The sequence below is a fragment of the Danio rerio genome, chromosome 8 (assembly GCF_052040795.2).
Source record: "Danio rerio strain M-AB ecotype USA chromosome 8, GRCz13ab, whole genome shotgun sequence".
NCBI classification, from domain to species: domain Eukaryota; kingdom Metazoa; phylum Chordata; class Actinopteri; order Cypriniformes; family Danionidae; genus Danio; species Danio rerio.
This window is the reverse complement of record NC_141028.1, coordinates 42,321,693-42,382,407: the sequence shown is the minus strand read 5'-3', so window position 1 is coordinate 42,382,407 and position 60,715 is coordinate 42,321,693. Positions and strand designations below refer to the sequence as shown.

The 60,715-nt window shown below is 35.4% G+C and overlaps 1 protein-coding gene and 1 long non-coding RNA gene across 2 annotated transcripts; one reads left to right on the top strand and one right to left on the bottom strand.

Moving 5' to 3' along the window:
- Positions 1-3,786: 3,786 nt before the first annotated feature.
- Positions 3,787-42,881, bottom strand: adrb3a (adrenoceptor beta 3a). Its single transcript, NM_001128335.1, is given in 2 exon segments — positions 3,787-4,600; positions 41,668-42,881. Coding segments are annotated over 2 exon segments (1,242 nt in total). The 3' UTR covers positions 3,787-4,572.
- Positions 23,171-24,956, top strand: LOC147835749 (uncharacterized). The gene is made up of 2 exons (XR_015498304.1): positions 23,171-23,248; positions 23,408-24,956. It is a non-coding gene; the product is annotated as an uncharacterized LOC147835749 (long non-coding RNA).
- Positions 42,882-60,715: the final 17,834 nt, after the last annotated feature.

Here is a 60,715-nt window from a genome sequence, read left to right as displayed (position 1 = left end):
TTGATGTGGAGGCTGAAGTACGACGAGGAGCGCTATCCTGCTGTAGAATTTGCCCTCTCCTGTGGTTTGTAGTGTAATGGGCAGCACAAATGTCTTGATACCTCAGGCTGTTGATGCTGCCATTCACTCTGCAGATCTCTCACATGCCAACATACTGAATGTAACCCCAATGATTTTTCCTTTACCAAACTTGACTGATTTCTGTGAGAATCTCGGGTTCATGCAGGTTCCAATAGGTCTTCTGCAGTATTTGTGATGATTGGGATGCAGTTCAACACATGATTAATCAGAAAATCTACCTTCTTCCACTTTTCCAAATGATCAACTAGAAGCCAATTTATTATGTGTTGCTTCTAAAACTGGGATTGTCAACAAGACTTTTGTCAGCTATATGTCAGTATATGTTCAACTTATTATATCAAACAGTTTTCAAACATGTGTTATCATTTTAAGGAGATATATTTCAGGTTTTTTTTTATTGCTCAGATATAGCTTTTTATATTTTCTTTTTTCTTTAAAAATGCTTCTATCTAAAACATAATTTCTAATAACTGATTTATTTTATCTTTGCCATGATGGTAGTACATAATATTTTCCTAAATATTTTTTTCCAGAAACTATTATTTAGGTTAAAGTCTAATTTAAAGGCTTAACCAGGTTAACTAGGTTACCTAGGCAAGTTAGGGTAATTAGGCAAGTCATTGTATTACAGTGGTTTGTTCTGTAGACAATAAAAATGCTTAAAGGGGCTAATAATACTGACCTTAAAATGTTTTTTTTTTTTTTTTTTTAAATCTACTTTTATCTTAGCAAAAACCAACAAATAAGACTTTGTTTATAGGACATATCTAATGCACATCTGTAACAGTGTGGTTGTGGGCATCCATACCCTTAGAGGAATCTTAAATCCTCTTCATTCCAACATTTATTTGTTTTAGAGAGTCTGAGCAGCTCCATTTGTCTTACAACCACAATCTGGTATTACTCTTTAGGAAAACTCATCTTCCCCCTGACATAATGCTGTTTATTATCGCTTTGAGCTGCATGGGAGGTTTAGAGATCATAATCTTCTGAGATTTTTTTTTCTTCCTTTTTTTTTTTTTTTAGTCCAGGTCATTGACCGAGGGTAGGTACAGTGTTGGTGTCATAAAACCCACCAAATACCAGGTGCCAGTCTAAATATCAGTTTTGATGTTTTTTCTTTCGTTAATGCTGTAAGTTTTTTTGTTTTGTTTTTATTTTACCCTCTGTCCACATGTTCTCATTTTGTGAGAACATCCATGCTGTGGATGTTATTTCTGTGATTCTTCATCTTGTTCTCCTTTAATTGTTTCCATCCAGTAGAGTTGGAGAGATAAGTTTGGCTGTTGCATTCACAGAATGTTCTGGTAAACACAAATACTCATGCACGTATCTGTTTGGCTAGCTTTTTTTTTTATATTATGTCAGTTTATGTTGAGCATAGTCCCATGGATTTAATTATACCAAATTCAAAGCAAAAAAGCATTTTTTTTTTCAGATAATAACACTAGTGTAGTAAATAGAGAAATCATTTGAAAAAGTAAGATGTTTGGCCAGTGGTGATATTGATATGTTGGCTCCAATGTGCATGGTTTGGGACTTGTCGAGCTGTGCATAGATAGATTTGCTCTTCAGTGTTTGGACTTTCAGCAGTGAAAATTAAACCACACTGAACTGAAGTAACTCTGAAAACTGGACTAACACAGTTTCAGTTTACTATAATCTTCTATGTTAAGCTGCTTTGACACAATATACTTTGTAAAAGCACTATAGAAATTAAGATGAATTGAATTGTAAATCATTCATTTATTCCTTCATTCATTCAATTTAGACAAAATATGTCAGCTCAAACATGATTTTATATAGACCTACACACAATTAGGAGGGTTTTATATACTGAGCTTGAAATATAGACTATATTCATTGATATGTTAGCTTAATTTTATTATGAAGCAGTATTTTTTTTTGTTTATACTTGTAATCTCAATTAAATAACACTTTTTTTTTACCTACCACTGTAATTAAGCTATTTTTGAAGAAATCCAATGATAAAGAAAGTGATTTGTTTTGAATTCTACAAAAAGTGTCACATTAAGTATAGGACCCGATGTTCAAATGAGTAAATGTGTTCCCATTTATCCCACAATATCAAAATATACATTCTAGATTATGAGGTTCGGGTTTGGTTATCTGCCATAAAAGCATTATTGTGCATCATTAGCAGGTCTGTACATTATTGTGGTTGGAAAAGGTAAAGCAGCATTTTTATATTAGCTAGTAAAGCAGATAAATCTGATGAGATCATACTTGTCCTCACATAACATTCACCTAAATTATCATTATTATGCCTTTATAATTGATGTTGTGTTGTGTTTGTTGTGTTTTATAAATATTTAGAATTTTTTTGAATGAAATTTTTGTTTTATCCTTTCAACAACAAAGGGTACCTGCACTGTGGAAGCAGTCTACAGTAATTCCTGTACCAAAAAAAAAAAAAAAAATACACAGAAGTTTAGATCTGTGGCACTTACATCTTTAGTTATAAAAAGTTTTGAAAAGATAGTTAAGAGGGAAATTACATAAAAGACTCACAGTGTTTTAGAGACCTTTGAGTTTGCATATACAACAGGTAGAGGATGCAGTATAAGTCTACTGCACTTAGTTCTTAAGCATCTTGAAAAGCCTAAAACATTGGCCAAGTTACTTTTTATTGACTTTTTTATTGTTTGCATTTTAATACCATTCAGCCACATGCTTTGGTTGAGAAACTTATTAACGAATTTAAGTTGGATCAAATGCTTGTAGGTTTTTGTAGGTCCTCCAACTACAGGCACTACATCATAATCACACCCCCACGAGAGCAAGCTGCTGATTGGTTAACACGACGCAAATGTCTGCTTAAGTTCAGATTTTTTCGAGCGTTTAGAAAACAGATGACTATGACACAGTTATACCATAGACAAGTTTTGAGTAAAGCTCAGAGTATTCTGTCAGATAAATTCCATCCTATGAACAATGAGTTATTATCTTTTCTCTTCTGGTATTCGATGTAGAACTCCTATTAGTAAAACAAATTGGTTTAAACTTTCATTTGTCCCATCAGCTGTAAAGTTTTTAAAGTTAGGGTAGACTTTGTATTGTACAATGTGCTTTTGTGTATTATGTGTAACAAGCTTGTATGCTGCAACCAAATTGCCTTCTGAAAAATTAATAAAGACGTTTAAATTCATTTTTGCATCAGCAATTCATTGTTATGGAAAAAAGTAATGACTTGCTTATTAATTTTTACTATACATTAACTTAGGCACATTCCTGTTTATGAGAGTGTTAGACATTGACTTTAAACTCATTGTTTTAGTCTCACAGCAGGTTACACTGAGGGTGCATTTTCAAAACAACAATGTACTAAAAAAAAAAGATTTACATTTGCACTTTTAACAGCTGAATGCCCGTTTTACAAGAAACTTGCCTAAAATATTGCATGTCAGTTGGTGATGATTATTCGTAAACACCATGTGCCTTTGGCAATACAATTCTTTATTTATTTATTTATTTATTTTTTGTTAAGCATATTATTGCAAATATCTAATACACAAGCCTGACATCCTCATTTTTATTTTTCATTTTTGTTTGCACAAAAATGAAATGGATTAATTTTTCAAACAGTTGAAAGGCTTTTTTAAAACTTTTTCAAAATGTGATATTACCTGTATGTCCATGCTGATGTGTAAAAAAAAGACAAAAAAAAAACTTTACTTAAATATAGTGTCATATAAATGTCCCTTTATTTACACAGCAACCAAATTAGAGGGTTCCAATTCAAGTTATTAAAACTTTCATTATGCTATAAAATATTCTTTAAAGTTTCTTATCATTTTTTTTAAAGTGGGAAATCTAGTAGCTTATACTGAGGTGGCTGGACTGGAAAATTCAGTGGACTACTGAAGTGTTAACCTGTACAACTCAAACATAACGATGTGGCAAGCATTTGATAAATTCACAGCTAAAATATTGGGAGTAAAATAAATAATAATAATTTAGCACATGAAATTGTACAAAATCTATACTTTTTTATGAAAACACACACACACACACAGAGACACAGAATGTGCATGGAAAGTCTTTACAGAGCAACTGTGTCCACTTGACATTTGAAGAAGTCCATACTCAGAACATAGCACTAAAAACACATGTTGGAGGACCTACAGGTCTAATTTGTTTTCTGCCAAACAAACTGGACCAAACTGGGCTGAACGCGATCGTTCCAGTTCGCTATGCAGTTCTCCATCTTATACTCCTTCATGAGCAGTACTCGTTCTGTCGTTCTCTTGTGTTGTTTGATTTCATTCTCTCAGCGTTTGTCTCTCTATGGTCATATCTTTTCACTCTTCTGTGTTACATTTTTGGAGCTGGCTCCCCTGATGGCTTTATAGATGTTTTGCTGGGCCCTTGTGGTCTCTGCCGAGGAAGTCCAGCCAACTGTGACGTAGGTCAGTTCTTTTCCCTGTTTCTTCCCTTAGTGTCTTTTTCTTTCAGCCATGCTTGGCACTCTCAGCCATCCTGCTCCTGAAGATTAGAGCTGAAAAACAAAATAAATAAATAAACAAAAGTATGCAATTGTTACAGTTTTTTCTGTCTTACAATTATATCTTGTTTTCAAAATCCATGTTTGACAATCTGTTGCATGCGGCACATTCCTTCTATTCAAATGTAGGACACACTAAATTCAGGGTGACTTCAATAATAAATTAGAGTTGTTTTTATCATTGCGGTTTTTAAAATGAAAAAGAAAGTTTAATCCTGACAATTCTATTTTTATACTATAAAATTACCAATACGTTACAACAAAACAGTATAGAGTTTCCTAAACACAAGTAACAATGTAAAAATTGCTGGGTTCCACACAATTTCTTCATGTTGTCACAATGACACAAAATGATTAAGTGAAGTAATTATTATTATTATTATTATTTTATAAATTTAAGTGGATTTGAACATAAAACAATTAAGTTGTTTTTAAAACTTCTGTTGTTTTTGAACTTTAAGTGAAGTTTATTGATAAACTAATTTTTGCGATTCCTAGGCCACTATAAATACCCTAAGTTCTATATTACAGCCATCTTTGTTTTGAAGAATCCCCCCTTCCACCCCTACTCCTCCTCCATTCCTAGATGGGTGGCATGGTGGCCCAGTGGTTAGCACTGTTACCTTACAGCAAGAACGTCAATGGCTCTAGTCCTTACCAAGCTGAAGATTCTGTGCAGAGTTTACACATTCTCCCGGTGCAAAAATAACGGCACCATCTCTTACCAACTCCAACACCAACTCTCTCTCAGTTATCTCTTAAGAGTAATCGCTATCTGTTCATTAGCTACTACAGCAGGGGAGTTCTCAAGATCTACCTGAGCTGAAACTCCCCTCTCGCCTTGCAAACAAGAAGGAGCCCCGGGTTCGATGATCTTATGAGCTCAGGGCTCTCTACCGGGACAACATGCCAAACAAGCTTTATAATCAATCATCAGCTAAGTGTGAACTCTTGAATTAAGTAATTAAATAAGTAATTTGAACAAGCAGCAAAAGTCAGTTGTTTTTGAGTGCAGCATAATTAAATTATTTCTACATGTGGTACTAGTGGAAGACTAAGGAGTCCTAAAATTGATCTTTGTCATCATAGGATTTTTTTCTACATTTACATTATAATTTGAATGTTTGATCAGCAGTGGTGGAAAGAGTACTAAAAAACCTTACTTAAGTAAAAGTAACATTACTTGCCAAAAATGTAGTGCAACTAAAGTAAAAGTATCTGTTGTAAATATTACTCAAAGTATGAGTAAAAAATGTATACATACTCAAGAGTAGTGTGTAGTGAGTATTACGCTGCAAGAAACGGATGCATTTACATGTAATTTGTGGATGTGTGTAAACGTAACCTTCTGTAGTGCATTTAGGCTGCATTTATTTTATTATTTTATTATTTTTTATTTAATTTTATTTATTTATTTCTTGATAGTCAATTCCGATTTTGTGACTATCCAATTTAATTTTTTTTGCTTACATAATCTTTTAAAAGTGACTCTATCCAATCGTCCGCATTTACACAGCAAAGGCGCAATGAGCAGGTAAAAAAAGAGCAGGCACTGACTGACAGCTGATAATGAAAGAGTGCTCTTTTCTCTATTCCTGTATGTAATCTGTTCGCAGCTTTTGAAAAGCTGTTTTACTATAGTTTATGACAAAAATGTTCTCATTTGTCCATCTTCTTTTGATATATAGGCTTTTTTTTAAACCTTTAGGCTTCTTAATGTAATGTCCATGGAGCGATTTATGCACATGATGTATGAACTTGTTTTATATCAGTGTATATTGGTTACATGGCGGACATTGTGCTCTCTCGCTCTTGTTAACAGGCTTAAATACCTGTGCTATATGACAATTTAAAAGATAAAGCTGTTAAAGTCCTTGTGTATGAGATTTAAGGTTTGAGACTCTGCTTAAGTCGGTTCTGTAAAGTGTCAGACTTGATGTCATTAGCTATGGTTTTAATGACGCGCAACTCGCATTGACAGGTGAAAATCCGATCTACCTGCTTACAATGCTGACACGAGGCCACAGATCAGATTCATGTCAGATATATTTTCACATATGAACAAAGCCTGAATCTGATAGTAAATCGGAATCCATGTGATTTGTTCCTGCTTACACGTGCATGGGCCATTTCCGATCTTTGCCACATGGGAGAAAAAAATCTGAATTGAGTCACTTGAACAGCGCAGTGTAAATGGTTTAGGTTTAGGTTTAACTTTATTTGTCCCCGAGAGGAAATTTGTCTTGGGCATAAAAGGTGCTACAACATTGTCTAAACAGACAGAAAAAATAAATAAAACAAAACAATTAAGAACAAACAGTTAAGAACATACATTGTTTACAGAATAAGACCGTATATAAATATAAATATATAAAACACAGAACCCAGTCAAGTGCTAGCGTACTGCAGGAGCAGTGTTATTGGTAGAGTTCAACAGTTTTATGGAGGTAGGAACAAACGAAAGACTCAGTCTATTAGTTTTACACATTGGCATTCTCAGTCTTTTTCCTGATGGTAACAGCTGATATTCACTGAAAATGCGGCCTTTATTATTGCCCTGAAGGCAAGCAGCATCATACGACATTAATATTAGGTTGTGATGTCAGGTGACCAAAATTTAATGTCTAGCCAGCGTCTAAGGACAAAAAAGTGTTGATGCCCGAAAACAGCGTCAAATGACAATGATATTTTGTTGATTTTAGGTTGTGTTGGAAAGTGACCAAAATCCAACATTAAGCCGACATCTTAAACCAACCTTATATTGATGTCAAATATTGACATTTATTCATCTGGTATGGCCACCTAAATTCAACATCTGATATCTGACATCATTGTGGCAACGTCCAAACAACATCAAGCTGTAACATCATTAGATGTTGATATTTGGTTGATTTTAGGTTGGACATTGAGGTTGACCTGATGTTGGGTTCTGATGTCAACCCAAGTTTTATTTTCAAACAAAATGCAACATACCCATGACCTTGGTGTACAACGTCAATCTGATGTCATTACCCCATTTTGGTCATCATAACATTCGTCATCTATTCATCAGTGACATGCATCTAAACAGTCTCTGGATCAATGCTTGTATCAATTTTGGACATCTTCTTGGACACTTTTAATGCTTCCAAACAGTTTGCTGCAATTATATATCGCTCATGTCATGAGGTAGTTCATTATGATACGATTTACCTGTGTGATTTGATTGGACAGGAATCACAGGACTGATTTTTCTAATCCTAATAGACAAGAAAAAGTAAAGTATTGACTGCAGGTTGAAGGAAAGTAGTGGGGTCTAAATACTGATACTGCACGAAAAAATGTACTCAAAGGAAAGTAAAAGTAAAATTTTTTAAAACTGCTTAGTAAATTGCAATTCCTGAGGGAAAAAAAAAAAAACTACTTAATTGCATTAGTTTGAGTATTTGTAATTTTTTACTATACACCACAGCTGATCACTGATGTGATCGGACTTTGTTTAAAGTATTTTTAAATGGGTGATTGGATAAGCAAATAATTTTTTTCTTCTTCAAACTGAATGATGTTCTGAGTCTTGTTTTCAATGATATATTGTTTGTTTAATAATTTGGTTATTTATATGTTTAAAAGATTACTTTAAGGCTGCATGGTAGTGCACCGCAAGAAGATCACTGGTTCGAGCCTCTGCTGGGTCAGTTGGAATTTCTGTGTGAGTTTGCATGTTCTCCTCATGTTTGTGTGGGTTTCCTCCGGATGCTCCGGTTTACCCCACAAGTCCAAAGACATGTGGTATAGGTGAATTTGGTAAGATAAATTGTCCGTTGTGTATGTGTGTGAATGAGTGTGTATGGATGTTTCCCAGTCATGGGTTGTAGCTGGAAGGGCATTCGCTAGGTAAAACATATGCTGGATAAGTTGGCGGTTCATTCCGCTGTGGCGACCCCAAATTAATAAAGGTACTAAACCGGAAAGAAAATTAATGAATAAAAGAACATGGTAGAAGAGATTTTTCGAAGTGCATTGATTATGTGGTTGTTTCAGCATGCATAAATGAAAGATGTACTTTCACGTATACAAAATGGAGAGACATTTCGAAGTGCATTGAATACACAGTTGTTTTTGGTGTGCATAAATGGAAAATCTACTTTGACGTAAGTTTGTTTGGTATATGATGAGTTGAACTAAAACAATTATTGAATTAAAGTATTGAATTTAAAGCTTTTTTGTTTTTGTTCTTTCTTTATTTAAATATTGATTTCAACCCAAGCTCATTCTGAAAACGTAGTCCCGCGGACATTTCTGGAGACCGCAATTTTTGTAACCAAAGCTATGTATGGCAGCATTTCATTTTTTTAAGCGAACGCTACGGGGCGGTGTGAAGCCGTTCCTCTTCGTGCTCGCCGGCTGACAGCTTACCTCCGTGTGGAGGGCTTTCCCGCCACAACCAGTTTGTCCAGTTAGCTCGTCGTGTATGTTGGCCACCGGGTTCGAGTCCGGGGAAGAGCGGTTCCAGAAATCAGGTAAGACAAAAACAGAATACAAAAAATAAAGTGAATGAGTTCGTAACAGGGTGAGAATGTGGTGAAATCTGAAAAAGTGGTCAAAATCAGACAAGGGCTTTTCTTTTTCTGGACGGCTTTTGTAAAGCGTTGCTTAGGTTTAGGGAAGTAAGCGTATGGGGGGCGGGCGGGCAGGTCAATCGGTAAAACCGGTTGGGTTTAGAGAAGGAGGAGGAGGAGGGTGGGTCGGCCGGTCAATCATTCAGTCAGTCAGTCAGACAGACTCAACAGCGACCTTCGGTGGCTTTACGCAAGAAACGTTCGAGTTGTGAAAAAGCGCACACAGCATTCTCTCGTGGATTCGCGAAAACAAAAACTGCACAAATACGCACCTCCCAGGACGTATTTTGTGGTCTCCAGAAACGTCTGTGGGACTATGTTTTCAGAATGAGCCTGGGATGATTGATTTGGTTGATTGAAATTTGATTTGGGTTTATTTGATTATATCATACAGTTGTTTTATTTTATTTTTTTTATTGAATTATTTAAGTAACTGTAGTGTTTTACTCTGGTGCCCAAACCCATTTTATCAGCCAAACACCACTACAGAGCATTCTGAACATTCTTTCAAAATCATTAAAAAAAGCAAAAAGTCTCCCAAGTATTTGAACTTTTGTTTAAATGCCAGAATGTGAACTTGTTGTCCTCTTGAAGTGTCTTTGCTCATGTCTCATCTTGCCTGGGGCAGCAATTGAACTAAGAGTCCAAACTAGTGCCCCCTCATAAATGTGTGTGTTTGACGCTTCAGGTTGGTGGGTAATCTGTAGCAGATGGTTGAAATGCTGCCAATTAGAAATGAAAAACGGTTGGGTCCGTAGCACTAATAACAAAAGAGCATATGCATCTTACATTGCCTGAGTAGGTTTTAAACCAGTCGATGACATGTCTTGGTCCCATTCAACTGTCACTTCTCCCTTGCTCAAATAAAGACAGGCTGGCTGAGAGATGCTTTTGACATTTTTATTCTCTGTCATCTCATGGCACCCTCTCGTTAACCTCAACCCAAGATCTTCTTCTTCTCCTCCACTATTTTCTTTTGCTCGAAATGCCTGAGATTCTGATCCTATCTTCGCTACTGTACATGTCTCCACAGGAACACATAAACAATACTGAGCATTTATGTGCTATCTGAGGGAAGAGGAAAAAACAAAATGAGAAATGTTCAGAGAACCCGGCCCACTGTTCGATCCTCAGGGGGCAACATGACGGAATATAAGACCACCAGACGCATTTCCGAGGTAAAGTGTCTTGTTAAATAATTGTCAGTTAGTCAAGTCAAAGCCAGCTTTATTGTCAATTCAACCACATGGACGGGACATACAGAGAATTGAAATGGGGTATACTGTATGCACATGGTCTTTTAATTTTAGACATCTAGCCTCAGCGCTTCCAGTGAACTGTCTTTCCATAATAAAATTGCCACGTTTAAGGTCTTATTTCTTTAGTGATCTTCAGTGCCTAATATATATACTATATAAAATGGGTCTCAGACCGGACAAGAAGCACTGCAATAAATTCCATTTTCTCCTTTAAAATATGACAGTTTATTTACATGCTCTATCATCTCATTTTACGCTTGAATAACTAAATGAATGCTTAACTCTATTTAACTGAATGCATTGTAATTACATTACAACATCAATGCTGTAAAAGGAACCTCATGAAATTGAAAATAGTCACATTAAGCTTTCACCAGAAGTTTATGATTGGCTGAAAAAACACTAGCTGTGCATTTACCCCATTGCTTTATTCTCAGACCTTAGCTGCATAACAGATAATATTAATACAAAAAGTAGGAGTTAAATGGCATACCAAATGTATAATAGGGTGACGTGATTGCAGCTAGATTATTTAATAACTAAATATGAATTAATAACTTAAATTTATGTGATCAACTATGGTTTACTTATGTTTGGTGAATCTACAAACCAAAATGTGGCTATAAGCATGTGTGTACTGTTGACATGTATTTAAGAATGTCTCTACCAGATTCAATTATGCTGTTATGTGTAATGTTTAACAGATCACATTGTTATTGTCAGTATACAAATATTTTAATTATTTTCTCTTTTAGTCAAAACCATTTTACATACAGGCAGGTCCATAAATATTGGGACATTGACACAATTATTACATTTTTGGCTTTATACACCAGCACACTGGATTTTAAATGAAACAAACAAGATGTGCTTTAACTGCAGACTGTCAGCTTTAATTTGATTGTGTTTACATCCAAATCAGGTGAACGGAGTTTGCATATGTGCCTCCCACTTGTTAAGGGACCAAAAGTAATGGGACAGAATAATACTCCTAAATCAAACGTTCACTTTTTAATAGTTGGTTGCAAATTCTTTGCAATCAATTACAGCCTGAAGTCTTGAATGCATAGACATCACAAGATGCTAGGTTGATGACCCTGCTCACGCTCTGCCAGGCCTCTACTGCAACTGTCCGTCAGTTCCTGCTTATTCTTGGGTGTATTTATTAATGCACTACTCTTTTATCTCCAGGAAAATATCGGAGTTCCTATTCAAAAAAGTAATAGCAGTTACTTTGTTTTTCCATTTATTGACGGAAAACTGTCTAAACCACATGTTGAGAAAAATCAAAGAAGAACAAATGCGTCATGCATGACATGGATACACGAAACCTACAGTACAGTAGTTCAAGCTTAATGTGAACAAGTATTTGCTCATCTGATTTGCACAAAAACAAATTTAGCATCTCTTAACATGAGGAAAATCTCTGAAATGCAAACTCGGAGCAGTCATTGCTAAAGATGGTTCTATTTTATTTTCATGAATCCTATTCTTTATGCAGTCCAGGAAGGCGACACTGCTGAATGGTTTGTGTGAGTGTGAGTTTTGCCCTCAACCATACAAATGTGAATTTCCATTTCCTTCACCTTATGGTTTGCTTACTTCACATTTCACATTTTCAAACAGACGTAAATTTGTCAAAAATACAACCAATATAAATAACTTGACAAACAAGCATGCTCAGATGTACTTTATTGTTTAAGACAGATAAACATACAACCCCAATTCCAAAAAGTTGGGATTTGTGTGTGTGTGTGTGTGTGTGTGTGTGTGTGTGTGTGTGTGTGTGTGTGTGTGTGTGTGTGAGTAAAATGCCATAAAAATCAAGAATATGAGATTTATGAATTCTCTTTTATTTTTTAGTTAATTGATAAAAATATATTAAAATAATTTGTTAAAAATGTCACAGACCAAATGTTATATTTTGTAAACATAAACTATTTTTGAATTTGATGGCTGCAACACTCTCCAAAATAGTTTGACAAAACCAAATTACAGTATAAGGGAAATAGTTATAGGACATCCAAATTAAAGAGTTTTTAAACAGTCCACAATATGCAGTTGAACTGGTGATAGCTAAGGGTTTTAAATTTGGTATACAAAGAGAACCTTAGTCTTTGCTAGAAACATTGAATCATTGCTTATGATTTTTTTTTTTTTTGAGAACTCTTATTTGAAAAAAATAAATAATCTTTTTAAATGCAAAATCCCAAACAGTCTTTCATCAACTGATACATACAACATTGTGAAATGATTGAAAGAGAAATCTGCTTAGGGCAAGGCAGAAAAACTCAGCTTAATGTACTTAACATTTTGTACTCCACTGCCTTCAGATGATATTGAATATTACAATGCTGCATTTTTAGTTAAATGTTTTTAGTGGTACTTCAAAAAAGTTATTGAACACAGGCTGCTGCATCATCAAGAAATGCAAAGTGAGTCTGTTACTTTGGGAGGAAGCTATGTGTCAGTTCTGTGCAGTGATGCCACTGTGTTCTCAGGGCTGGACCTAATCTGAAAAAACGGTTCTGATAAGATACGTTTTTTTTAAAATAAGAACTTAATGTCCAATAGGACCATCAAAAGTTTTATGACGGCCATATACAAAAGCAAACATATGTTATGCTTCAGGAAGCAGCAGAACAGTTCTATTAAAATAAAGGAATATGTTGGGAGTGTACCATACCTGCTAACATTTCTGTTTATCCTGGAAATCTCTCGTATTTCACACCAATCTCTCGCCACTCTCCCATTTTGTTATTTCTCCCGGGAAAATCCCGTAATTTTTATAGCCAGTCTAGTTGTGAAAAATCACTTTTTGTCCATGTTTGTCAGGTTGCCAGATCTTGTGAAGCTCATCACCTCAAACAATTGAAGAAATATTCAAATCTAAAAGCATTGCAACATACATTACAACCCAATGCTGTTGATTTCTGCACAAGTAGTAGATGGGGGATTTGAATGGGGGCAGCCCACACACACACACTGGTTTTCCAGAATGATTAAGACAAATGTTGGCAGGTATGGAGAGTATAGAGTCATATAATACCAACAAAATGATGTCTTTCATGGAAGTTTATAATTTATGATAAGTCTCATTCTGCATGTGCTACAACAGTATGGGTTCAAAGTTACAGCATGAGTGTGATTAACTGGCGTGGATGCAGTCCAGATCTGTCTTTTATTGAGAGTATATGGCTCATCATGCAAAAGAAAAATCAGACAATGATGATTACTGTGCATCTGAAGTTGCATCATGTCAGATTAAAGAAAAAAAAAGTTTCTGAAAGATAAACAATTAGTATTGTCCATTTCCAAACCAATAAACGGCAGAAAACGGTCAAACTACCTGCTCTACAAACAAGTGTGTTCATGACAATACAGACAAAGCAGAATTATATGATAAGAAAATATAAGTTTGCAACATCAAGCAGCATAACCAGCTGTTTTCAACATCTAAAATGAATATAAGTGAATGAGATCAGAAGCCTCAAGCCAAAAAGATTCAAATGGCTGCGCCTGCTTAGATGAGGTCAATAAATACATAATTTAATGGTCACTTTGGTCAATTAATTAAAAATTAAAGAGCATTAACAAGTCATATTCTTGATTTTATTGCATTTTACAAAATAATAATAATATAAAAAAATTATTTCACATAGCACAAGATTGTAATTCATTACTTTTGCTTTAAACGTTGTGACATTGCCACTAAGATATTACATAATTTATTTGAATTAAGGATGCTCATTTCGGTTAATTTTAATAACAGATTAATATAAAATTGTATTTAATTTAAAAAATAATAATAATAATAATTGATATGTCTGTTTTGTGTCTGACACATTAAATATTATATTTTAAAATACTGATTGATTTTAACATACAAACATATTAATAACAGAACATACTAACAGAGCATCTTTATGCACCTGCAGTGTTTCCAACAGCGCAGAAAAAAAATCATAAACTAAATAAAAAGAATAAAATAAATAGGCATGCTAGATATTTTTCTCTTAAATAACAAATTTAGAATAAAAAACAATCTTTTTTTTATCCCAATCATTTGTTTTTTGTGTTCCATCAAATAAAAATAGCAGGCTACCTATTAATTAAAATATGCATTTAATTATTACACTATTATTATTATATGATTTCACATTTTTAATATGAATCATTATTTATTATAGCCTATTTGTTGTGTTTTAATTCTCCAGGACAGAACAGGACAGAGACGATTAACATCAGCACTGGTTTGGCATCAACTCATCTGTGTCAAACTGCAAAATTCTTCTTCCATATTGCTTATTTGGCAAATATGTCTGTAGGCACGTGTGGTTGCATGTTACTGTGAGTTAACAAACATGTGTTGTACTTGCACATTAAGGGGTCGATCACAGTGATCGGGCTTTTCCGTTCCAAAAAACGCGAGGCGCACGTGCCACACTGCCAAAACTGCTTTTTTTGTCACTTGAAAAAAAACTGAATCAGCTGCATATTGATTGTGTGCAAGTGTTGCTGTCTATGTTGTTATAATTGTAATATTTAATAATTTTGTGAAATTTAAGATTTATATAGTATACTGTTCTGGCTAAACAGCGGGCACTAGCCTCCATCTTTAAAATTTCTCTGTAGTCATCTTGACAACACAAACACTGCTGCTCTGGAACGAGCAGTGTGCAAAACACTTGCAGGCGTTAGTAAACCATTTAAAAGATGATCCTCTCAACGTAAAAAGAACGTTCGCTGTGATTAGCCCCTTATGCAGCAAAACTTTAAAAATATGTCAAATAATATTTTTAATTGTTTAACTGATAACATTAATTGGTCAAAAACACACTTTCGGTTAATGGTAAATCAATAATTTAGAGCATCCCTAGTTTGAATACAAAAATGTCTGATGACAGAGTGCAACAGCTAATGTCCACATTTCCCCCATTTTCTTTCTCCTTAGTAAATCACCCAGCCTCAAGACAAGAGTTCAATTGTTCTTCCTTGAAGTATTTCTGCTGAATGATAAAATACAAAACGATGGATAAAATACAAAACGATAATTTTATGCATTGAAAAAATATATTAATTTAATAGGTTTCATTAATTATTCAACTAGTTTAACTACATCCACTTTAAGCATTAGCTTAGTTTTTTGTATTATATTTCACTGAATTATAAACAAGGACTTTATATACAATATGATTAAAGACTCAAAAAAAAAAATGATTAAAGTTCAAAAAGTCTGTTTTAAAGTATCTAAACAACTTTTAACAACATGTTTTGTATTTGACTGTTCCTTTAATGATTTTTAACCTTGCAATACCATCTGTTTTTATTGCTAATAGCATTTTAATATTCTTTACCACATCAGTGTTTTAACACTTTACATCAACACTGAACCATTACTAAAGTTCCACTGCAATCTCAAAACTAGGATAATAACCATGATTTATTATCCAACTAGCTACAATACACAATACATAGCACTGTCCTTGGCCACCGTGAGCCTCATCAGCCGGAAGCCTATATTTCACCATAGCTGCAGAGGTCAGGGGCAGCTCAGGCTTGCTTCTGTTTTGAGTTTGGCCAGCGTTTCCAGGTTAGTCTGTGAAAGTCACACTGGGATATGTTCCCATCTATTCAAATAGAGTGTATTTAGTTTAAAATATCTTTCTCTGAGTAAAGGTAGATGGTTATGTTGGCCATTTCTAGCACTATTTTGGACTCCGCTTTATTTGGAAAGGAGGTCCAATAAAATGTCAGATGTAAAACACGGTCAACTTCAGTGATTGATGACCTGAAAATATTTTAATCACGTCTGGCCTTGCTGCCATGCCTATAAATGCCACCTGGAACACGTTTTAAATTTCTTCATTTGTGATCTTGCTAACTCAGCTTGAGCTGTTCCCTCCTGTCACGCGTCCACTGTTGTTTTTCTTACAAAGCTATTCATTAAGATAGAGAGCTTTGGGAGTTACCTGACACTTCAGGGGTCGAAGGGGTCTGTTATGTTATAACTTCAAATTGTGGGGTGTACTATTCCCAGTGTAATTATTACAATTAATCATCTAATGTATGTCATGGCATGACTGCACCTTTTTCCTCTCCAAATTTCAAATCTTCACTATTATTTTATTCTGCTGGCTGTGTCCACTTATCACAATTGTTTCACGGTGCCACTCAAGTTGTCACTCTCACTCTGTTATGGCTTCTTTCCTGATTGCATCATAAAGAAATAGCGGAACAAGGGATATTTTTAACCTTTGGATTCTGATGTGCTGAGAGAATCTGCCACTTCTGTTTTTGTTGCCGCCATTTACATGTGAGAGAAATGATAAAAATACTACATAGAGTTTAGGCAGAGTTTCATTTAATTTTATTTTACGTTTCTATTTTATTTATACGTTTCTGGAGATTGCAAATTATGGAGCCAGACGTACGCTTGGCTGTATATCACTTTTAAAATGAACGCTACAGGGTGTAGTATTATGCTGTTACTTTTCCTGCTGACTAGCTGACCGCTTACCTCCGTATGGAGAGCTTTTCCGCTGTTACCAGTTTGTCCAGTTAACTGGCCAAGTAGGTTGGTAGACGTGAGACGCAAAGAGGAGTTAACCATGACTACATGGTTCAAGTCTAGTGAAGAAAAGTTCCAGAAGGCAGAAAAGACAAAAACCGAATACAAAAAAATAAATAAATAAATAAATGAATAAATAAATAAACTAGTAAAAAATAGGGTGAGAATGTGGTAAAATCTGAAAACATGGTCAAAATGGACACTGGCGAGAAACCATCTGCAAGGAGCGTACAGCAGAGCCCACTGCAGATGGAAAGCCACTCATGGTGTGTGAGCCATTGCCATCGAGAGCAACAGAGTGAAACACCACTAAACAGTAGGAGCTCAACTGGCCGTCTGACCAGGTGTGTGAGTCGGCAACAACACTAAATGTGGGAGTCCTGGTAGACATAGAGGGACCGAGCATGAATCCCGCCCACCTACCCACAGCAGAGAGCTTTTTCTTTTTTTGGATTGCTTTTTGAAATTGTTGGTTGGGATAGAAAAAGTGGGTAGGTGGGTTGATGTGTGCTTTTTTAAATACTATTGGTTGGGTTTAAGGAAGGAAGAGGGTGGGTCAGTCAATCTGTCAGTCAGTCAAACAGTTAGTCAAACAGTTAGTCAACAGTGGCCTCTAGTAAATTTACGTGAGAACAGCAGGTGCGAAAGGCACTCGTGACAGAAATTTGAGATCTTAAAAATCTTACACAGTGGCCTCTGGCGAATTTGCGAAAACAAAAACTGCAAAAAATATAAATAAAATAAAAATAAAATAAAATAAAAACATAGCTCCTGGGACAAATTTGACCGTTTCCAAAAATACATATAGAGGTACATTTTCAGAATGAGCCTGGGTTGTTTGTTTCATAATATTCTTAAATTGACTTAACATTTAAAGTACAACTCAGTGACTGTTTAATTTTAAAGACAAACTATTCTTTAAGTGTGTTGTTTAAGTTAAAAATGACATATTTCAAACTAAAAACACTTTGCAGTAAAGTTCTATAAACTGCCATTACTTAATGTAATTAACTTACATTAACACCATGTTGTGTGTAATTAGTTACTGCATGCTGTTTTTAGTTTGTTTTTAGGTACATTAACTACAGTTATTTATACTTGCCTTAAATACTCTATTAAAATTTAACACTTCTATACCAATTAATTCAGAAAAGCAGAGTAATAAATGTACTGTAAATTTTGCTGAGTAATTACTTTTTTAAGTAATGAAGAACAGTCTTATTGTTTATTGAGACAATGGCCCATTATTCTGGAAGACTAATTAATTAAGAAATTACTTCATTATAATATAAAGTATGACAGTCTTATTGTTTATTGAGACAATGGCCCATTATTCTGGAAGACTAATTAATTAAGAAATTACTTCATTATAATATAAAGTATGAATTCAGAGAAGCGGCGCGTGTGTGTGTGTGTGTGTGTTGCTACAGTAGTGAACTTTTGTGGATCATCACCTTTTATCAAAGTTGTCATAAAACTATCAAACAATACCCATTCTTGTGTATAGGACAATCAATTCATTCATGCATATGTTTTGTGCAGCGGATGCCTTTCCAACCGCAACCCAACACTGAGAAACACCCATAAACTTTTGCATTCACATACATACTCTACGGCCAATTTAGCTCATTCAATTCATCTACAGTGCATGTCTTTAATTTGTGAGGGAAACCAGAGCACTCAGAGAAAACCTACGCCAACAGGGGGAAGAACATACATACCATGAGTGCGCATGCGCATTAGCTTGGGCAACATAAAAATAAGCAGATTTTGTTTGATTTGAATGTTTAGAAACTAAACTTATGAGACAGTTGTTGTTTAATTTTGTTGGTGGTTCCAAATATGTCATGTAATTGTAAGCTTGGCGAACAGTTTTGGAGTATTTGATGTTTCCCTATTCAGAAAAAATCCTCAAGTATACTGCCCAAGAGGCATTTCAAAGATGGCCACTGAGTGAAATGACTTGCCTTAAAGGGACTTAGGTATTAGTTCATCTATTCAAACTCTCCTTTAATTTGTTAACTTTGTTTTTAGGTCACATACACAATTTTCAATAGAACCTCAACAGAATTTTAGGCAGGATTTGAAATGTAGGAAATTTAGAACCAACTCCTCATTCTAGTCCAGGGGTCACCAATCTCATTCCTGGAGGTCCGGTGCCCTGCAGGGTTTAGCTCCAACTTGCCCCAGCTCACCTGTCTGTGTGTTTCAAATACACCTAAGACCTTGATTAGCTTGTTCAGGTGTGTTTGATTAGGGTTGGAGCTAAAATCTGCAGGGCACCGACCCTCCAGGAACAAGTTTGGTGATCCCTGTTCTAGTCCTTCCACATACACTGTTTGCATTTTTAAAAGCATTTATAAGAACTCAAGCATGGTGACATTTTAAGATTTGTAATATGCATGTTGTTCAGTTAATTCTAAAAATTAACACACTAAAATAGCAACTTTGACCACACCTTTAAAACAAAAAGACATTATAAAGCATAATTCTGTCACATATGCTCTCTCATATATTGTTCTCCATTGAGTTCCACCTTGATTTATGGCAGTTAGCCCTTACTTGCCATAGTGTTTCCAGTTTAGATGAATCACAGTCATTTATTTAGCACAATACCTGTCACACACAGTGCCTAAGGGGAAATGAGGTCGTCGTTGTTATAAAATGTAGACCTGGATCGGAAAGCATGATTTATATCAGGCTAAATAGAAAGATTTAGCTTGTACTTTGAGCGCAATATCAGTATCCTGCCATTTATCAAATCTGTCTTTGGGTATCCAGAAGGCCTTTCATGTAAAGTGCATGGAGTTAATCTTATAGATGCTGCATGTGTGTGCGTAAGAAACAGCAAAATCCACAACAATGTCATTTTAGTTTCTCATGAGAAATATTTCCATGACATGTTTCCTGACAGGCATTGACAAGTAACACTGTCCAGAATGGGAGAAAAAGACTTTCTACAATTATCAAGGAAGTGCGTGTTATGCTGGGAACTATATCATGACAGGAACGGGTGACACTTTTTTTGAGCATTCAATTCAGATAAAAATAATAATAATAATAATAAAAACTACATGATCTAGCCTGAGCGAGTTGGCTCTAGTTCTGAGATCATGGCAATTCAGCTCCCACTTGTTTGCTTTTTATCACAGACACATCAATCTCTTTTGTCAAGAAAATTTGGTGTCATTAAACAAAATGTTTGTGTAGTCTGTCTGAGTAATAAGATGCTGTATTCTGATTATGTGCTTCCATGGATGTAGTTCTATCTCATCATTCAGCAAAATGGAGTTCTTCCAAGGCTGATTTCATGCGCCAGTACCAGCTGTACCAAATGGTTGAATGAACTGAAAGTCATAATGCGCCTGTTGTCCATCTAAGTTACCCTGTTTAACCATAAATTAACTGTTAAGGCTTCGGGTCAGAGTTCAGAACACTAATATTATTTCAGCCACTTAGTCAAACCACAGTATTGGCATGGCTAAGGAAATGACCTCACAATCAACAAATGTTCTCACAAAGTTTTATACGCTTTTACACTTAATCTATTAAAGGAATCTACGAGAATGGGTTTATTCCCAGCAGACAGCCTTTTTAAATATGACAAAACTTTTTGCAAAAAGTAAGTTTGTTTACCAAGATTAGTCAGGAGTTTAGCTAAAATTATCAAATTTCAGAGTTGTTTGACATATGATAGCTGAATGACACAGTTTGGACAAATATTTTCACTTAGCCCATATGTCAATCCAGTTTGAGTAGTAATTACTCAATCTTTGCTGCATCTTGGTATGGCAGAACAACAGAAATGCCCTTTGACCCCAAGAGCTTACCCTTTAAAGGCATTCAGCATTTTTTCCCTCTAAGTTCCCCTTCTGAACCGAACGATCCCTTACTGATTTAATATACTATATACCTCTGAGATAACTGTCACAAGCCAAACTTTAAAAACAGAAGGGCTTTACAGGGCAGAACTTTGAGGTTTTCACATGCATATTTTACCTCATAAAATGTCCTTTTCTAATGTACCATTATGACCAAATCAGAAAAACTCAGATATAAGTTTTTATTCAAATCACATATAAGCTACCAATAATACAGACATTTGGTGATCTCCAACAATAAAATCCAGGTCAGCGTGAGGAAGGTTTAGATGTAAATGTCATCACCTTATAAGCAGTCTATAATCCACTACTGCTGCTGGCCACTGACTGAAAAATCACACTTTATCATAGCTGTAATAAAATGTGGCACAGGGGTTAGCAAGATGGGAGCAGATGCTCTCTCTGTGAAAATAAATTCACTCTTGCCTATCATGAGAAATCTGGAAATGCTGAGATTGACTTTATTACACAGCTGTTTTGGCAGAATGCACGAGTGGAACACTCTAAAGAAAGGAACAGAAAGATCATCCACAACTGGCTTAACAAATCATGTCACCAAAGATTGAATTAGGTTCTGAGGTAATGACTGCTGAAACTAATTTTGGTGAAATAATTATCATATATATATATATATATATATATATATATATATATATATATATATATATATATATATATATATATATTAGGGATGTAACGGTATTAGAATTTCATGGTACGATAATACCTCGGTATGAATGGCACGGCACGGTATTTATTGAATAATTTACAGGAAAAACAAAACTAATGAAAAGACTCGAAAAAAGTGGCAAAAGTGTTTATTTACCTTAGCACTGAACATATTAATCACATACAAATTAGCCATCTATCTGTAAGTTTCGAAACAGGAACTTCAATTTTTCAATTTTTTTAACAAAAAACTATTAAACCATATAAAAAAATAAAGTTTTTATTTAGTATTGTTGAAAACTCATCACATTAAACATTTAATTACTCACTCAGATAGAGATGGGTTTTTTAAGTAAAATTATCATATAACTATAATCTGGTAAAAACTGGGATCTCTGGGCATTTACAATGTCCCCTGCAACAGAAAAAAAAAAACCTCTCATTTGGGACTGAGGTTTCTGGGACAGAGAGATATGATTTAGCCAAGGTTGACAGTTGTGGGTAACGTTGTGCATTGTCTTTCCACCACTTGAGAGGACAAGCCATGAGTGAGATAGAGGTCTCTTTGTGGTACAAGTCAATGTCTGCATCAATCTAACAAGTGTGCTATGTTCTGCAGTCCCCATGACTGTTTTTAGTCGTATTCCCCGACTTATATTTCACCACAGTCTGGCAGTGCCTGCATACTGTTTTTTTTCTTTGTCTGTCACCTTTTCTCCTTTTTCGTATCATTTTAGAAAGAAACCGAAATGCTTCCACACATCCGATTTAAAACCCGCTTTAGGTTCGATCATTTCAATTTCTTTCTTCCCCGCTACTAGCAACACACTCCATTTCCGGATTACTGGATCTGTAGTGACAACAGGCCGCAAAGGATGATGGTCACGCCTAGGCTGATGGGAATTGTAGTTCCCGCTACCTCCCATTCGCTTTATTCGCCTGAGCAAACTTTTCTCAGAAATATAGTTTTATTGAGTCATCCGCCTTTGGTAATATTGAAAAAAATTACTATTGCGGTATGACGGTATTTACAATATTGTTACATCCCTAATATATATATATATATATATATATATATATATATATATATATATATATATATATATATATATATATATATATATATATATATGTACAGTGCTTAGCATATATAAGTACACCCCTCACAAATCTTCCAAAATTTGGTACGGTACCGATTGCTAGTTTCATTCATATGATTCAATCATATGAGAATGACTTTGAGGAGAAACCTAAACAACGTAACTCACAAGAAAAAAAAAATAAACATAAGATACAGTGCTCAGCATATATAAGTACACCCCTCACAAATCTATCTTTTAAATTCATATTTGTAAAAGAAAACTATACAATATTATATTTGTGAATTTACCTTAGATTAGTCAGTACTTGTCGGGTCCTGTGTTCCTCTGTGTTTGTTTTTATCATGTGACCTTCACCATGTGTTCCTTTGTTCTGTTTTCCCGCCACCAGTCAGTCTCATGAGCATCACCTGTGTTCATCCCCTGTGTGTAATTATTGTTATCATGTCCCTGTGTATTTATACCCCTTAGTTTCATTTAGCCTTTGTCTGGTATTCTGTCTCAGTTGACGTCTGTCTACTTTGATGCTTGGGTTTACTCCATGTCATTTGAGTGTTCTTCCATGTAAGTGTTTGTTAATAAATCTACATATTTGATACACCTGAGATCCTGTGCCTTCCTAAATTGAACCCAGGCGTTATGCAATACCGGACCAAAGAAAAAAGTTTGCTGCGTGTTTTCTCTCTCTCTCTCTTTTTTTTTAAATGGTCTTTTTGCCCCCAGTGTTTTCTTTACCTTCCCCTTATTTACCCCATGGACACCATCTACACCCTCGAGTTCCTCATCCTGATGATGAAGCAGGTGGAAAGCAGCCTTGGACCAGATGGACGGATTCCTGTTCCTGGAATCCAGCTGCCTGGATAACGTCTAATCCAAGATGGTCCTCGTGGCAATTTCATCGCCTATGTGGAATGGACACTGGCGAGGAACCCATCATCAACTTGTCAGTGGTACTTCTGACCCTCTGACCAGCCCAACAAACATCTGCAGAGAGTGTACACCAGAGCCAACGCAGATGGAGAATCACCCGTGGTTTGACCCATCACCATCGAGAGTGACAGAGCAGAACACCACTAAACAGGAGGAGCCCAACCGACTGTCTGACAAGGTGTTTGAGCCAGCAACATCGCTGAATGTGGGAGTCCTGGTGGACTACAGCAGCTACCCACAGCAGAGGGTGAGCTGTCACTGAACCTGGGAAAGTCACACCCCGTCCGCTGTACCCAGACAGCAAATGTTTTATTCCTAGCTCCAGGGAGCTGTTCCCAGACAGCCTTTCTGTCCTGTTGCTCCCCGAAGCATCCCACCTAACCCACCCTCTTCACCTCTGCTTTTCCAGTGCTGCTACAGTCAGCCAGTACCCCAGCTCACCCTCCAGCTTCGGAGGTCTCACCAAGGGCCTGACTACCTGTACTGTACTTGTCACCCGACGTCATCTCCTCTGCCCTCCAAGCTACGGACTCCACCTCGGCCCTCTGACCCAACGGCTCTGTTGGTTCTTTTCTCCCTTATCTCCACCGTGGACCATCAGTCCACAGGCTCCACCAGGCTCCCTCGTTCCTTCAGCTCCACCTTGGTCAATCATTGCCCTGCCTCCATCTCTGAACTACGCTCCTCCAGCTGCGCCTCATCACTTTAACATGCTCGCTCTGGCTCTACCACTGTCAATTCATCAATTCGGTCACGTAAGCCGTCTACTTCACCTCGGCCCTCTGGTACCTCGTCGTCACCTTCGCCCTACGGCTCTCCCTCTCCTCCTTGGGCTTCAGCTGCGTCGTCTCCCTGGAGTCCCCTGGCGACCACTCCTCCTTCATGGTTCCTCCCTCCACTGACTCCACCCTGGAGCCATCCTCCTGGCTGTGTCCTGGGTCATTGTCCTCCTTCACCTTCCTTCCTGCCTCCTCCCTCCTGTGACTCCTCACAGGACATCTCCTTGCCACACCCTCCAATTCCTTTTTACAACGACAATTCCAATTCCTCAGGTCTTGTGTTCCTTTGTGTTTGTTTTCATCATGTGACTTTTACCATGTGTTTCTTTGTTCTGTTTTCCCGCCACCAGTCAGTCTCATGAGTTTCACCTGTGTTCATCCCCTGTGTGTAATTATTGTCATGTCGCTGTGTATTCATACCCCTTAGCTTCATTCAGTCTTCGTCCGGTATCTGTCTCGGTTGATGTCTGTCTACTTTGATGCTTGTTTTCACTCCAAATTATTCCTGTGTTTTTTTTTTTTTCATGTAAGTGTGTTAATAAATCTATGTATTTAATACTCAAGGGCCTTACTAAGTGAACCCAGTTGTTACAGCACTGAAGCCAAATCTGAGCTTATCTAACAAAATAACTCATGATAACGGTCCAAAAATTAGTGCATCCAAATTTATATCTAATAGAAAAATATTAAATACCAATTTAAAAAAAGAGAAAAAATCAAGAGTAGCAAAAAAATAAAAATATAATTGTCATTTTGTAGGTTCTATTTTTTATTTTTTTTGCTTTAATTTAATTGTATTCTTTCAATTTCTAAATATGTTTAAGATAAATATTATTTTAAGAAATGTATCTGTTGAAAAATTGTACAAGAGCATGCACATTACTTTAACTGGGTGCTCAGCCAAACAGCAAAAATGCAAAACCAACACCAAAGCTCCAAAAATGCCAATGTATTAAATTAAAAAGGCTGATACAGTAATTGTATCTGTTTAATAAATCTGTTTTGTTATAGATGCACCAAAATACATTGTCTATATTAATTAAAAAATAGATTAAAATGTTCGTTTTCAAAACAGGTTACACTCAATTAAGCCGAGCACTGTACATAAGAAGAAAAAAGGAAATAGTAGGAAATACTGTAAAAATATTCTTGCTCTCGTAAAAATCACACACACAAACATGCGCACAAACACAAAAAATGACACACACATTATATATACATGCACATGGTAACACTTTAGTCGGTGTTAAAAAGATTTCCATGAAACGACAAACCATGAATATGAATGTGATTGCATATGCATGACAACTGTCATTAAATGCTGGTGTCATTAAATGATGATTTTATAAATGTCTACTGACACTTTTAATAAGTTTTTTTTTCAAGCCAAATTCAGCCCTATATAATTGATCATGAAAATAACACAGTTATAATGTCCTTATGACAATCATGTTTAAGACAGATTTATGACAAGTCATGTCTTCCTGGTAATTTGAAGTTGTCATGCCATGTACATCTCAAAATGTTATCTTTGCATTTAAAATGGCATAACTGAGCAAATGACACTTAAATTATTATTATTATTATTATTATTATTATTATTATTATTATTATTATTATTATTAAATACAGTTGTCATAGTCATGCAGAAACTCACAGAGTTACATGTCAGTTCGTGATTATATAGGTGCCTTGACAGTCTTATGAATACCCTTTCAAATAATGTGTTACAATAAACTCATATCATTTTGCATGGTATGTGCATGTCAACTGAAGCATTCTTGAACCGCAAAAATTACTTTTTTTCTGTTGTTCTGTCAATGAAAGTGACACATTTTTGAAATGCTAACAGCATAGCAAGACACGGACCATGCATGCTAAGCACTCAACATTTTTTAGAAGCTCTGACAGTTGTAGACACACTCACAGATGAGCTTTTTCAGAATAGTATGGCTTTATTTTCAATGACGAATTAAATTGTTTATGAACAAAACTACTTGTACAAAACTACACTGCTTATGCTCAGATTTTCTTGTGCGCTCTTAAATAAACTACAGGCAGTTTGTGCGTTGTGTTCCTTCTTTCTTTTGTGCTTTTGCCCTCCAGAAATCCTCATGTTAAATTTTTTATCCCAATAATTATTTTTTATATTGATACACTATTGATTAACAATATACAAAATACTAAAATACTTTTACATATTAATTATTAATTACTTATTAACTATGATTTCAATGTAACAAACCATAGCATTTTTTTGGCTGGACAATTTTGGCTACATAATTGATATACAAATATATAAATAATTTCCACATTATTGGCAGTGAATAATTGAGAGCACGCAAAAAAAAAAAAAAAATGCATATGAGCAGTGTATATTTGAAAGTAAAAAGGAAGTTTTGTGGAAGAACAAAGGAAATTGGTCCGTGAGCAAGGTTTGCATGGTTGTATTACATGAATGCGTCTTGTAATAGTGCGCTCACAACATTTTTCATAGAAAAATGCCATAGGAGCAACACTTGTGTTTCTACAGCTTAAAAAATGCTTCGGTGGACACATGCCTTAATTCTCAAACTATTAAATCCCAGGCTCATTCTGAAATCATAGCCCTACATACATTTCTGGAGAGGTCCAAATATGTCCCAGGAGGTACTTTTTTTGCAGTTTATTTTTCGCGAATCCACCAGAAGCTGCTGTGTGCATTTTTTAAGATCTCAAATTTCTCTTCGCGTCTGCTTTTCTTGCGTAAATCTACCAGAGGCCCCTGTCGACTGACTGGCTTACTGACCAACCGACCGACCAATGTCCCCACCCATCTCCTTTCCTAAACTCAACCAATATTGTTTCAAATAGCATCAATTAACCAGCACCCACCACTTCCCTAAACTCAACTGACAAGTGTTTTGAAAAGCAATCCAGAAAAATAAAAGCCGCCTGATTTTAACCACATTTTCAGACTACATTCTCACCCTGTTAATTACTTGCTTATTTTATTTTTTGCCTTTTGTTTTTGTTTTATCTGCTTTCTGGTATCGTTCTTCAGCAGAATTGAACCACTTCGTTGCTTTACCTCGTTATCAGTTGCAAACTGGTAATAGCTGGAAAGCCTTCCAGAAAAGTAGTCAGCGGTCAGGAACGGCATCATACCGCGCTGCAGCGTTCATTTTAAATACAGCCATACATAAATCTGACTACATAATTCGCAATCTCCAGAAAAATATAATAGGGCTAAAGTACATTTTCGAAATGAGCATATGTCAAATAATTATTCGTTTATTGATTTTCTTTTCGGCTTAGTCCCTTAATTAATCTAGGTTCGCCAGATTGTAATGAATCGCCAACTTCACATCCATCCACACCCATTCAGACACATACACTACAGACAATTTAGCTAACCCAATGCACCTGTACCGCATGTCTTTGGACTTGTGGGTGAAACTGGAGCACCCGGAGAAAAACTCACGCGAATGCGGGGAGAACATGCAAACTCCCCACAGAAATGCCGACTGACCCAGCACTAAACACTGCGCCACCGCGTTGCCCGATGAATAATTATATTTATAAAAAATCATTATATGATTTATAATTGAATGTGAAATTTAATGTGAGATTCTTTTTTTACCTTAACCACTTTTTTCCCCTAAACTGTTGTTGAATGACCAACGATTAGTGAGTGAAGTAATACAAAATGGCCTTGTCTACATCTGCACACCAACATTTTGAGGACATTTTGAAAAATTTGTGGAATTTCCTTTAAGCTGTCGAGAAGTATTTTTAAGGCTAGAAAAAGAGCTCTATTTCTTGCAACTGAACCATAGGAAACGTTTACTCCATTGCCCAACTCCCTTCACATGCTGTATACGTGACAAGTTTGCAAAGCCTCATAAAGTGTTGATGTGGGTTTGGGGCCATACCTATCCCGATCTCTTCTTTGGAAAGACAAGGCTCTCTACTTTAAAACAGCCAAACTATTACACTCTGAGCTGCTTCTTTGATGTCTCGGTTTGAAAGTTCCACATACTAATTTCAATAACAAAATGTGACAGGAGCCTGAGTTATTATTCTCCTTTCATATGAAAGTCCTTTCCATCTTGCCTGCATGAGGAAAACTCTGATCTCAGCGTGAGATCCAAAACAAGCAAAACCACATCTTTTTGACACCCTTGCAATTCCTTTTTCAACAACCTGGATCATTATCCTTTTAACCTTGTGACATCCCTCTTTTGTTATTCTCTGGCAGTTTGGTCGAATATCTCATTTTCATTGTCCATTTGTAACAAATGATTGTTCGCTGAGGCAGTGTGCAAAGTTTCCGATGACTTTTCGGAACAATCTCTTGTGGTATTTGGTGTGTAATAACCTTTAATGGATCTATAATGTGATCTCCAATCTGCTACTAGTAGAGTTCATAGAGTTCTATACCGAAACAAATATGCATGTTTGCTTTTCAAAATCCAGATGTTTATATTATGGATGAGCTAGTGCATCATTAAACACATACTAGTTGCCAGTGGAGACCAATGCATTATAGTAGACGTTGCTTCTAAGTGATATCATGCAAACAAGAGTCCTGTTGTTACAAATATTGGCGTGGCTGTGTTTTTGCTGTTGACACAAGGCTGAGTTGTTTACATGATCATTGGATTTAGTGTAGGAACGTTGTGAAGTGACCTCATTGTAAAAAGACACCATCAATTAGAAAACATGTTAAAATACGTATAGACAAGAGATACATTCTAATCAGTGTTTGCTAAGTTACTTCAAAAAAGTAATTAATTACTAACTACTTATTGCACAGTTAAAAGTAGTATTGAAATTATTGTATTTAAAACATATAAGTGTATTTAAATTATTTTTTTATTACTTTGCCTGAAAAGTAAATGGTTCAATAAGTAATTGAATTACTTGACTCATTATAACTTAAATCCTTAAATCAATACACATAAAAAGTAAATACACATTACCCTGTTTAAATAATTAGTTTTTTTTTATCATTTAGCTTAAGAAATGTTAAGCAAAACTCAAAATGTTAAAAAAAAATATGGATGAATATAATATATTGACATTCATTTCATGAGCATGTGTAATTATCTGACAAATGTAACCTTATTTAGTTAAACAAAGAAAGTATATAGATTTTTTTTACAGAACTGTTAAATTTATGCACATCATTTTAGACATTTTAATTTAAGTAACTTTCATTAAATAAACTGAAATGAGAAGTAATACCTTTCTTTACTTTTTCACTGGAAAATTAATTACAGTAACTAGTTACTTTGTAACTAATTACACCTAACACCGATTACAGTATAAATTGTAAGTGAGTTCAAAAGTTTTGGAATAATCTTTTTTTATTTTAAGAATTCAACATTAATTTGTTCAAAATAATGCCATAATACAGTAATAATTCTTTCATTTTCTTGTCGGCTTATTCCCTTTATTAATCCTTTATTAATGAACTGCCAACTTATCCAGCACATTTTTCATGCAGCAGATTCCCTTCCAGCCGCAACCCATTTTTTGGGAAACATCCACACACACTTATTCTCACTTATACACTACTGACAATTTTGCTTACCCAATTCACTTGTACTGCATGTCTTTGGACTGTGGGTGAAACTGGAGCACCCGGAGAAAACCCACACGAACACAGGGGGAACATGCAAACTCCACACAGAAACGCCAACTGACCAAGCTGAGGCTCGAACCAGTGACCTGCTTGCTGTGAGGCGATAGCACTACCTACTGCCCCACTGCATCACCTACAGTAATAATGTTAAATATTATTACAATAATTTTTAAGGTAACATTTTATAATAACTACACACCATCAGTGGTGGAAAGAGTACTAATAATCATACTCAAGTAAAAGTTCTAAAAGTACCATTACTTGTCCAAAACTGTAGTGCAAAATTACTCAAAGTATGAGTAAAAAGTAGACCTTTCAAAAGTCCTTAAGAGTAGGCAGTAGTGAGTATTACACTGTGAAAAGATGATACATTTACATGTAATTTGTGGATGTGTGTTAACGTAACATTCTGTAATGCATTTAGTTATTGTGCAGCTGGCACACAACATCATAAGACGCTAATATTAGGTTAGATTTAGGTTGTGATGTCAGGTGACCAAAAGTCAATGTCTACCTTTACAATAAGGTTCTTTAGTTAATGCATTTAATAACATGAACTAATCATGAACAATGCATGTACAGCATTTATTAATCATAATTGAACATTTACTAATGCATTATTAACATCCAAGTCATAGATGTCATAGTGGTAACGTCCACACAACGTCAAGCTGTAACATCGTTGTATGTTGATATTTGGTTCATTTTAGGTTGGACATTGGACATCAACAGTGGTCTGATGTTGAGTTCTGAAGTCAAAGTGACGAATGTACCTTTAATGGCATGATTTGTACCATGGGAAACAAAAATGTACCTTTGTGTTTTAAAACCTGCAGATACAATATTGTACCTTCATCAAAGGTACAAATCTGATCCATTAAGGTACCACCACAGAGACAAAACACTTTGTACCTTAACAGTGTCAAAAATGCTTACCAAACATTTATTTAAAATGCCTTAACAGTATAGTTTACAATACCTATAGTTTTATGTTTTACCAGTAACTTGTATCATTGTATTATTAAACTTAATAATTAATGTTTATTCGTTTATTTAAACACATACTTTTAAATGACGATTTTTTGTTTTAATATGGAAATTGTTCATAATATAACTTTGGCTTTTCAAAATTATTTATTTTCATAGATATTATAATAAAGTAGGAGTTGTTCAACACTTTTGTACCTTTTTATGAGAACAATTCTGTACTTTCATTTCTTTTGTACCATAAAAGGCACAGAAGAGTATCTTAAGAGGTCTTTTCTGTACCATATAAGGTGCAATTTTTACAAAGGAACAAAACTGTTCCTCAACGAACATTATTTGTACCACACTGTTCCTTTTTGTCTGAAAGTGTATATGCTTAAATAGTAAGATATATAATAGTCAATTTCAACCGTTAATTAATCATTTATTAACTCATATTGAATGATCTTAAAAACCACCAACTACTCTTAAATACAAATGGTTTATAAATATTGTGATATTTAATTTAGTCATGAAAAGTCAATCAGTCATAAATTATGAAAGTACAATTATTAAGCACATGTCCTTATACTGTAAGTCAAAAATTAAGCATTTGTAGCTTGAGTTATAAACTGCTTACTAACATCTATTAATGTAGAGTTAATACTTAACAAATAATTAATTCACTATATATGCTAATGCTTAATAATGGTTTATACTGTGTACTGTATTTATTATAGTGTTACCAATACAATGTATTTACTTTTACAATGTTATGTATTTAGATTATTCTTCCAGTAATGCCAAAGCTGAATTTACAGCAACAAATTGTGTCATTTAGTTTATCGGTGCAACATGATTAATTTGGTTATTATTATTACATTATGTTGAAAACTGTATTCTGTGCTTTATGTATTTTTATGGCTTTGATATAGAGCTTTTATTGTTGATGCTGCTACTGATGTTGTTGTCGCCAATGCAAATATCTTTAATGCAAATGCTGGGGCTGTTTAAACAACATAATTTTTAGCCTAAAACAGGAAAAAAGTACGTGTTTTGCCTGTTCGTTAACACATTGCTGTTTTTTGTGAACGAAAACACATAAACCTGAAACCGGAAAAACGTCACTGTTCTTGTGTTCATGCAAACACCCTCAAAAAAGAGAGTCTTTAAAAAAACGATTGCTTTTATGGCATGTATTTAGGGAGGTGTAGATTAAAGGCGGCAAACGCAAACAAAAATACAACAAGGTGGAGTACGTGGTAGTGTTGTTGTTGCTCAGGTGTTTGCTTACTCTTCATCAGCAAAGTGTGGATTTACTTCACAATACAGCCAACATCTGCTGTTAAAGCTAAAAGCCTACACTCAGGTCAGGTGGCCTTAGAAAGGGATCATCTCTTGAAATGAGAATAACAGTGAGGTCATCTCATAGCAGGCAGCTAGGGATGCTAGATCTTGCTGATTTGCTCTATATTGTGGCTAAAAGAGTTCTTTTCCATATTGAGTTCATATCCTGTTGCAGAGAATTACCTCATTGCTTATTCTGTCTGCACTTTTTTGTCATTTTTTCTTTTTTTTTTCCTGCTCTCTTTTTTCCCTTGTGAATGATAGAGCAATCATTTGAAGGCATACTGGTGCTGATGTATAACATATGGCTCGATGCAGCACATGTACAGAAGGTCTGCATCAGGGTGTTATCCAAAAAATTGAAAGCCATCTGGACATATCCACTGTTCAAATTTTGATGATCATTAGACTTATGTTATTTCTATACTCTTGAAGGAAGTAATTTATTCAAATTGTACAGATATTGTTCAATAAAATTATTCATTATTCATCCTGCTCATGTATGCTATATGGAGGCAAACGAAATAAAATACAACTATAATGTTTTGCAATAAAATAAAATATAATTTATTATTATTGTATTTTTCTTTCAAGAGATTCAACTGTTTTTTTTTTTTTTTTCTCATATCAGTATATTGGGGGGTACCAACTTGAATGTTAAAAGCTTCAGTCTCCATTAGTTGTAAGTGATAGGTAATAAAACGAAAGAAAGAAAGAAAGAAAGAAAGAAAGAAAGAAAGAAAGAAAGAAAGAAAGAAAGAAAGACATTTATGACAATTTTATCAAGTATGATTTTTCATGATCTTTTTCATTTTTTTCAAAAGCTCCAGTCTCCATTAATTGTAAGTGATAATATTAAAAAGAAAGAAAGAAAGAATAAATGAATGAAAAAATTGCTTGATTTTATTAATTATGTTTTTAATCTTGAATCCTACTTAAATCTCAACAGCTTCAATCTCCATTAGTTGTGACTGATATTAATAAAATAAAATAAAAGAAAAGAAAGAAAGAAAGAAAGAAAAATAAATTGATGACAATTTTATCAAGTGTTTTATTTCCTACTTAAATCTCAACAGCTTCAATCTCCATTAGTTGTAAGTGATTGTATTATAATTAAAGAAAGAAAGAAAGAAAGAAAGAAAGAAAGAAAGAAAGAAAGAAAGAAAGAAAGAGAGAAAGAAAGAAAAAAAAGAAAGAAAGACATTGATCACAATTTTATTAATTATGTTTTTTTAATTCTAAATACTTGAACCCCAAAAGCTTCAGTCTCCATTTCTTGTTATAACAATACAATTAGAAAGAAAGAAAGAAAGAACGATAGAAAGAAAGAAAAAAAAAGAAAAATAAATTCATGACAATTATCCGATATTTTTTTCCCTACTTAAATCCTAACAGCTTCAATCTCCATTAGTTGTAAGTGATAGTAATTCAAGTAAAGAAAGAAAGAAAGAAAGAAAGAAAGAAAGAAAGAAAGGAAGACATTGATGACAATTTTATTAATTATGTTTTTTTTAATACTTGAACCTCAAAAGCTTCAATCTAAATTTATTGTTATAACAAAACAATTAAAGAAAGAAAAAAGAAAGAAAGAAAGAAAAATAAATTGATGACAATTTTTCCAATATTTTTTTCCCTACTTGAATCCTAACAGCTTCAATCTCCATTAGTTGTAAGTGATAGTAATACAAGGAAAGAAAGAAAGAAAGAAAGAAAGAAAGAAAGAAAGAAAGAAAGAAAGAAAGAAAGACATTGATGAGAATTTTATTAAGTATGTTTTTTTTATTTGAAATACTTGAACCTCAAAAGCTTCAGTCTCCATTTCTTGTTATAACAATACAATTAAAGAAAGAAAAAAGAAAGAAAGACATTGATGACAGTTTTATTAAGTATTTTTTTATTTTAAATAAAACCTCAAAAGCTTCAGTCTCGATTTCTTGTGATAGTAATACAACTAAAAGAGAAAGAAAGAAAGAAAGACAGAAAGAAAGAAAGAAAGAAAGAAAGAAAGAAAGAAAGAAAGAAAGAAGAAAAAAGAAAGAAAAATAAATGGACAATTTTATTAAGTATGTTTTTTTTAGAACTTAAATGAAACTTCCAGTCTGCCGCACCTTGAAAATCTCAAACCGAAACCTGTTGCTCCGCTCTGTTATTTATCAATCAAGAGCCAATCTTAGCTCCCCTTTCTTGTAAAGATCAACAGTAGCTAGAGAGCGATACCAGTAGTTGATGGTGGCGATAAACTGTCTGATCTGTGGAAACATGGTGCCTCAGTGTAACAGCAATGAAGGCGATAGGAGCAGATAAGCCATTATACCAGCCCCGGCTTGTCAGCTGCATTGTGCTCTTCCTCATAAACCTATTCAGTGATTAAACACCTGTTTGTAAAATCAGGCACCAGGAAAGTACACATTCAGACAAGCATACAGTAACAGGCAAATGTTTTTAAAATTAGTTATGATCAGATTAAACTGACATTCTAATTTGTAGAATGTCATAAGGTATCAAATAGATTTCTTATGTGCTGAATGGAAATTTCCAGCCTTGCTCAAAATGAAAGAATATCTTAAATCATTTTTTTTTTTTTTTTTAAGTAGAACATTGTAATCCTATGGAGTAATGCTGAGAGAATGTCCGGCCTGTCTGATCTCCTTCTACATTAATTTGCTTGATTATTTTCCCAACAAAACGTTGTCTTTGATGTGTCCATCTAGCTTGCAGTTTGCATGAATAGGTGAATGCAATTTATTTCTTTTGGCCAATCATCTGCAGGAGAACAACTGGACATGCTCCAATCTAAGCAGTCTCTTACTTCAGTATGCAAATGTGTTGGATGAGTAAGTCTTGCTTTCAGGACTTTATTTACTGACCTTTGACACTTACTAATAATGTGCCAAGATTCAACACAAACTGACACTGTGATGCAAAAAAATGGCTCAAATAAATGTGACCCAAAAAAAAAGGAAAAAGTTATTCCAATTTAATAAGCCAAACTTTGTCAAAACTTTTTAATTTTTTTTTAAATGCATTTATTTATCAAGGATTAACCTGTTGGCATGCATTTAGTATTAATATATGAATTGTATTATGTAAATTTCATTATATAAAAAATTTATAATCAAGTAATTATTATTATTATTATTTATTATTATTTTTTTTTACAAATGTTAATTTAATGAATAATGGAATACTAGTAAATATATTTTATGTATACACAGGGGTGGATTTAACCAATAAGCAAGGTAAGCGGCCACCTGGGGCCCCAGGAAATCTGAGGACCCTGAAATAAATACCTAGAAATATAAAGGATACCTACAAATTATATTTAACATGGTTTCATATTATATTTTGCACAGTGAGGGTCTAAGAACTTTTTATTCTAACATAATTATTACATCTGCGTAAACGTGTCCAGCACTTTCAGTCATGGACCAGTCCTGCAGTCAAATCAGTAAAGATGTAGTTTTAAAAACTAAATAGTTCATTTATTACTTTTAGTTGTGAAATCCTCTTTAGAAAACAAATAATTTCAAAGGTTTTACAAGGTGCATTACATGTTGTTACTATGTAGTTAAAATGAGACAAGATAAAATGTAGAAAAGTAGATTGAATGATGTAAGAAAAAAAAACAGCCAAATAATACTTAAAAAAATTACTAAAGGTGCATTTTAGAACTTTTGGGCCCCATGGCTTTAATTGCTTAGGGTGCCAAAATCAATAAATCCACCACTGTGTACAGGTTTTAAATGTAATTATGGTTGTCATACACCACTGACCAAAGGTTTGAGGTAAGTAGGATTTTTAAATGTTTTAAAATAAACTTATCACCAAGCTGCATTTCATCAAAGAATCAGTTCAACCTGTAACATTGAGAAATGTAGTTGCACTGTAAAATAACTTCAAAAGTAGCTTATAATTTCATTTAATAATTTATTCCATTGATATTGAAGATAAATTTTTAGCTTCATTACTCCAGTCTTCAGTCAAATGATCCTTTAGAAATCTCTCAATATTATTATTATTATTATTATTAATTGCAATATAATAAAAACATTTATGACTGGAGTAATAACTTAATTTGAAACTGCATACAGTACATACAGTAAGAAAGCAGTTATTTAAACTTGTAATAAATAAATAAATAAATAAATATATATATATATATATATATATATATATATATATATATATATATATATATATATATATATATATATATATATATATATATATATATATATATAACAATTAATCACCTTAGATTTATAAGGTTCTATCTGACATTTTTGTCTAAATTGACTTATGCACATATTCTTATTAAATGACAACTTATTTATATTATGTGAGTTAAGTTGTTTACATTTTAAGACTTTATTTTAAAAAAATAAAGTTTTTTTTTATCTACAAGGTCGAATTCTAGCTTGGCTCTATAAAGTTCTTTCTGTGAACCAGTTGGCATTCCAAATGCACCCATGAGATCAACTTTCTTTCTCATTTTGCTAGATTTCGCCATTGACAGCTGGAAAGACCAGAAAGAAACACAAAATTGTTTCTTTATGAAGTTGAGAAGAAACCTGAAACTGAAAGATGTGAGTAAATGTACTGATTTAGAAGCATTTTTTTGACATTGAGATGAATTGTTACATTTTATATTATTGGAAAACAAACAGTTATTAAAAATATATACATTAAATCTAAAATATATTTTTATTTGTGTATATACAATCAGTAAAACATTTTTCAGTGTTTCTTAAACTTTGTTAAGCAACCCATTTGCTCATTGTCTGTTTTCTTTTAAAGTCTTTAAATTTGATATTAAGCTCTGAAGGGCAAATACTTAATTAAATTCATGAGACATATAATTCAATCAATAAAATTCAATAAGTCATATAAAGCATATAATTCAATAAATATTACCATATTAATTACATAAAATTAACATCTGCACTGGACAAAATATTTAGCACACCCTTGTAGGTTTAATTTGACCAAGAACAAATATTCATCCTAAAATATTAAATAAATGTTTTAGAAAGAAAACATGTAACTTTCTCAAACATCAACATATTGCTACAACACCAATATTTATTTATTATTATTATTTTTTTTTATAAAATTAATAAGCAGACTGATTGTATTTCTTGAAAAATAATGCTTCATTTAATGATCTGCCAGATAGAACCTTATAGTTCCAAGCGGAAAATGACTTTTTGGAATTAGCAGGTTCTATCTGCATTTGTCCTGTTTTATTTTATTTTATTTTTTAAAGAGAGAGAGTTCTTTAAGTTTAGGAGAATTTTGATCATTTACATTAAGAATACATTTAAAGTCACTGTCATGTTAATGTATGAAAGAAGTGTTTCACATATATTGTTTGCTATATGGAATGCAAAAACTTTGAAGCTCAATATCTCAAAATTATTTAGAACGCAGATAGAACCTTCGAATTCCAAGGTGATGAAATTCTGCCTTGATGAACAGAATAATTTTCTTTCCAAAAAAAATAAAAAATACTGACCCCAAACTTTTGACAGTACCATATTGATTAGTTATCATGCAATTTGTCAGGGGACAGTTACTCATTATTTATTTATTTGACAAAGAACACAGCAATTATCCTCTTAAAATAATGCAGTAAATGAGGTGTCTTGCCAAGTGTTTACTTGCTATCTTGCATTCACTTCGCTGATTGGCTGCTCTTGCTCTGTTTAGGTCGTAAACAGCTTCTTCTCAAAGGCGGAAGTGTTGTGTTTCAGTGATAAAGTTTATCAGCTCCTGAGGGTGTTTGAGAAGCAGCAGAGGGGCCCTAAAATTTGCCAAAAACACTGCAAGAACCTCTTCTTTCTCATTCAAGCCAAATTAAAGGTAGCCACAAGTTACAACAATCAATCCATATTTATCTTCTAAAACTGTTCAATACATTTGTTGCCAAATTCTGTATTGCTTAAAAAAGCATTTTTAATTTTACACGAAAACAATTGCCATTGACTGTTTTCACTGAGGGTTAACACATATACATTCACAGCATTTCTCAGTGCATTCACTGAAACACAAAGCAATCATTGTGGCTTCATTTGCTTGTTTCTGCAGCGACACAAAATCTACCCATCAGGAGCAAAAATGTTGACTTCCCGTTAAACAAAACACACTGCCATTATCTTCCATCTGTCATTATTTCAATTGCTGTATGTCCACAAGGGCAACTTTCATAACACGCTGCCCTAAAAATACTCAAAATGCTCATTCTGTCCTATTGCATTTTTTGCAAGACATATTGTTCAAGCTGCTCCGTTTTTAATAAAACTCACTGGAGACCCGGTCACGGTGTACGAGCACGAAAGTACACAGTTTACGTAAAAAGGCCTCAGACATAACAGGGCTGATCAAATTTTACTCAATGTACTCGTAGGTTGGTGAGCTATACGCTGAATAATGTGATTTGTTTGTTTAAATGGGCTACCTGACACCATTGAACTCACTGCTTCAAGCATTTGGAAATTGAAGTCGCCCGGAATGACTTGATTGTAAGTCGTTCCTTTTTCTCTCTGCTTCTGCCTATTGGTTTCCACAACAGCATTTCAACATTTTTACACCGCATATGACGTTGTGTCTTTAAAAGAATAATTTGCTTAACACTTGTTAAATATAAAGTATTGACCCAGCATAATGACAAATAATGTTACATACTGTATACAGTGGGCTTGTCTGGCTTAATGTAAAGCTATACAACAAAAGAGCCATCTATTTATAGTGGAGCTGTCGGCAAAACAAATATGTTATCTCACCCATTTCTGGTAGCTTAGAGAAATTCTAGACTCTGGTCAATTAGAGAAAGATGACACTGTGCTATTTTTTGCTCTTTCAAGACAAAAAAAGAAGAAAATCTTTCTCTTGAGGAGTGTAGTGTACATGACACAGGTGTTTGCAAGTGAAATGCGGGTGTGTGTGCATTGTTTCCACTTCATTGTGGCTAGGAAATGTCTCCAGGGCTTGCCTATCCAACCCCCTGTAACAGCTGCTGTAACCCCTATACTTTGAAAGTCAAGTGTTTACCCCATTCTAGGAAAAGTCTTTCCTAAAAAATTCCCTACAGCATCAACAAAGCAAGCACAAATCCACAATAATTAAAAAGATATTTATTGTTTAATTTTTATTGCGAAGCACAATAACAAAAATATTTATTTATTTATTTATTTATTTATTTATTTATTTATTTATTTGGAAAAATATATCTATAGACACCACTAATTTACAAATTGCCTTTGGCTTTTAAATAACTGGATAAAACTTCACATTTAAATATTTAATATAAATATTTATGTATTGCAACTCTTATAGACTAAAATATATGATACACACCAATATATATATATATGTGTGTGTGTGATTTATAAATTATAAATTGAAAGAATGCTAAAATGTTGTTTGCTGTTTCCATAACCAGTGTGGGATTAATATGTACAGTTGAAGGCAGAATTATTAGCCCCCCTGTTTATGTTTTTCCCCAATTTCTATTTAATGGAAAGAAGATTTTTTTTAACACAATTCTAAACATAAGTCATTTCTAATAACTCACCTATTTTATCTTTGCCATTATGACAGTAAATACTAGACTAGATATTTTTCAAGACACTTCTACAGCTTAAAGTGACATTTAAAGGCTTAACTGGGTTAATTAGGTCAACTAGGCAGATAGGGTAAGTTATTTTATAATGATGGTTTGTTCTATATACTGTCAAAAAATATAGCTTAAAGTGCTAATAAGTTTGACCTTAAAACGTTTTTTTTTTTTATTAAATTGAAATAAAACAAATAAGACCTTCTCCAGAAGAAAACATATTGTCAGACATAATGTGACAATTTTCTTGCTCTGTTAAACATCATTTGGGAAAAAAATAAATAAATAAAAAAAAACTGTTCAAAGGGGAACTAATGATTCTGAATTCAACTGCATGTTGGCTTGTATGTAGAAATATTTATATCTACAATGAAATAAGAGATTAATAATAAAAGTCACCTTTGTGTATTAGAATAGTAAATGAACCTTTTATTATACTTCATGTCATGACTATATTTTAAGACCATTTTTTAAGTTTTAATAAAATAAAATGTAGAACGTAGTAAGGTGTCAGTCCAAACAAACTGTTCATTACATATCTATGAAATAAAATATAATGTATAATTTTGATATATGACATATAATAGTTTAAGAGTTTTAATTTGTTCCACATTTGTGCTATAAAGTTCATATATATATATATATATATATATATATATATATATATATATATATATATATATATATATATATATATATATATATATATATATATATATATATATATATATACACCAGTCAATAAGCTAATTTTAACAGTCCAATCAAAAATGTGCTAGTGCCAAATAAAGTGTAAACGCTTCATGTTTCTACACTACATTGTTTCTCTTTTATTCTATTCCATCCCTCAATACCTTTCTACTGACCAACATTAGTTTTTAGATAATGCCAAAATGTTCAAACCAGAGTAAAAAAAAGTCCTTCCTCATGCCAGTTTTGTTTATGACCACTAAATGTTGTAGCTCCCAAGAGGAAGCTTCATCTGCACTGAGTTTAACTGGTCTGCTTGTTTTTGTATATTCCAGCTATAAACACAAGCAATTATGAGCATAAGCCTTGTATTTTTTTCCCCCTACACAAACTTCACCTGGCTGATTTACATTCCACCGTAAGCAGTACCATAACAAGTCATTCATTTTTTTTTTTTTGCATGAAATGTCGTACACATCCAATCACTCTGTAATTCTAGAAAGCTTCAACACTGCCCCACACAACCTTGACGCACTTCTCACAGGGCTCTATCCCCATAAGAAAAGTCACCGCAAGCGCATTCACAACTTTAGGTCACCTGGTTCCAACAGGTTTGAAATTCACCTGACATGTGATATAGAACAAACTGACCCTGATGTTGATTCTGGGAAACCTTCAGACATTTGTCAATAAAGATCTAATATATAAATGTAATAAAGAAACTCTATAATTCTATCAACAGATAAAGTCTTTATATGAAGAGTTCAAAAGCAAAAGCATCTCAGTGACATGTAATTTTTATTTTTTTTTTTTGTCTAAAATGACTAATGTTGTGCGTAGGCTCAGTAATTTCACTTTTCTAGCAAAGAATATGTTCTTTTCATTGCATTGAATGTAAAAAACCTAAACATATACATGAGAGGCTAATTGCAGAGCAAATGCTCTTTGCAAAACATTTCAAATGCACTTTGGGGTTTTTGCAACAATTCTTACACCTGAAAGCACAGAAGTAAAGAATGTGACTCACAATTCTGTCTCAGGTTCAGAGATTTCACTGAAGAAGGTGCTGCCGTTGGAGTGTGGTGGTCCAGGTGATGGCTCCTCACTCCTGTAGCTGCTCTGGCTGCTCCCGTCTTCAGGCAGTGCGTCTGGAGATGTGGGGGGCTTCTGAAAGGATCCTGACATTCCCGGTTCTGCAGACCCTAGGAAGCAGGGACAGCGAATCTGAAACTCCTTGTAAAGGAAGTTCATTTTTATCGAGGGAATCCATGGACAGGCAAGAAGGTTTTTGAAGGCTGTGCGAAACTCTGGGCTTCGGCAGTAGATGATAGGGTTGAGTCCGGAATTGATATAGCCTAACCAGTTTAAGAGACGGAAAAAGTACTTGTCTTGTGGTACAAACGCGTAGATGATGTTCGCCACAAAGAAAGGCAGCCAGCACAGCGTAAAGACGCCCATGATGATGCCCAGTGTCTTGAGGGCCTTGTGCTCCTTGATTACAGTTAATCTGGAAGGTCGCCTTCGAGAACTCTTCCTCTTTGCTGTCATCCCTCCGACGTTATTACACATAGATGGCAAGTTATTGTTGCCAATCGTCGGTGGCTGTACCTGATTTCCCATGTACTCGTTTTGGAACCTCAGACGGTTCTTGTCAATTAACTGTACCTGTCGTGTGGCAATGAGAAACACACGCGCATATACGAAAATCATGATGAAGAGTGGGATGTAGAATGAAACCACTGATGAAATGATGGCATAGGTCATGTTTGTTATAAAATCACAGCAGTTTGTATCACTATAACATGCAGTTGCTACATCATCATTAGGGTCTCTACGCCAAAAACCGTACATTATGGGGATAAAGGAGATGCAAGCCGATACTATCCACACAATGCAAACAATAATTCGAGCTCTGCACTTATTTAGAAGCACTTTATGCCGCAGTGGCCGTGTGATCGCAATATACCGATCCACTGCAATGATGCATAGAGTCTCTATGCTGGCAGTGACGCATAAAACATCAACTGATGTCCATAACTCACAGAAAGTGTTATTGAGTTTCCACTGCCCAGTTACTACAATTGTGGCACCCAGTGGCACCACCAGCACTCCCATAATGAGGTCAGCACATGCCAACGACATGATGAAGATATTCGTCGTAGTCTGCAGCTGTGAGGTGCGTGCGATAGCAATGATGACCAGGAGGTTACCCACAATGGTAATCGTGATGATGATCACCATGACGAATAGCAGTGACTTGAACCCTTCATTCTGTGTCACATTCTGAGTGTTGTTTGTCATGTTTGTCATGTTTTCCATGTTTAGGTATTCAGAGATCATGGTGTGCAGCTTTTCAAGGCATGCAATTTTTCAAAAAAACAAGCAGCAGCAAAGAGACATAGCCAGGTGCTCAAAACGTCTTCAGAGAAGTGACTGAGATGCAAAGAAGATTTCAACTTGCATTTTATACCACCGCATCTCCAAATCTTGAACCACGGCATTAATTCATGTTCATCTCTTCTTTGGTCAGCCTAAAAAAACATGCATATCCAAAAGTCCTATGACGCAAACAAATCTGTCATGTTCCACACTTGTGATCTCAGATGTAGGAGAAAAACAAAGTGTACAAGTCTGATATTCTGAGTTGAAATTGTCCTGGAGCCTTAAAGGAAGAAAAATGTGAATTTTTAGATGAGCTCTTGAAAATGCAGATAAGCAGCCATCCTGTTGAAGTAGTCCGCTGAAGTGGAGTTTGAGCTGAAGTGGAGGAGGTTCAGTCAGCGTGTTACTGCCGCGTGTGTGGTGCGAGCCAGAGGAGGTGCCTCGACTGCTAAAAGCTCAAAGGAGCAGTGACACTGCCGTGGTAAAGAACTCTCCCTCTCTGATAATGCTCTCTCTCTCCCTCTCTCTCTCTCTCTCTCTCTCTCTTATGAAGCTGATCGTTCAGCATGCTGTAGTTGCAGTCACATTTCGCCCAAGGGGTGGAGTTGTAAAAAGTGCATCACTCCTAAACTTCACACATGCACACACCCTCTCGCTTTCTCTATCCAACATGTACACAATCAACACACATAAAACTTTTTTTATCCTAGTTCTCGGACATACATGTCAGGCTAATTTACATGTAATATATCATGTCAAAAAGAGGGAAACAAATAGTACGAATGTATTAACTAATGGTAATCATAAAAGATAATTTTCTTTGCCTTTTGTCTTTGTGAGTAAAGTGATCAGACTAAAAACAAAGAAATATTACGTTCATTGAATGTTATTTAAATTTCACATTTTTTATCAATTTATTATTTTGACTTCTTTAATTTATAAAGATCTTCAGTCCACATTGTAAAATATATTGATTAATTAACAATGTCTGTATTTTGTGTTTCCATTTTTTATTCACAGTTGTGAATAGCATTATGTGACCTTGATCTTTGTTTTGTCAACATTTGATGTTAAAAATTAAACTTTACAGTTTAACAAAGTGACTTTTTCTAATTTACATTTTAGTAGTTTGAAGAAAAATAATGTATACAGAATAATACAGAGATTAATAAGTCTGTAAAAAAAAAAAAAAAAAAAAAAATATATATATATATATATATATATATATATATATATATATATATATATATATATATATATGTTACTCTATAATCACTTAAACTATTAAAATGTTAATGAATTTAATAAAAACTTTTTCAAACTTTTCAAGGGTAAAAGTATTAGGAGGACAGATCAAGGTCCCATAATGCAATTCAAAATCATGAATCACAAAATATGGAAAACTGCTAATTTAAGGATTTTTAGAATTGATATATTTATTTATTTATTTATTTATTTATTTTTTTGCAGTTCACCTTGACACTGACAATGTATGCCAAATTTCAAGTTGATTTGACAATTATTTGCTTTGTTACAGGTTTTGAGCTGGTATAGCTCAGCAACTTGCTCTATCTGCAACTCCCACATGGTGTCCCACTGAAGCTAAGCAGGGCAGGCGCACAGACAGACCACAATGGTAAGCTAGGTTGCTGCCGGAAGTGATGTTAGTAAGGCCAGCAGGGAACACTCAACCTACCTGTGTGGGTATTAACGCCCCAGTATATTGATAGGGATTCCTGACTCTGTGGTCATTAAAATTCCCAGGTCCTTTAAAAAAGGGTAGGGCATCCTACTCCTGGCATCCTGGCCAAATTTGCCCTCTGGCATCTATTCATCATGGCCTCCTAACCATTCTTATATCATAATTGGCATCATTACTCTCCTCTGCACCAATCAGCTGGCGTGTGGTGTGCAGTCTAGTGCAATATGGCTGCCGTCATGTATTCCAGGTGGATGCTGCACACTGGTAGCGGATAAGGGGATCCACCCATAATGACAATGTAAAACGTTTTTTTTTTTTTTTTTTTTTTAAATGGTTGCAAACTTATGAAAAATAAAAAAAACCCTGAGAAATCACATCACATCACATTGCTCAATAATTTGTTGATGCACCTTTGGCAGCAATTACAGTCTCAAGTCTTTTTGAATATGATGCCACAAGCTTGGCACAACTATCTTTGGAAATGTTTGCCCATTCCTCTTTGCAGTACTTCTAAAGCTCTATCAAATTGGATGGAAAGTGATGGTGTACAGCCATTTTCAGATCTCTCCAGAGATGTTCAACAGGATTTAGGTCTGGGCTCTGGCTGGGCCACTCAAGGACATTCACGGTGTTGTTGTGTAGCCACTCCATTGATATTTTGGCAGTGTGCTTAGGGTCTTTCTCCTGCTAAAACATGAACCGTTGATGAGCGTTTTCTCCAAATATAACGCCTGACATTCACTCCAAAGAGTTCAAAGAGCTCAGAGACCAGGGAATTTTCTTTCTTGTGGTTTGAGAGTCCTTCAGATGTTTTTTGGTAAATTTTAGGTGGGGATTGGCTTCCGTCTGGATAATCTGTCATACAGGCCTGATTGTTGGATTGCTGCACAGATGGTTGTCCTTCTGTAAGGTTCTCCTCTCTCCACATAAGAAAGCAGGAGCTCAACCAGAGTGACCATCAGGTAATTTATCAACTCCCTGACTAAGGCCCTTCTCCCCCAATCACTCAGCTTAGATGGCCGGCCAGCTCTAGGTAGAGTCCTGGTGGTTCCAAACATCTTCCACTTACGGATGATGCAGGCCACTGTGCCTCTATCAAAGCAGCAGAAATGTTTATGTAACTTTCCCCAGCCTTTTGCCTCGAGAAAATTCTGTCTATATATATATTCATTCATTCATTCATTTTCTTGTCGGCTTAGTCCCTTTATTAATCCAGGGTCACCACAGCGGAATGAACCGCCAACTTATCCAGTAAGTTTTTACGCAGCGGATGCCCTTCCAGCCGCAACCCATCTCTGGGAAATATATATATATATATATATATATATATATATATATATATATATATATATATATATATATATATATATATATATATATATACACGATATATGATACATCTCAAGAATGATCAGTGGAAACAGAATGTACCTGAGCTCAATTTAGAGGTTCACGGCAAAGGCTGTAAATACCAATGTACATGTGATTTTTTTTTATTTTATTTTTTTATTTGTAATAAATTTGCAACATTTTCAAAAAATCATGTTTTTTTACATTTTCATTATGGGGTATTGAGTGTAGAATTTTGAGAAAATAAATTAATTTAATCCATTTTGGAATAAGGCTGTAACATAAAAAAAATGTTGAGAAAGTGAAGCGCTATGAATACTTTCTGGATGCACTGTGAATATATTTTTGCTTTGATAATGCTAAAAGGATATCTCAACGGTGATGATCATATGAGAATCAAGAAACCATATCCAGGAACAAAAAATACATATCTGAGGATTCAAATTACACATTGAGGTTAAATAAAGCTAAACATTTGGTCTGTGCTAGAAAATGCAGAGAATTAAGCAAAGACGTGCAAAATTAAAGTGTTCATTTGGTTTATGTTAAAAAAGTTAGCTGATGGAACTAATTAGTTCATAATTATAGGTATATATTTACTTTTAGAATATAATTTATTTGTTTAAGTTTTATGCAAAACTACTTAGAAATGAGAATAACAGAAACAATCAAAATAGCATTTTAGGTCCCAGTTTGTCTAACAATCAATCATCCAACAATAAATAAGCAATAATAATGCATGTTGTATCTTGAAAACAATTAAACATTCAGCTGCTTTTAGGCAATTAATTCAAACAATACGAAAGAGATAAAGGTGAAATCTTTCTCTGAAGTGTCAACTCCTCGAAAGTGGGAATTTTGTGTTTATTACAGGTCATAATGTTCAGTCGATTCCATTTTGCTTCACAAGACCTAAATGATTCATGAGGAACCATGGATGTTTATTTTCTTTTTCCTGCATACCTTTTTCCTCCTATAGTCATGGTTGGCATAGGATTACATGAATTGCCAATGATCCACATTATTGCTCTACTGAAGAGAGAGAGAGAGAGAGAGAGAGAGAGAGAGAGAGAGAGAGAGAGAGAGAGAGAGAGAGAGAGAGAGAGAGGGGGAGAGAGAGAGAGAGAGAGAGATAAAGAAGGTAATTTAAAACTTTTGAGAAGTTCAGAGGGTAAAATAAATAGTACATTTCCATTTTAGTTAAACTGTCATTTTAATCTAATAATAGGTGTTAAAGAGATAGTTGATTTAAAATTTTAAAAATATTATTTACTCTCTTAAGTGGTTTTGAACCTTTATGTGTTTCTGTAAGCATTGCCTTTCATATCATGAAATACAAATCTTAATAAAGTCAATGGTTACAGCTTTCGAATATCGTCTGTGTTCGAAAAGAAAAAAAGAAGATAGAAAAGGTTGGGTAAATGATGACAGAAGACAGATATACATATCACTTTTAATTAAAATTAATTGGTGTTGAGTGATAATGTGTAAGAGATACATTTTATTACTTAATCAAATCAAGAATTTTGTTAACTGTTTACAATTACCCAGTGTTTTCAGGATCAGTGATTACATTTACATTTAATCATTTATCAGACACTATATCCACAGTGAGTAACTGTAAAAAAAGAAAATGGATCCATCACTGCTGGAAAGGCCTGTTCAGACCAAGCTTTATCTGCTCATACTCATCTCCTTTTGCATGGCCCCGGTGTTTCGTGTTCAAAGAAATTCAGACCTGTTACTCTATGTCAAGAATTCAGTCACAAAGCCTATCGTATTCTGTCAGTCAAGCTATGCTCAGATTAGTAGGAGTCAAACTGATGAACGATAGTGCATGTCTGCTAATTGTAGATTCTGTTTTTAGTAAGAGTTTTAACTGGAGGTAATTTGTTAAAAAATAAATGCTATAATGTAATATTTCATATGAAAAAAGATGTATAATTGTATAAAACAGACATTTTTGATTATGATTTGTGTTGTATTAGTGCATTTTAATTAGATCCATAAAAGTGAACATACATAAAGTATCTTTTTTATTTATATGGAACAGCTGTGAAGTATTTGTACTCATGGATATCTCAACTTGTTGTGGAGTCTCTTTTATTATCACATTCTCCTTTGCTCTTTTGCAGTGTTTCTTGATATGAACAGGATACCAGCTCCCTTGAGGCGGTTGTTCAGCACTAAAAATAATAGATGATTATCTGGCCTGCGACTCACGCCAACCCGGCCACAACCAGGAAGAACAATCAAGACAAATGCCTGGCATGCCTTTCAGCTGCGAAAATCTGGGCAGAGTAGTCGCCAAGGTCTTTGTCATCAAGTACTTCCTTCCTTTGTCGGTCTCTTTCCTCTCCTCTCTCTTTCTGTCTGACATTATCTTATTTTACTCACACCACTCAATACATTAGCATGTGCTTGTGTTTGCAAACATTGCAGCACACATTTAAATGGAAATTATATTTTAATACATGTATTTTTCAAATAGAACAAAGCACATTATTATTATTATAGGCATGGTGGTTCAGTAGTTAGCACTGTTACCTCACTGCAAGAAGGTCACTGAATCGTGGGCTACTTGGCATTTCTGTGTGGAGTTTGCATGTTCTCCCCGTTTTTGTGTGGATTTTCTCTGGGTGCTCGGGTTTCCCCCACACCCCAAAGACATGCGCTATAGGTGAATTGGGTAATCTAAATTGTCGGTAGTGTATGTGTGCATGTCCTGGTCCTCCTGGTTGGGGGGTTGAACATTGACCCATCTCATAAAAACTAGATATTACGAAACACCAACATAATGCAACTAAATATTAACTTCAATATAAATGGCCCTCAGAGTAAGTATTATATTATTTTAATAGTAAGTAAGCATAATTATAATTATTATAGTGGTGACTTCTTGGTAAAATGTCAAATTTAATCGATTGACTAAAATTAAATTGGCTCTACATAGCTATGTATTAAAGGAACACACGTTTATTTATTTATTTTTGTTTATTTATTTGTTTTTTTAACAGTTGAGTTTTTGGTTCTGATAGGAGCGCTTTTAGCTTAGCTTAGCATAAATCACTGAATCGAATTAGACAATTAGCATCTCACTTAAAAAAAATTTAAATAAAAAAATAAGTAAATAAAAAGAGTTTTAGTATTTATTTCTATTTAAAATTTATCTGGTCTTTTAAACTGTGTACAGAACATTAAAAAGAAAATGACATTTTTTGGGGTAAAAACAACACTAGTAGAGACTGTATTATTCTTCTATTATGTATTATATATATATAAACTATGCAGTCGTATAATGGCTGTACAAGATACAACGATATTATGCAGCACCTGAAAACAGCCCCCAGCACCAATAGACTGCTAATAACCTATTCAGATTCAATAATTTATGCTAAGCTAAAAGTGATCCCAGCAATTTTGTGTTTAATAAACATCTAATAGACATCTAAACATACACAACTTGGCTAAAACAAGGCTAAACTTGGGCTGTCAGCGAAAATGTATTAGACTAAGAAATCTAATAATCTAAGAATAGTCCAAAACTATGACTATGTGAGTCATTCATTTATGTTTATTTGATGTCTGTTTTTTGCCTATTTTTTGACGTCTATTTTTGACAGCCCAAATTTAGCCATGTTTTAGCCAAGACGACTATGTTTAGACGTCTAGACAACTTTCATTCATTTATTATCTTTTCAGCTTAGTCCCTTTATTAATCTTTGGTTGCCACAGCAGAATGATCTGCAAACTTATCCAGCATATTGTATGTTTTATGCAGCGGATGCTCTTCCAGCTGCAACCCATCACTGGGAAACATCCATACACACTAATTTGCACCCATACACTTCGGACAATTTAGCCTACCCAATTCACCTACACCTATGTCTTTGGATTTAGAAAGAAACCCACGCGAACACAAGGAAGAACATGCACAAAGAGAACTCCACACAGAGATGCCAACTGACCCACCCGAGGCTTGAACCAATGACCCTCTTGGTTTAGAGCAATTGTGCTACCCATTGCGTCGCCGTGATGCCCATTTGACATCTTTTAAAAAAAAAAAAATGATTGCTGGGATTCTGCCAGACCTGGAAATTGGCTGAATGGATTCAAATTTAATGTGACCAGACAAACAGCTTTCTATTTGCAGCAAGTGAATATTTAGATATCCAGATGTATGTTTGACCCATGATAAGTACAACATTTTAAAGTATCTTCCATCTAAAAAGTGTGTGCATCTGACAATAATAAACCTAAAAACGTCCTAACTGAATAATGTTATATTACCTTTGTCAGAGAAGTCAGCAGATTTAATTTTACAATATGGAAAAGTAGGCTAAAATTAGTTCTCGTCACACGGTGCTGGATCTAGATGAACATAGATAAAAGCAAATAGTATTTCTTGCCTGTTCTCAACAAAGAGTTAGCAGCATTATTCTCTCTGCTGTTAAATGAGGTTTTATTGCTTTTGATGTTCTTTTGGGACCTTTTGGGCAAAATTTTGGGATTGACAATTTAATACATTCCATAAAGGCTGAATGAAGGCATTTCAAATATCAAAATTATCCAATGCATCTACAAGTCTACAGTAGACAAAGCTCAGATGACCTGAAGTGCATTTTGTCTCCATCCGAACACTATGAAAGTATGTCGGTGCTAATCATCTTCAGAGAAATTCTTCTGTAAACCCTTATGTGACTTTAGAACTTTATTAGATTTCAGAACGATCACTCACCCACAAGCTTCATGCCATTCTAAATGAGTTTGGGCTGAGGCTACATATAAACAGGTAAACACTGAGATATCCTCACAAGATCTAGCACTTCATGTTACAGTAGTTTAGAAGTTTACTGAAGCCTTTTTGTTTACTGCTCAAATATAGCATTCAGACCTGCAGTCATAAGATGAAACTTCTCAATTAAATTTGGTCCTTTTCCATCAGGCTTCATTTATTTTAAATAGAGATGCCAGTATGAGTTTAAAACAAAGAAACTACATTTTAATTTTAGATGTCTTAATTTAATTTTAAGTTTAGTTTTATACAGTAGGTCTTTTTGTAAATCATACTCTACTAAATCATCATCATTATTATTATTATTGTTATTATTATTATTATTATTGTTGTTGTTGTTGTTATTATTAGTAGTAGTATTAGTATTATTCGTATTATTATTATAAAATCCATGCAAAATCTATAATTGTGGAAAGAAATAAAACCTGAATTAGAAAACAGTGATATATTACTCTCACAAAATATTTGCAGCATGACATGGGGCATGTGATTGTGAGTTATCATGGCTGTCACTGAGTCCATTAGCAAACGGTGATAAATGTGTAAGTTGAGTGACTCATTAGCCAGAGGCTCATCTGAACTTGTTAATGGCTTAATTAAATTGTGCAATAAAAGCTCTTCTACAGTCTTTTATTTTGATTGATTACAGTGCACAGGTGGTTTTCCCTATCCTTTTCTTTCTCTTTCCCTCATTCCCTCCCTCCTCTCCCTCCTTCTCACTCTCTCTTTTTTCTGATTTGTTTTTCATTTGGTAAAGTGAGATTCCGAACTGTCGGCTGTGCTTATTTCGAAGGGCTCTACAGAGAAACTTAAGGAAGGGTTTATAGCTTAAACGTAAGCACTTTCTTTCTTTCTTTTTCTAATTAAATTAGTTTCATAGTGGTTACTGTAGAAATTAACAACAAGCACTAGATCAATTCTAGATGGACAAAATGACAATGGCAAACTTTATTTATAGTAAAATTTTAACAACTTTCATTAACCAAAGTGCTTTCCAAAAATAAAAGAAGACAGAAAACTACAAAAGGGTTAAGAATAATAGTCAACCTCCAAACAGCCAAATGCCTTTGAGAACAAAAAAAGCCTTTAGTCTAGACTTAAAATGAGGATGGAAGGGGCTTGTCTTATTAATGGTGGTGCAGTGTTCCAAAGATTAGGGGCCGCTATGCAGAAGGAACAATCTCCTATATTTAAGTCAGGATTTGGGTATACACAGCAAATCCTGCTGTGGATCGGAGGACAGACAGGATCTGGTAAGCTGGTACATCACCTTTGTGCAAAAAAAAATTGCAGGTTCACTATGTATATAATAAACATATTTTATTGTAACTTTACCCTAATTTCATTATATTGCAACAATGTGCACCTTTTGTAAAGCTGTTTTGAAACAATAATTATTGTAAATGCGCTATACAAATAAACTAGACAAATAAAATTGGACTGAATGATATGCTGCCTCTTTTTAGTCCTTTTTTATTTCCTTATTAAAAAAAAAAAATAAATAAATAAAATCTATACAGGCCTTGAGGGATTCAAGACACCCAGAGTTTTGTTTTACTGGCAAATAAAAAAAAAAACACATTTCCTAAAAATATATCCAATAGGGTGCAATCATTCATTTATTTTCTTGTTGGCTTAAGCCTGATTTATACTTCTGCGTCAAGTGACCGGCGTAACCCACGGCGCATGCAACGCGCGTGGCTGTGCATTTATACTTCTGCGCGCTGTCTCTGTTGGTCTGCATTAACACTTCCGAAACGCTAGTTGGCAGTGAGGTGTAAATGTTCCTCTGTGTCGAGTTTCTTCGCTTCTGTTTTGCTTTTCCTGAACACTTCCTGGTTGTACAAGTGACTCAAACTCGCTCATTTTGAGGCAGGAACTGGCGGACGTGCAACAACTTTAACTATGAGGTAAACACAAAACAAAACTTTCCATCCGGAGCTCCTTCCCGCGACTCCACACTTGTAAACAATCGCTCGCTCCATTCGCGCGGCTCTCAGTCCCGCCCAGACTCGTCAGCGCTACCAAGCCGACCAATCACAGAGCTTCCGCTACGTACCGTTGCGACGTGCAGTTACAGTTTTTGAGAGGTGCACGTCAGCCACGCCGACGGCCACGGCGAAATCGCCAACTTATCCAGCATATGTTTTACGCATATATGTTTTACCTTCCAGCTGCAACCCATCACTGGGAAACACCCAAACACTCTCACATTCACACACACATACACTACGGACAATTTTAGCGTACTCAATTCACCTGTACCACATGTCTTTGGACTTGTGGGGGAAACCGGAGCACCCGGAGGAAACCAACATGAACACGGGGAGAACATGCAAACAGAAATTCTTACTGTGAGCTCTGGCATCAACAATGCATTTGCGCCCACAGTACTGCCGCTCACTCTATATTTTCTCTTTTTTTGACCATTCTCTGTAAACCCTAGAGAGGGTTGTGCGTGAACATCTCAGTAGATCAGCATTTTCTGAAATACTCATTTCAGCCCATCTGGCACCAACAACCATGCCACATTCAAAATCACTTAAATCACCCTTCCTCCCCATTCTGATGCTCTGCTTAAACTGCAGTAGATCGTCTTGACCATGTCTACATGCCTAAATGCATTGAGTTGCTGGCATGTGTTTGGCTGATTAAAAATTTGTGTTAACGAGCTGTTGGGCAATTGTACCTAATTAAATGGCCAGTAAGTGTATATTTTTATCTTACAAAATGCACATTTAGTAATAAAATTTAATAAAGAAATGAATTCAATTAACATTATAGCAATATTTCCATAGTTGGCTTACAGCTTTAATTAAAATTTATTTGATTTTTTACAAATATTTAATTATGTCTTATTCTGTTTATGAAGTTGTGTTGTCATGGATTTAATCTTTTCTATACAATTTCATCTTAGATTGCTAAAAGTAGGATTCTATCTGACATAGCCTAATCAGTGGTAGCCAACCATACCATAGTATATTTTAACCCTATTTTCAAGAACAAAATGACCATCTAGTCACTTTTTTAAATAGACTGACTTGCAGTTAGTGAAGACGGGATCTCCCATTCAGCATTTGTGTCGTAGACAGCATGAACGAGATCAAGTCGACATTGACATTTTGCCATTTCCTGACATGCATAGTGTAGCATTTCAACAATTATTGCTGATCTGTGTCAAGGTAAATCATTTTGAACTAAACTAACTAACTAACTAACTAACTAACTAACTAACTAACTAACTAACGAACTAATTTTAAATTAATAAATCATTTTAAATAAAATTAATAAATAAATGCATTTTGAAACTTTAGACTTTAAAATGTATTTTTAATCCCCAGTCACCTCAAAAGTGTTGCAAGTCAAGTTTACTTACAGGACTTATAGACTTGAATACATATAATGTATGTGAACACTATATGTGAATTGGAAATCATCTATCAGCACCCTTTTTTTGGAGGACGGTGGACACTCCCTCTGAAGGAAACAGTGAAGTGGAAGGCCTGTATATGTTTTAGAGTTGCCAGTAGGAACCGCAGCAGTAAGTGTTGAAGCTGACAGACTTGGCAGGTGGTCATTAGACTGTGCGTGAGAACGTGCCATAGCTGGCTGTGGTAGTAGTCCAGAGGGCTGGGGTAAAGACTGGCACAGCTTGAGGTGTTGACGGCCAGTGGTCCTTTAAAAAGTTCACCTCTCTGCTTTCATGCCCACATAAACTTTTAGGAGCAGTATGCCTGACTTTCCAAATACGTTAATAAATGTTGCTCCCGCCAGAGGGTATACTGCCAAAATTATACTCTAACTTAGTCTTTGTTTATTGATCAAATGAGCCTTTAATAAATGTGGCTAAATTGAATTTAGTTTTAGTCTAATGTGAATTGAATACACTAAAGGACTGATTGTGACTTGATTGGATTACACTGACCAAAAGTGTCTTGGCATTGAAAAAGGATTGGGTTTTAGTTCTGATGTAAGCCAGTGACTGGTAAGAAAAGTGATTATATATTTGGAAATATGTTTGGTACAATCATAATCTCTTGGGAAAACAGTCAGATTACTTTGGATTAATTAGACATGGCAATTTAATGGTTATGGTTTTATTGAGGCAACAATTTTATTTTCATTTTCTTTAGCACTTTTACAATTGAAGTTGTATGCAGTAGGAAAACTTTCTTTTAGAGTTTGTCATCCACTGAATATAGCCCCCACCCCCACCCCCCTCCTTAGATTTTTTTTTTTAATATTTCCCAAATTATGTTTAACAGAGCAAGAATTTTCACAGTATGTCTGATAATATTTTTTCTTCTAGAGAAAGTTTTATGTATATTATTTCAGCTAGAATATAAGCAGTTTTTAGTTTTTTTAAAGCCATTTTGAGGTCAAAATTATTAGCAATTTTTTTTCAGCTACACACTTTACTATGACTTCATATATCCTATAATACGTGAATGGGTGCACATAAGTTCATAAAGTAATTATTAACTTGTGTAATTATTAACTAATGTGCACAAGTCTGCACCTGAACCTTTATTGAACACTCTTGATTCATATCACACATTATCAGTGTCTGTATGAATTAATGGTGTTGTGTCTGAATGTGGTCAAATACCTAAACTGAATTAAAATCAACCCTAGATATTAATATGTGTAAACCTTAATATAACAAAATCAATGTCTTTAAATGAATGTAGGAAATCAACAATGAACATTGTTTATTGTTTTTGTAGTGAGTCAACGGATCGTTCCAGAACCGAACAAGCCACAGACCATGTTATCCTTAAAAGATTGGTTGGTGCCTACGAGTCTGAGATTGATTTCATTTTCAAAGCAATCCACAGGCACCCAGCAAAAGGCAAATCCACAGGATACCTAGCCAGTCAACATCACAGTTGCGTGTTAATTAACTTTACACCCTAAAACTATAAGAGGCTCTACAATCAAAAACCCACCAAACCGGTTTTTGAGAAGTACCTTTTGGTTCGCTTGTCCTTTGGCGTCTGCAAGGAATACACATTCTCAGGCAGACACAGAAGCGATCAGAAACGCTTCCAAAGTTTAATGGACATTTAAGTAAAACAGTTTATTTGAGTAATGTATGTTTACTTTATGTTTCTGTAGGTTTTTGTGTGTACATGTTCCATGTGTTTAACAAAACTGTTATAGATAGTTCTTGAGTAATAGCCCTCAGTGACAAATGAAATCTACAGAATGTTTGTGAAATACTTTGTTTGGTATCGATTGAAAGCTAGGAACATTTTAAATGCATTGGTTTATATGAAGAAACCATACTATGAAAAGTGTTGACGTTATAAGACTTTATTTTAACCACTATGCTATCAAAGCAGCACCCACACCAGTTGTCAACCCGGCCTCCTAGAGGGCAGAATTGGGGTGTGACTCCACCCCGCACCTTATCTGATTGGACAAGTATTGTGTAGACCCAGCCTCTACCAAAGCCTATAAAACTTTGAACAAAGAAATTTCATCGTCGTCTTTTGCCGGTCATCTTTGCCAGTCGTCACCGCCGTCGCTGCCCGGACGTCGCTCTTCTCGTGCTATGGCCGTTACATCGCCTCGCCGGAAGCCTCGTTACATCACGGAGCAGACCGCGACCTTCACTTGCTGCCGGCTCGACCCCCGATCTGCTTGTGCAACCGCTTCAACAACAAGCCATCGGGTCAACACATCCAAACCCTGAAACTCATCCTAACTACAGGAACCCAGGAAGGACTTCGAACGCCGCCTTGTCCAACATCCGTATCCCTAGCAACCGACTAAGGAAACCCCTCTTCACCGACAAGGGAATTCCATCACGTCACTGAAGTTGCTACGCTGACCAATCAGCTTCGCCGGGATTTCCCTTTGGACCAGTCGATGAAACCAATATTCCATCAGAACGCAAGTAGCACAAACAAGGTTTCTATCCATTGCTGACACTGGTGTGAATTATGTTTAAGTAGTAAAGAATAGCGAAATTCTCTGCTTTTATGGTTTCTCTCAGGTTGCAATGCTAAGAACTTAGCAAAGGCTAGAAGTTAAATCCACTCAGTCAAAACTCTCCTCAAACTGCTTGTGCGTGTGTGTATGTATGTGCATTTGTTTGTTTTACGTAGATTAGTACTTTGTGTTATAGAGTAGCAATAAACTTTTGTTTCGTTTTAAGATCCGTGTTGGTGTGTTGTGTGCTTTATAAGTTAATGCCTCAGCTTCAGATACTGCTACCTTGCTCATTAAATAATTAGATACTGTTTTTATATTGTTATTGTTGGCCACGTAATAATATAATAAAGAATTGCTTTACACCAAAACGTTCTATTTGCTGGACAAATACTTAAGTTAAGTGTAAGCTTTAAATAATTCTATGTGAATCATGTTCGAATCTTTGATTCGAATCCCCAAAGTTTAAACATGATTTAAACCAAAGAGCTGATTCTTACATTTTATACATATTGTGGACTATTATTTTGGACTCACACGGGTCTACCCTGACTCCTCCCAGATAGCATACGAATGTGGGCCACTTTAGGCAGCTATGCAGCACTAGTGGGCTTCATTCAGCCCAAACAAAATGAATGTGGCCTGAAGTGGCCTACCGTGTACACTGGTAAAGCTAGGCCAAAGATTCAAATCAATATATGGGCTATTTAAGCCAAAGTTGTGGCACTTATGGCAAACTGTAATCTGAATGTGAGTCTAATGGGGCCCGTGTGGGAAGATGATAAATTTGGCCCAAATGATGGAGGACAAATGTGGGCCACAGTTGGCATAAATGTGGCCTAGTCATTGAAGGATAATCTGGGTCTAAACCTAAAGTGTCTCACACATGTAAGTGCAAATGTGGCCCAGGTATGTTAAGACATATGTGTGCCACTTTTGGCAAAGCTCTGCCTATTGTGGTTGTGAGCCTAATATGGCCCAGAGAAAATGTTGTAAATGTGGCTCAGTTTTTTTTTAAAACATGTGTGGGCCACTTTTGACAAATATTCAGTGCACTTAACGCTGGCCAATGCAGCCATTACCCTATAGTGGCCCAGAGAAGATATGGAAAATGTGGCCCAGTTATCTTAAAACCTATGTGGGCCACTTTTGGCAAATATTTGGCACATTAAGCTATGGGTAATGTGTATTTGAGTTTATAGTGGCCCAGAGTAGATATGGCAAATGTGGCCCAGTTATCCTAAAACAAATGTGGGCCACTTTTGGCAAATATTTGGCACAGTTAGTTCTGGCTAATGTGGCTGTGAGCCTAAAGCGGCCCAGAGAAGATATGCAAATGTTCCCCAGTTATCTTAAAACATATGTGGACCACATAGACTAAAGACCTCTTACTATAAATTTTATTTTGGGCTGCTGTAACTTTGGGGAACTTTGCTTAAAAAGTTTTTTCGTTACAGCCAAGTAAAAAAAAAAAAATTAAGTGAGGCACAAACTGTGATGAAATAATATAATTCACTGATGTTGACCAATGTTTAATTAATTATTAGAAGTAATGTTATAATATGCTTACACATGCCAGAGATTTATTAAGTTTAATAAGCTAAAAAAATTCTATGGCTTAACTTCTTCTTACAGAGACATCAATAATCAGCATATTGAGCGTATAGACAACTAACAAAATGAACAAAACTCACAAACATCACAAGATACTAAAAGTGACAAAATCAACAAGTCAACATAAACAGCAGAATCAAAAGCAAATGATAAAAACTGTAGCATGGAGAAGCTGGGCAAAGCAGTGGCGCAGTAGGTAATGCTGTCGGCTCACAGCAAGAAAGTCGCTGGGTCACTGGTTTGAACCTCGGCTCAGTTGACATTTCTGTGAGGAGTTTGCATGTTCTCCCTGTGTTTGCGTGGGTTGCTCCGGTTTCCCCCAAAGACATGCAGGTGTAAAAGAAAAAAAAGTTTTTATCATATGGAGAAGACTAAATGTAGGACTTGTTCCAAACAGCCGACGCTGCAACCATACGGGACTAAGGCCAAAGAAGAAGAAGAAGAGTAGCATCAATAAGCTATATAATGTATTAATACTGCATTGCATGCTGGGATTTTTGTACTTTGTCACACCCAGCAAGTGTAGGCTGTAGGCCATATCTGCGCCAGAATAAAAGCAAATTGGGGCCCAGAGTAGGGTCAGTTTATTTGGTTGAATTCTGGCTAATATGTGTTATTGCTTTGGCATATTTGTGGCCCAGATCTGACAAACAGGAGCAAACCACCCTAGAGCCATCATTCCATTTAGTATGTGGTCCAGATGTAAGTGTCTTGTGTGGGCCGGAACTGGGCCAGTATAAAAGCAAAGTGTGGCCCAGAATAGGGTCAGTTCTGGTTTGTTTGGTCGAATTCTGGCTGATATGGGATATTGTTACGGCTTAATTGTGGCCCAGATGTGCCAATGTAACGAGGAGACTGACACGGAGGGATCCATTATGCAGTATTTATTAATCACACTCTTACTCAAACATTCACTATGCACAAAGGTGCAAACACACATCAACAGTAGCGGCAATGTTATCAAGGCTGGCGGCAGACAGACACAGAGTGATTAACCAGGCATGGGTCAAAGGCAGGCGGCGTGATTCAGAGTCCGTGTATCAGGCTTGGGTCGAGGGCAGGCAGCGAGTATCAGAGTCCGTGTATCTGGCTTGGGTCGTGGGCAGGCAGAAGGCAAAGCAGAGTCAGAAACGGGCTGGAGTAATGCACAGGAGATCAGGCAGGATATAACGCTCAGTAATGCTGGCCGGGGCTGAAACAAGACTTCGCACTGACTGAATGTTTGAGTGCGGCTTATAAAGGGTACGTGGGTCGTTAACTGGAATCTGAATAGTGTGCACGATCAGTGTAAGTGGATGATGTAATGCTAGAAGTCCGGAGATGGTGGCCTCTGCTGGCCAGCGGGGGGAATGACTGGGACCAAGTCGGTGACAGAGCCCCCCCCCCCAATGAACGGCTCCTGAAGTGAGAAGAGTCTCGACGCCGAGGTCTTCCACGGGGGCGAGGGGCCGGCGTTTCCGGATGTTGCAAGTGGAACTTATCCAACAGAGTTGAGTCAAGAATGTCCTTACGGTTGATCCATGATCTTTCCTCCGGGCCGTACCCCTCCCAGTCGATGAGGTATTGTAGTTGACCACCCTGGCGTCTGGATCTCAGGATCTCGTGGATCTGATAGGCTTCCTCTCCGTCGATCATGAGAGGCGGGGGACCCTGTTCACTGGCTGCCACCTCCCTATCCGCCTCGGCTGGACCAACAGCAGGCTTGAGCAGGGAAACATGGAAAGTGGGAGAAATGCGATAATGGTTAGGGAGTGTCAGTCGAAAGGAAACAGGAGATATTTGTCTCTCTATTTGAAACGGACCAACGTACCTGGGACAAAGCTTTTTGCAGGGTAGTTTTAATCGTAGGTCTCGAGCAGATAGCCACACCCACTGTCCTGGGAAATACGTGGGACCAGGACAACGGTGACGATCGGCTTGTTCCTTGAATCTTCTAACGGCATGTGATAGATGGGTGTGAGCTGCGTTCCATACCTCCTCGCACTTCTTGAACCAGGTGTCGACTGATGGGAGTTCTGTGGTCTCACCTGACCAGGGAAATAGAGGAGGTTGAAAACCAAGAACGCATTGGAAGGGAGTCAGACCTGTAGATGCCTTTCTCAGGGAGTTCTGTGCATACTCAGCCCACATGAGAAACTTATTTCAATCTGCTTGGTTTGAGTGACAGTAGGTGCGTAGGAAGCGACCGATCTCCTGGTTGAGACATTCCGTTTGTCCGTTAGACTGAGGGTGGTAGCCTGAAGTCAAACTAATATTCACCTGGAGGTTCTTGAAGAAGGCAGACCATAATCGGGA